Raw genomic sequence first — 72,089 nt, 5'->3', positions numbered from 1 at the left:
ACAAATACATGTTGTATGGGCCTAAAACTGTTTGACAAACAACGCTTTAGCAGCATATACTAGTTCACCATTGTATTTAAACTGTCTGACACTGTCACAAAGAGTAATGACTGAAGCGTTTAACCAATTCCCCTTTTCGACGTTTAAATCGGCTGAAAATGCGTTTTTTCCCACATGTGCACACAATGATGAAAATGATCATAACTCGACAAATACATGTTAGATGGGCCTAAAACTGTTTGACAAACAACACTTTAGCAGTATATACTAGTTCACCATTGTATTTAAACTGTCTGACACTGTCATACAGAGTAATGACTGAAGCGTTTAACCAATTCCCCTTGTCGACGTTTAAATCGGCTGAAAATGCTTTTTTTCCCAGATGTGCACACTATGATGAAAATGATCATAACTCGACAAATACATTTTATATGGGCCTAAAACTGGTTGACAAACAACACTTTAGCAGCATATACTAGTTCACCATTGTATTTGAACTGTCTGACTCTGTCACTCAAAGTAATGACTAAAGCTTTTGACCAATTCGCCTTTTCGACGTTTAAATCGGCTGAAAATGCATTTTTTCCCACGTGTGCACACTATGATGAAAATGATCATAACTCCAGAAATACATGTTAGATGGGCATAGAAATCTGAGAGAAAAACTTAGGAAGCACATAATAGTTCATCATATTAATTAAATTTCAATGCTGTAGTGCAGCATTCTGAATCATTCACCTCTGAAGAGACAATGGTTCGGTGTTTCTCTAATTCAGCTAGACAGCAAACCGTCCAATGTTCTGAAAATGCTCATACCTCGACAAATACATGTTGTTTGGGCCTAAAACTGTTTGACAAACAACGCTTTAGCAGCATATACTAGTTCACCATTGTATTTAAACTGTCTGACACTGTCACACGGAGTAATGACTGAAGCGTTTAAGCAATTCCCCTTTTCGACGTTTAAATCGGCTGAAAATGCGTTTTTTCCCACATGTGTTTATAATGATGAAAATGACCATAACTCGACAAATACATGTTAGATGGGCCTAAAACTGTTTGACAAACAACGCTTTAGCAGCATATACTAGTTCACCATTGTATTTAAACTGTCTAACACTGTCACACAGAGTAATGACTGAAGCGTTTAACCAATTCTCCTTTTCGACGTTTAAATCGGCTGAAAATGCGTTTTTTCCCACATGTGCACACAATGATGAAAATGATCAGAACTCGACAAATACATGTTAGATGGGCCTAAAACTGTTTGACAAACAACACTTTAGCAGCATATACTAGTTCACCATTGTATTTAAACTGTCCGACACTGTCACACAGAGTAATGACTGAAGCGTTTAACCAATTCCCCTTTTCGACGTTTAAATCGGCTGAAAATGCGTTTTTTCCCACATGTGCACATAATGATGAAAATGATCCTAACTCCACAAATACATTTTACATGGGCCTAAAACTGTTTGACAAACAACACTTTAGCAGCATATACTAGTTCACCATTGTATTTAAACTGTCTGACACTGTCACACAGAGTAATGACTAAAGCGTTTAACCAATTCCCCTTTTCGACGTTTAAATCGGCTGAAAATGCGTTTTTTCCCACATGTGCACACAATGATGAAAATGATCATAACTCCACAAATACATGTTAGATGGGCCTAGAAATCTGTGAGAAACACTTAAGAAGCACATAATAGTTCATCATATTAATTAAATTTCTATGCTGTACTGCAGCATTCTGAATCATTCACCGCTGAAGAGACAATGGTTCGGTGTTTCTCTAATTCAGCTAGACAGCAAACCGTCACAAGTTCTGAAAATGATCATAACTCCAGAAATACATGTTAGATGGGCATAGAAATCTGAGAGAAAAACTTAGGAAGCACATAATAGTTTATCATATTAATTACATTTCAATGCTGTACTGCAGCATTCTGAATCATTCACCTCTGAAGAGACAATGGTTCGGTGTTTCTCTAATTCAGCTAGACAGCAAACCGTCCAATGTTCTGAAAATGCTCATTACTCGACAAATACATGTTGTATGGGCCTAAAACTGTTTGACAAACAACGCTTTAGCAGCATATACTAGTTCACCATTGTATTTAAACTGTCTGACACTGTCACACAGAGTAATGACTGAAGCGTTTAACCAATTCCCCTTTTCGACGTTAAAATCGGCTGAAAATGCGTTTTTTCCCACATGTGCACACAATGATGAAAATGATCATAACTCGACAAATACATGTTAAATGGGCCTAAAACTGTTTGACAAATAACACTTTAGCAGTATATACTAGTTCACCATTGTATTTAAACTGTCTGACACTGTCATACAGAGTAATGACTGAAGCGTTTAACCAATTCCCCTTTTCGACGTTTAAATCGGCTGAAAATGCTTTTTTTCCCAGATGTGCACACTATGATGAAAATGATCATAACTCGACAAATACATTTTATATGGGCCTAAAACTGGTTGACAAACAACACTTTAGCAGCATATACTAGTTCACCATTGTATTTGAACTGTCTGACTCTGTCACTCAAAGTAATGACTAAAGCTTTTGACCAATTCGCCTATTCGACGTTTAAATCGGCTGAAAATGCATTTTTTCCCACGTGTGCACACTATGATGAAAATGATCATAACTCCAGAAATACATGTTAGATGGGCATAGAAATCTGAGAGAAAAACTTAGAAAGCACATAATAGTTCATCATATTAATTAAATTTCAATGCTGTAGTGCAGCATTCTGAATCATTCACCTCTGAAGAGACAATGGTTCGGTGTTTCTCTAATTCAGCTAGACAGCAAACCGTCCAATGTTCTGAAAATGCTCATACCTCGACAAATACATGTTGTTTGGGCCTAAAACTGTTTGACAAACAACGCTTTAGCAGCATATAGTAGTTCACCATTGTATTTAAACTGTCTGACACTGTCACACAGAGTAATGACTGAAGCGTTTAACCAATTCCCCTTTTCGACGTTTAAATCGTCTGAAAATGCGTTTTTTCCCACATGTGCACACAATGATGAAAATGATCATAACTCGACAAATACATTTTACATGGGCCTAAAACTGTTTGACAAACAACACTTTAGCAGCATATACTAGTTCACCATTGTATTTAAACTGTCTGACACTGTCACACAGAGTAATGACTGAAGCGTTTAAGCAATTCCCCTTTTCGACGTTTAAATCGGCTGAAAATGCGTTTTTTCCCACATGTGCACATAATGATGAAAATGATCCTAACTCCACAAATACATTTTACATGGGCCTAAAACTGTTTGACAAACAACACTTTAGCAGCATATACTAGTTCACCATTGTATTTAAACTGTCTGACACTGTCACACAGAGTAATGACTAAAGCGTTTAACCAATTCCCCTTTTCGACGTTTAAATCGGCTGAAAATGCATTTTTTCCCACATGTGCACACAATGATGAAAATGATCATAACTCCACAAATACATGTTAGATGGGCCTAGAAATCTGTGAGAAACACTTAAGAAGCACATAATAGTTCATCATATTAATTAAATTTCTATGCTGTACTGCAGCATTCTGAATCATTCACCGCTGAAGAGACAATGGTTCGGTGTTTCTCTAATTCAGCTAGACAGCAAACCGTCACAAGTTCTGAAAATGATCATAACTCCAGAAATACATGTTAGATGGGCATAGAAATCTGAGAGAAAAACTTAGGAAGCACATAATAGTTCATCATATTAATAAAATTTCTATGCTGTCCTGCAGCATTCTGAATCATTCACCTCTGAAGAGACAATGGTTCGGTGTTTCTCTAATTCAGCTAGACAGCAAACCGTCACAAGTTCTGAAAATGATCATAACTCCAGAAATACATGTTAGATGGGCATAGAAATCTGAGAGAAAAACTTAGGAAGCACATAATAGTTCATCATATTAATTAAATTTCAATGCTGTAGTGCAGCATTCTGAATCATTCACCTCTGAAGAGACAATGGTTCGGTGTTTCTCTAATTCAGCTAGACAGCAAACCGTCCAATGTTCTGAAAATGCTCATACCTCGACAAATACATGTTGTTTGGGCCTAAAACTGTTTGACAAACAACGCTTTAGCAGCATATACTAGTTCACCATTGTATTTAAACTGTCTGACACTGTCACACGGAGTAATGACTGAAGCGTTTAAGCAATTCCCCTTTTCGACGTTTAAATCGGCTGAAAATGCGTTTTTTCCCACATGTGCACATAATGATGAAAATGACCATAACTCGACAAATACATGTTAGATGGGCCAAAAACTGTTTGACAAACAACACTTTAGCAGCATATACTAGTTCACCATTGTATTTAAACTGTCTGACACTGTCACACAGAGTAATGACTGAAGCGTTTAACCAATTCCCCTTTTCGACGTTTAAATCGGCTGAAAATGCGTTTTTTCCCACATGTGCACACAATGATGAAAATGATCATAACTCCACAAATACATGTTAGATGGGCCTAGAAATCTGTGAGAAACACTTAAGAAGCGCATAATAGTTCATCATATTAATTAAATTTCTATGCTGTACTGCAGCATTCTGAATCATTCACCTCTGAAGAGACAATGGTTCGGTGTTTCTCTAATTCAGCTAGACAGCAAACCGTCCAATGTTCTGAAAATGATCATAACTCCAGAAATACATGTTAGATGGGCATAGAAATCTGAGAGAAAAACTTAGGAAGCACATAATAGTTCATCATATTAATAAAATTTCTATGCTGTCCTGCAGCATTCTGAATCATTCACCTCTGAAGAGACAATGGTTCGGTGTTTCTCTAATTCAGCTAGACAGCAAACCGTCACAAGTTCTGAAAATGATCATAACTCCAGAAATACATGCTAGATGGGCATAGAAATCTGAGAGAAAAACTTAGGAAGCACATAATAGTTCATCATATTAATTAAATTTCAATGCTGTACTGCAGCATTCTGAATCATTCACCTCTGAAGAGACAATGGTTCGGTGTTTCTCTAATTCAGCTAGACAGCAAACCGTCCAATGTTCTGAAAATGCTCATACCTCGACAAATACATGTTGTTTGGGCCTAAAACTGTTTGACAAACAACGCTTTAGCAGCATATACTAGTTCACCATTGTATTTAAACTGTCTGACACTGTCACACAGAGTAATGACTGAAGCGTTTAACCAATTCCCCTTTTCGACGTTTAAATCGGCTGAAAATGCGTTTTTTCCCACATGTGCACATAATGATGAAAATGATCCTAACTCCACAAATACATTTTACATGGGCCTAAAACTGTTTGACAAACAACACTTTAGCAGCATATACTAGTTCACCATTGTATTTAAACTGTCTGACACTGTCACACAGAGTAATGACTAAAGCGTTTAACCAATTCCCCTTTTCGACGTTTAAATCGGCTGAAAATGCGTTTTTTCCCACATGTGCACACAATGATGAAAATGATCATAACTCCACAAATACATGTTAGATGGGCCTAGAAATCTGTGAGAAACACTTAAGAAGCACATAATAGTTCATCATATTAATTAAATTTCTATGCTGTACTGCAGCATTCTGAATCATTCACCGCTGAAGAGACAATGGTTCGGTGTTTCTCTAATTCAGCTAGACAGCAAACCGTCACAAGTTCTGAAAATGATCATAACTCCAGAAATACATGTTAGATGGGCATAGAAATCTGAGAGAAAAACTTAGGAAGCACATAATAGTTCATCATATTAATAAAATTTCTATGCTGTCCTGCAGCATTCTGAATCATTCACCTCTGAAGAGACAATGGTTCGGTGTTTCTCTAATTCAGCTAGACAGCAAACCGTCACAAGTTCTGAAAATGATCATAACTCCAGAAATACATGTTAGATGGGCATAGAAATCTGAGAGAAAAACTTAGGAAGCACATAATAGTTCATCATATTAATTACATTTCAATGCTGTACTGCAGCATTCTGAATCATTCACCTCTGAAGAGACAATGGTTCGGTGTTTCTCTAATTCAGCTAGACAGCAAACCGTCCAATGTTCTGAAAATGCTCATTACTCGACAAATACATGTTGTATGGGCCTAAAACTGTTTGACAAACAACGCTTTAGCAGCATATACTAGTTCACCATTGTATTTAAACTGTCTGACACTGTCACACAGAGTAATGACTGAAGCGTTTAACCAATTCCCCTTTTCGACGTTTAAATCGGCTGAAAATGCGTTTTTTCCCACATGTGCACACAATGATGAAAATGATCATAACTCGACAAATACATGTTAAATGGGCCTAAAACTGGTTGACAAACAACACTTTAGCAGCATATACTAGTTCACCATTGTATTTGAACTGTCTGACTCTGTCACTCAAAGTAATGACTAAAGCTTTTGACCAATTCGCCTTTTCGACGTTTAAATCGGCTGAAAATGCATTTTTTCCCACGTGTGCACACTATGATGAAAATGATCATAACTCCAGAAATACATGTTAGATGGGCATAGAAATCTGAGAGAAAAACTTAGGAAGCACATAATAGTTCATCATATTAATTAAATTTCAATGCTGTAGTGCAGCATTCTGAATCATTCACCTCTGAAGAGACAATGGTTCGGTGTTTCTCTAATTCAGCTAGACAGCAAACCGTCCAATGTTCTGAAAATGCTCATACCTCGACAAATACATGTTGTTTGGGCCTAAAACTGTTTGACAAACAACGCTTTAGCAGCATATAGTAGTTCACCATTGTATTTAAACTGTCTGACACTGTCACACAGAGTAATGACTGAAGCGTTTAACCAATTCCCCTTTTCGACGTTTAAATCGTCTGAAAATGCGTTTTTTCCCAGATGTGCACACAATGATGAAAATGATCATAACTCGACAAATACATTTTACATGGGCCTAAAACTGTTTGACAAACAACACTTTAGCAGCATATACTAGTTCACCATTGTATTTAAACTGTCTGACACTGTCACACAGAGTAATGACTGAAGCGTTTAACCAATTCCCCTTTTCGACGTTTAAATCGGCTGAAAATGCTTTTTTTCCCAGATGTGCACACTATGATGAAAATGATCATAACTCGACAAATACATTTTATATGGGCCTAAAACTGGTTGACAAACAACACTTTAGCAGCATATACTAGTTCACCATTGTATTTGAACTGTCTGACTCTGTCACTCAAAGTAATGACTAAAGCTTTTGACCAATTCGCCTATTCGACGTTTAAATCGGCTGAAAATGCATTTTTTCCCACGTGTGCACACTATGATGAAAATGATCATAACTCCAGAAATACATGTTAGATGGGCATAGAAATCTGAGAGAAAAACTTAGAAAGCACATAATAGTTCATCATATTAATTAAATTTCAATGCTGTAGTGCAGCATTCTGAATCATTCACCTCTGAAGAGACAATGGTTCGGTGTTTCTCTAATTCAGCTAGACAGCAAACCGTCCAATGTTCTGAAAATGCTCATACCTCGACAAATACATGTTGTTTGGGCCTAAAACTGTTTGACAAACAACGCTTTAGCAGCATATAGTAGTTCACCATTGTATTTAAACTGTCTGACACTGTCACACAGAGTAATGACTGAAGCGTTTAACCAATTCCCCTTTTCGACGTTTAAATCGTCTGAAAATGCGTTTTTTCCCACATGTGCACACAATGATGAAAATGATCATAACTCGACAAATACATTTTACATGGGCCTAAAACTGTTTGACAAACAACACTTTAGCAGCATATACTAGTTCACCATTGTATTTAAACTGTCTGACACTGTCACACAGAGTAATGACTGAAGCGTTTAAGCAATTCCCCTTTTCGACGTTTAAATCGGCTGAAAATGCCTTTTTTCCCACATGTGCACATAATGATGAAAATGATCCTAACTCCACAAATACATTTTACATGGGCCTAAAACTGTTTGACAAACAACACTTTAGCAGCATATACTAGTTCACCATTGTATTTAAACTGTCTGACACTGTCACACAGAGTAATGACTAAAGCGTTTAACCAATTCCCCTTTTCGACGTTTAAATCGGCTGAAAATGCGTTTTTTCCCACATGTGCACACAATGATGAAAATGATCATAACTCCACAAATACATGTTAGATGGGCCTAGAAATCTGTGAGAAACACTTAAGAAGCACATAATAGTTCATCATATTAATTAAATTTCTATGCTGTACTGCAGCATTCTGAATCATTCACCTCTGAAGAGACAATGGTTCGGTGTTTCTCTAATTCAGCTAGACAGCAAACCGTCCAATGTTCTGAAAATGCTCATTACTCGACAAATACATGTTGTATGGGCCTAAAACTGTTTGACAAACAACGCTTTAGCAGCATATACTAGTTCACCATTGTATTTAAACTGTCTAACACTGTCACACAGAGTAATGACTGAAGCGTTTAACCAATTCCCCTTTTCGACGTTTAAATCGGCTGAAAATGCGTTTTTTCCCACATGTACACATAATGATGAAAATGATCATAACTCGACAAATACATGTTAGATGGGCCTAAAACTGTTTGACAAACAACGCTTTAGCAGCATATACTGGGGATGCATATATGGGGATGGTAGCTCAGGAGGTAGAGCTGGTGGTCTAGTGATCTAAAGGTTGCTGGTTCGATCCCAGGATCCTCCTGCTAGCATGCTGTAGTGTCCTTGAGCAAGACACTTAACCCCTAATTGCTCCTGATGGCTGCGTCCGTCGGTGTTTGAACAATTGTAAGTCGCTTTGGATAAAAGCGTCTGCTAAATGACTAAATGTAAATGTAAATATACTAGTTCACCATTGTATTTAAACTGTCTGACACTGTCACACAGAGTAATGACTGAAGCGTTTAACCAATTCCCCTTTTCGACGTTTAAATCGGCTGAAAATGCGTTTTTTCCCACATGTACACATAAAGATGAAAATGATCATAACTCGACAAATACATGTTACAAAAAAAAGAAAGATTTAAAGATAGAATAAAAGAAAGATTGAAAGAAAGATTGAAAAAAGAAAGATTGAAAGAAACAATGAAAGAAAGATTGAAAGATTAAAAGAAAGAATGAAAGAAAGATTGAAAGATAGATTGAAAGAAAGATTGAAAGAAAGATTGAAAAAAGATTGAAAGAAAGAACGATTGAAAGAAAGAATGAAACAAAGATTGAAATAAAGAATGAAAGAAAGATTGAAAGAAAGATAGAAAGAAAGATTGAAAGATTGAAAGAAAGATTGAAAGAAAGATTGAAAGATTGAAAGAAGGAATGAATGAAAGATTGAAAGAAAGATTGAAAGAAAGATTGAAAGATTGAAGGAAAGAATGAAAGAAAGATTGAAAGAAAAATTGAAAGAAAGATTGAAAGAAAGATTGAAAGACTGAAGGAAAGAATGAAAGAAAGATGGAAAGAAAGATGGATAGAAAGATCGACAGAAAGAAAGATTGAAAGAAATATTGAAAGAAAGATTGAAAGATTGAAAGAAAGAATGAAAGAAAGATTGAAAGATTGAAAGATTGAAAGAAAGAATGAAAGAAAGACTGAAAGATTGAAAGAAAAATTGAAAGAAAGATTGAAAGATTGAAAGATTGAAAGAAAGATTGAAAGTTTGAAAGACAGATTGAAAGACTGAAATAAAGATTGCAAGAAAGATTGAAAAAACAGAAAGATTTAAAGATAGAATAAAAGAAAGATTGAAAGAAAGATTGAAAAAAAATGAAAGATTGAAAGATTGAAAGAAATATTGAAAGACAGAAAGATTGAAAGAAACAATTAAAGAAAGATTGAAAGATTAAAATAAAGAATGAAAGAACGATTGAAAGAAAGATTGAAAGAAAGATTGAAAGAAAGATTGAAAGAAAGACTGAATGAAAGATTGAAAGAAAGAATGAAACAAAGATTGAAATAAAGAATGAAAGAAAGACTGAAAGAAAGAATGACGGACCGAAAGATTGAAAGAAAGAATGAAAGAAAGATTGAAAAAAGAAAGATTGAAAGAAAGAATGAAAGACTGAAGGAAAGAATGAAAGAAAGATTGAAAGATTAAAAGAAAGAATGAAAGAAAGATTGAAAAATTGAAAGATTGAAAGAAAGACTAAAAGAAAGAAAGAACGATTGAAAGAAAGATTGAAAGAAAGAATGAAAGAAAGAATGGAAGAAAGATTGAAAGAAACAATGAAAGAAAGATTGAAAGATTAAATGAAAGAATGAAAGAAAGATTGAAAAATTGAAAGATTGAAAGAAAGACTAAAAGAAAGAAAGAACGATTGAAAGAAAGATTGAAAGAAAGAATGAAAGAATGAAAGAAAGAAAGATTGAAAGATTAAACAATTGAAAGAAAGATTGCAAGAAAGATTGAAAAAAGAAAGATTGAAAGAATGAATGAAAGAAAGATTGAAAGAAAGATGGAAAGAAAGATTGAAAGAAAGAAAGATTGAAAGAGATAAAAGAAAGATTGAAAGAAATAATGAAAGAAAGATTGAACGATTGGAAGAAATATTGAAAGAGAAAAATTGAAAGTAAGAAAGATTGAAAGAAAGAATGAAAGAAAAATTGAAAGAAAGATTGAAAGATTGAAAGAAAGAATGAAAGAAAGATTGAAATATTTAAAGAAAGAATGAATGAAAGATTGAACGATTGAAAGAAAGATTGAAAGAAAGATTAAATGATTGAAATATTTAAAGAAAGATTGAAAGATTGAAAGAAAGAATGAAAGAACGATTGAAAGAAAGAATGAAAGAAAAATTGACTGATTGAAAGAAATATTGAAAAAAGAAACATTGAAAGAAAGAATGAAAGAAAGATTGAAAGAAAGATGGAAAGAAAGATTGAAAGAAAGAAAGATTGAAAGAAATAATGAAAGAAAGATTGAACGATTGGAAGAAATATTGAAAGATAGAAAAATTGAAAGTAAGAAAGATGGAAAGAAAGATTGAAAGAAAGAAAGATTGAAAGAACTATTGAAAGAAAGATTGAAAGATTGAAAGAAAGAATGAAAGAAAGATTGAAAGATTGAAAGATTGAAAGAAATAATGAAAGAAAGATTGAAAGATTGGAAGAAATTTTGAAAGATAGAAAAATTGAAAGTAAGAAAGATTGAAAGAAAGATGGATAGAAAGATTGAAAGAAAGAAAGATTGAAAGAAATAATGAAAGAAAGATTGAAAGATTGGAAGAAATTTTGAAAGATAGAAAAATTGAAAGTAAGAAAGATTGAAAGAAAGAATGAAAGAAAGATTGAAAGATTGAAAGAAAGAATGAAAGATTGAAATATTGAAAGAAAGAATGAAAAAAAGATTGAAAGACTGAAAGAAAGAATGAAAGAAAGATTGAAAGATTAAACAATTGAAAGAAAGTTTGAAAAAAGAAAGATTGAAAGAAAGAATGAAAGAAAGATTGAAAGATAGATGGATAGAAAGATTGAAAGAAAGAAAGATTGAAAGAATAACAAAAGAAAGATTGAAAGATTGGAAGAAATATTGAAAGATAGAAAAATTGAAAGTAAGAAAGATTGAAAGAAAGAATTAAAGAAAGATTGAAAGATTGAAAGAAAGAATGAAAGAAAGATGGAAAGAAAGATGGAAAGAAAGATTGACAGAAAGAAAGATTGAAAGAAATATTGAAAGAAAGATTGAAAGATTGAAAGAAAGAATGAAAGAAAGATTGAAAGATTGAAAGATTGAAAGAAAGAATGAAAGAAAGACTGAAAGATTGAAAGAAAAATTGAAAGAAAGATTGAAAGATTGAAAGATTGAAAGAAAGATTAAAAGTTTGAAAGACAGATTGAAAGACTGAAAGAAAGATTGCAAGAAAGATTGAAAAAACAGAAAGATTTAAAGATAGAATAAAAGAAAGATTGAAAGAAAGATTGAAAAAAAAAGAAAGATTGAAAGATTGAAAGAAATATTGAAAGACAGAAAGATTGAAAGAAACAATTAAAGAAAGATTGAAAGATTAAAATAAAGAATGAAAGAACGATTGAAAGAAAGATTGAAAGAAAGATTGAAAGAAAGATTGAAAGAAAGACTGAATGAAAGATTGAAAGAAAGAATGAAACAAAGATTGAAATAAAGAATTAAAGAAAGACTGAAAGAAAGAATGACGGACAGAAAGATTGAAAGAAAGAATGAAAGAAAGATTGAAAAAAGAAAGATTGAAAGAAAGAATGAAAGACTGAAGGAAAGAATGAAAGAAAGATTGAAAGATTAAAAGAAAGAATGAAAGAAAGATTGAAAAATTGAAAGATTGAAAGAAAGACTAAAAGAAAGAAAGAACGATTGAAAGAAACAATGAAAGAAAGATTGAAAGATTAAATGAAAGAATGAAAGAAAGATTGAAAAATTGAAAGATTGAAAGCAAGACTAAAAGAAAGAAAGAACGATTGAAAGAAAGATTGAAAGAAAGAATGAAAGAATGAAAGAAAGAAAGATTGAAAGATTAAACAATTGAAAGAAAGATTGCAAGAAAGATTGAAAAAAGAAAGATTGAAAGAATGAATGAAAGAAAGATTGAAAGAAAGATGGAAAGAAAGATTGAAAGAAAGAAAGATTGAAAGAGATAAAAGAAAGATTGAAAGAAATAATGAAAGAAAGATTGAACGATTGGAAGAAATATTGAAAGAGAAAAATTGAAAGTAAGAAAGATTGAAAGAAAGAATGAAAGAAAGATTGAAAGAAAGATTGAAAGATTGAAAGAAAGAATGAAAGAAAGATTGAAAGATTGAAATATTTAAAGAAAGAATGAAAGAAAGATTGAACGATTGAAAGAAAGATTGAAAGAAAGATTAAATGATTGAAATATTTAAAGAAAGATTGAAAGATTGAAAGAAAGAATGAAAGAACGATTGAAAGAAAGAATGAAAGAAAGATTGAAAGATTAAACAATTGAAAGAAAGTTTGAAAAAAGAAAGATTGAAAGAAAGAATGAAAGAAAGATTGAAAGATAGATGGATAGAAAGATTGAAAGAAAGAAAGATTGAAAGAATAACAAAAGAAAGATTGAAAGATTGGAAGAAATATTGAAAGATAGAAAAATTGAAAGTAAGAAAGATTGAAAGAAAGAATTAAAGAAAGATTGAAAGATTGAAAGAAAGAATGAAAGAAAGATTGAAATATTGAAAGAAAGAATGAAAGAAAGATTGAAAGATTGAAAGATTGAAAGAAAGAATGAAAGAAAGACTGAAAGATTGAAAGAAAAATTGAAAGAAAGATTGAAAGATTGAAAGATTGAAAGAAAGATTAAAAGTTTGAAAGACAGATTGAAAGACTGAAAGAAAGATTGCAAGAAAGATTGAAAAAACAGAAAGATTTAAAGATAGAATAAAAGAAAGATTGAAAGAAAGATTGAAAAAAAAAGAAAGATTGAAAGAAATATTGAAAGACAGAAAGATTGAAAGAAACAATTAAAGAAAGATTGAAAGATTAAAATAAAGAATGAAAGAACGATTGAAAGAAAGATTGAAAGAAAGATTGAAAGAAAGATTGAAAGAAAGACTGAATGAAAGATTGAAAGAAAGAATGAAACAAAGATTGAAATAAAGAATTAAAGAAAGACTGAAAGAAAGAATGACGGACAGAAAGATTGAAAGAAAGAATGAAAGAAAGATTGAAAAAAGAAAGATTGAAAGAAAGAATGAAAGACTGAAGGAAAGAATGAAAGAAAGATTGAAAGATTAAAAGAAAGAATGAAAGAAAGATTGAAAAATTGAAAGATTGAAAGAAAGACTAAAAGAAAGAAAGAACGATTGAAAGAAACAATGAAAGAAAGATTGAAAGATTAAATGAAAGAATGAAAGAAAGATTGAAAAATTGAAAGATTGAAAGCAAGACTAAAAGAAAGAAAGAACGATTGAAAGAAAGATTGAAAGAAAGAATGAAAGAATGAAAGAAAGAAAGATTGAAAGATTAAACAATTGAAAGAAAGATTGCAAGAAAGATTGAAAAAAGAAAGATTGAAAGAATGAATGAAAGAAAGATTGAAAGAAAGATGGAAAGAAAGATTGAAAGAAAGAAAGATTGAAAGAGATAAAAGAAAGATTGAAAGAAATAATGAAAGAAAGATTGAACGATTGGAAGAAATATTGAAAGAGAAAAATTGAAAGTAAGAAAGATTGAAAGAAAGAATGAAAGAAAGATTGAAAGAAAGATTGAAAGATTGAAAGAAAGAATGAAAGAAAGATTGAAAGATTGAAATATTTAAAGAAAGAATGAAAGAAAGATTGAACGATTGAAAGAAAGATTGAAAGAAAGATTAAATGATTGAAATATTTAAAGAAAGATTGAAAGATTGAAAGAAAGAATGAAAGAACGATTGAAAGAAAGAATGAAAGAAAAATTGACTGATTGAAAGAAATATTGAAAAAAGAAACATTGAAAGAAAGAATGAAAGAAAGATTGAAAGAAAGATGGAAAGAAAGATTGAAAGAAAGAAAGATTGAAAGAAATAATGAAAGAAAGATTGAACGATTGGAAGAAATATTGAAAGATAGAAAAATTGAAAGTAAGAAAGATTGAAAGAAAGAATGAAAGAAAGATTGAAAGATTGAAAGAAAGAATCAAAGATAGATTTAAAGAAAGATTGAAAGACTGAAAGAAAGATTGAAAGAAAGAAAGATTTATAGAAAGAATGAAAGAAAGATTGAAAAAAGAAAGATAGATTGAAAGAAAGATTGAATGATTGAAAGAAAGAATGAAAGAAAGATTTAAAAAAAGATTGAAAAAAAGAAAGATTGAAAGAAAGATTGAAAGACTGAAGGAAAGAATGAAAGAAAGATGGAAAGAAAGATGGAAAGAAAGATTGAAAGAAAGAAAGATTGAAAGAACTATTGAAAGAAAGATTGAAAGATTGAAAGAAAGAATGAAAGAAAGATTGAAAGATTGAAAGATTGAAAGAAATAATGAAAGAAAGATTGAAAGATTGGAAGAAATTTTGAAAGATAGAAAAATTGAAAGTAAGAAAGATTGAAAGAAAGAATGAAAGAAAGATTGAAAGATTGAAAGAAAGAATGAAAGATTGAAATATTGAAAGAAAGAATGAAAAAAAGATTGAAAGACTGAAAGAAAGAATGAAAGAAAGATTGACAGATTAAACAATTGAAAGAAAGTTTGAAAAAAGAAAGATTGAAAGAAAGAATGAAAGAAAGATTGAAAGATAGATGGATAGAAAGATTGAAAGAAAGAAAGATTGAAAGAATAACAAAAGAAAGATTGAAAGATTGGAAGAAATATTGAAAGATAGAAAAATTGAAAGTAAGAAAGATTGAAAGAAAGAATTAAAGAAAGATTGAAAGATTGAAAGAAAGAATGAAAGAAAGATTGAAATATTGAAAGAAAGATTGAAATAAAGATTGAAAGTTTGAAAGAAAGATTTAAAGAAAGAAAGATTGAAAGAAATATTGAAAGAAAGATTGAAAGATTGAAAGAAAGATTGAAAGAAAGATTGAAAGATTGAAAGATTGAAATAAAGAATGAAAGAAAGATTGAAAGATTGAAAGATTGAAATAAAGAATGAAAGTTTGAAAGAAAGATTGAAAGAAAGATTTAAAAAAAGAAAGATTGAAAGTAAGAAAGATTGAAAGACATATTGAAAGAAAGATTGAAAGATTGAAAGAAAGATTGAAAGAAAGAATGAAAGAAAGATTGAAAGAAAGATTGAAAGACTGAAGGAAAGAATGAAATAAAGATTGAAAGAAAGATTGAAAGAAAGAAAGATTGAAAGATTGAATGATTGAAAGATTGAATGATTGAAAGATTGAAAGAAAGATTGAAAGAAAGATTGAACGACTGAAAGAGTGAAAGAAATATTGAAAGTTTGAAAGAAAGATTGAAAGACTGAAAGATAGATTGAAAGATTGAAGATTGATAGATTGAAAGAAAGATTGAAAGAAAGATTGAACGACTGAAAGATTGAAAGAAAGATTGAAAGTTTGAAAGAAAGATTGAAAGACTGAAAGAAATAATGAAAGAAAGATTGAAAGAAAGAATGAAAGAAAGATTGAAAGAAAGATGGAAAGAAAGATTGAAAGAAAGAAAGATTGAAAGATATAACAAAAGAAAGATTGAAAGAAATAATGAAAGAAAGATTGAAAGATTGAAAGAAAGAATGAAAGAAAGATTGAAAGATTGAAATATTGAAAGAAAGAATGAAAGAAAGACTGAAAGATTGAAAGAAAGATTGAAAGAAAGATTGAAAGATTGAAATATTTAAAGAAAGATTGAAAGAAAGAATGAAAGAACAATTGAAAGAAAGAATGAAAGAATGAAAGAAAAATTGACAGATTGAAAGAAATATTGAAAAAAGAAAGATTGAAAGAAAGAATGAAAGAAAGATTGAAAGAAAGATGGAAAGAAAGATTGAAAGAAAGAAAGATTGAAAGAAATAATAAAAGAAAGATTGAACGATTGGAAGAAATATTGAAAGATAGAAAAATTGAAAGTAAGAAAGATTGAAAGAAAGAATGAAAGAAAGATTGAAAGATTGACAGAAAGAATGACAGAAAGATTGAAAGATTGAAATATTGAAAGAAAGAATGAAAAAAAGATTGAAAGACTGAAAGAAAGAATAAAAGAAAGATTGAAAGATTGAAAGAAAGAATGAAAGATAGATTTAAAGAAAGATTGAAAGACTGAAAGAAAGATTGAAAGAAAGAAAGATTTATAGAAAGAATGAAAGAAAGATTGAAAAAAGAAAGATAGATTGAAAGAAAGATTGAATGATTGAAAGAAAGAATGAAAGAAAGATTTAAAAAAAGATTGAAAAAAAGAAAGATTGAAAGAAAGATTGAAAGACTGAAGGAAAGAATGAAAGAAAGATGGAAAGAAAGATGGAAAGAAAGATTGAAAGAAAGAAAGATTGAAAGAACTATTGAAAGAAAGATTGAAAGATTGAAAGAAAGAATGAAAGAAAGATTGAAAGATTGAAAGATTGAAAGAAATAATGAAAGAAAGATTGAAAGATTGGAAGAAATTTTGAAAGATAGAAAAATTGAAAGTAAGAAAGATTGAAAGAAAGATGGATAGAAAGATTGAAAGAAAGAAAGATTGAAAGAAATAATGAAAGAAAGATTGAAAGATTGGAAGAAATTTTGAAAGATAGAAAAATTGAAAGTAAGAAAGATTGAAAGAAAGAATGAAAGAAAGATTGAAAGATTGAAAGAAAGAATGAAAGATTGAAATATTGAAAGAAAGAATGAAAAAAAGATTGAAAGACTGAAAGAAAGAATGAAAGAAAGATTGAAAGATTAAACAATTGAAAGAAAGTTTGAAAAAAGAAAGATTGAAAGAAAGAATGAAAGAAAGATTGAAAGATAGATGGATAGAAAGATTGAAAGAAAGAAAGATTGAAAGAATAACAAAAGAAAGATTGAAAGATTGGAAGAAATATTGAAAGATAGAAAAATTGAAAGTAAGAAAGATTGAAAGAAAGAATTAAAGAAAGATTGAAAGATTGAAAGAAAGAATGAAAGAAAGATGGAAAGAAAGATGGAAAGAAAGATTGACAGAAAGAAAGATTGAAAGAAATATTGAAAGAAAGATTGAAAGATTGAAAGAAAGAATGAAAGAAAGATTGAAAGATTGAAAGATTGAAAGAAAGAATGAAAGAAAGACTGAAAGATTGAAAGAAAAATTGAAAGAAAGATTGAAAGATTGAAAGATTGAAAGAAAGATTAAAAGTTTGAAAGACAGATTGAAAGACTGAAAGAAAGATTGCAAGAAAGATTGAAAAAACAGAAAGATTTAAAGATAGAATAAAAGAAAGATTGAAAGAAAGATTGAAAAAAAAAGAAAGATTGAAAGATTGAAAGAAATATTGAAAGACAGAAAGATTGAAAGAAACAATTAAAGAAAGATTGAAAGATTAAAATAAAGAATGAAAGAACGATTGAAAGAAAGATTGAAAGAAAGATTGAAAGAAAGATTGAAAGAAAGACTGAATGAAAGATTGAAAGAAAGAATGAAACAAAGATTGAAATAAAGAATTAAAGAAAGACTGAAAGAAAGAATGACGGACAGAAAGATTGAAAGAAAGAATGAAAGAAAGATTGAAAAAAGAAAGATTGAAAGAAAGAATGAAAGACTGAAGGAAAGAATGAAAGAAAGATTGAAAGATTAAAAGAAAGAATGAAAGAAAGATTGAAAAATTGAAAGATTGAAAGAAAGACTAAAAGAAAGAAAGAACGATTGAAAGAAACAATAAAAGAAAGATTGAAAGATTAAATGAAAGAATGAAAGAAAGATTGAAAAATTGAAAGATTGAAAGCAAGACTAAAAGAAAGAAAGAACGATTGAAAGAAAGATTGAAAGAAAGAATGAAAGAATGAAAGAAAGAAAGATTGAAAGATTAAACAATTGAAAGAAAGATTGCAAGAAAGATTGAAAAAAGAAAGATTGAAAGAATGAATGAAAGAAAGATTGAAAGAAAGATGGAAAGAAAGATTGAAAGAAAGAAAGATTGAAAGAGATAAAAGAAAGATTGAAAGAAATAATGAAAGAAAGATTGAACGATTGGAAGAAATATTGAAAGAGAAAAATTGAAAGTAAGAAAGATTGAAAGAAAGAATGAAAGAAAGATTGAAAGAAAAATTGAAAGATTGAAAGAAAGAATGAAAGAAAGATTGAAAGATTGAAATATTTAAAGAAAGAATGAAAGAAAGATTGAACGATTGAAAGAAAGATTGAAAGAAAGATTAAATGATTGAAATATTTAAAGAAAGATTGAAAGATTGAAAGAAAGAATGAAAGAACGATTGAAAGAAAGAATGAAAGAAAAATTGACTGATTGAAAGAAATATTGAAAAAAGAAACATTGAAAGAAAGAATGAAAGAAAGATTGAAAGAAAGATGGAAAGAAAGATTGAAAGAAAGAAAGATTGAAAGAAATAATGAAAGAAAGATTGAACGATTGGAAGAAATATTGAAAGATAGAAAAATTGAAAGTAAGAAAGATTGAAAGAAAGAATGAAAGAAAGATTGAAAGATTGAAAGAAAGAATGAAAGATAGATTTAAAGAAAGATTGAAAGACTGAAAGAAAGATTGAAAGAAAGAAAGATTTATAGAAAGAATGAAAGAAAGATTGAAAAAAGAAAGATAGATTGAAAGAAAGATTGAATGATTGAAAGAAAGAATGAAAGAAAGATTTAAAAAAAGATTGAAAAAAAGAAAGATTGAAAGAAAGATTGAAAGACTGAAGGAAAGAATGAAAGATAGATGGAAAGAAAGATGGAAAGAAAGAATGAAAGAAAGATTGAAAGATAGATGGATAGAAAGATTGAAAGAAAGAAAGATTGAAAGAATAACAAAAGAAAGATTGAAAGATTGGAAGAAATATTGAAAGATAGAAAAATTGAAAGTAAGAAAGATTGAAAGAAAGAATTAAAGAAAGATTGAAAGATTGAAAGAAAGAATGAAAGAAAGATTGAAATATTGAAAGAAAGATTGAAATAAAGATTGAAAGTTTGAAAGAAAGATTTAAAGAAAGAAAGATTGAAAGAAATATTGAAAGAAAGATTGAAAGATTGAAAGATTGAAATAAAGAATGAAAGAAAGATTGAAAGATTGAAAGATTGAAATAAAGAATGAAAGTTTGAAAGAAAGATTGAAAGAAAGATTTAAAAAAAGAAAGATTGAAAGTAAGAAAGATTGAAAGACATATTGAAAGAAAGATTAAAAGATTGAAAGAAAGATTGAAAGAAAGATTGAAAGAAAGATTGAAAGACTGAAGGAAAGAATGAAATAAAGATTGAAAGAAAGATTGAAAGAAAGAAAGATTGAAAGATTGAATGATTGAAAGATTGAATGATTGAAAGATTGAAAGAAAGATTGAAAGAAAGATTGAACGACTGAAAGATTGAAAGAAATATTGAAAGTTTGAAAGAAAGATTGAAAGACTGAAAGATAGATTGAAAGATTGAAGATTGAAAGATTGAAAGAAAGATTGAAAGAAAGATTGAACGACTGAAAGATTGAAAGAAAGATTGAAAGTTTGAAAGAAAGATTGAAAGACTGAAAGAAATAATGAAAGAAAGATTGAAAGAAAGAATGAAAGAAAGATTGAAAGAAAGATGGAAAGAAAGATTGAAAGAAAGAAAGATTGAAAGATATAACAAAAGAAAGATTGAAAGAAATAATGAAAGAAAGATTGAAAGATTGAAAGAAAGAATGAAAGAAAGATTGAAAGATTGAAATATTGAAAGAAAGAATGAAAGAAAGACTGAAAGATTGAAAGAAAGATTGAAAGAAAGATTGAAAGATTGAAATATTTAAAGAAAGATTGAAAGAAAGAATGAAAGAACAATTGAAAGAAAGAATGAAAGAATGAAAGAAAAATTGACAGATTGAAAGAAATATTGAAAAAAGAAAGATTGAAAGAAAGAATGAAAGAAAGATTGAAAGAAAGATGGAAAGAAAGATTGAAAGAAAGAAAGATTGAAAGAAATAATAAAAGAAAGATTGAACGATTGGAAGAAATATTGAAAGATAGAAAAATTGAAAGTAAGAAAGATTGAAAGAAAGAATGAAAGAAAGATTGAAAGATTGACAGAAAGAATGACAGAAAGATTGAAAGATTGAAATATTGAAAGAAAGAATGAAAAAAAGATTGAAAGACTGAAAGAAAGAATAAAAGAAAGATTGAAAGATTAAACAATTGAAAGAAAGTTTGCAAGAAAGATTGAAAAAAGAAAGATTGAAAGAAAGAATGAAAAAAAGATTGATAGATAGATGGATAGAAAGATTGAAAGAAAGAAAGATTGAAAGAATAACAAAAGAAAGATTGAAAGATTGGAAGAAATATTGAAAGATAGAAAAATTGAAAGTAAGAAAGATTGAAAGAAAAAATTAAAGAAAGATTCAAAGATTGAAAGAAAGAATGAAAGAAAGGTTGAAAGATTGAAATATTGAAAGAAAGAATGAAAGAAAGATTGAAAGATTGAAAGAAAGATTGAAAGAAGGAATGAAAGTAAGATTGAATGAAATATTGAAAGACAGAAAGATTGAAAGAAACAATGAAAGAAAGATTGAAAGATTAAAAGAAAGAATGAAAGAAAGATTGAAAAATTGAAATATTGAAAGAAAGAATGAAAGAAAGATTGAAAGATTGAAAGATTGAAATAAAGATTGAAAGTTTGAAAGAAAGATTGAAAGAAAGATTTAAAGAAAGAAAGATTGAAAGAAATATTGAAAGAAAGATTGAAAGAAAGATTGAAAGAAAGAATGAAAGAAAGATTGAACGATTGAAATATTGAAATAAATAATGAAAGTTTGAAAGAAAGATTGAGAGAAAGATTTAAAGAAAGAAAGATTGAAAGTAAAAAAGATTGAAAGAAATCTTGAAAGAAAGATTGAAAGATTGAAAGAAAGAATGAATGAAAGATTGAAAGAAAGATTGAAAGAAAGATTGAAAGATTGAAGGAAAGAATGAAAGAAAGATTGAAAGAAAAGAATGAAAGAAAGATTGAAAAAAAGAAAGATTGAAAGAAAGAAAGATTTATAGAAAGAATGAAAGAACGATTGAAAAAAGAATGAAAGATTGAAAGAAAGATTGAAAGAAAGATTGAAAGAAAGAAAGATTGAAAGAAATATTGAAAGAAAGATTGAAAGATTGAAAGAAAGAATGAAAGAAAGATTGAAAAAAAGATTGAAAAAAAGAAAGATTGAAAGAAAGATCGAAAAAAATGAAAGATTTAAAGATAGAATAAAAGAAAGATTGAAAGAAAGATTGAAAAAAGAAAGAAAGATTGAAAGATTGAAAGAAATATTGAAAGACAGAATGATTGAAAGAAACAATGAAAGAAAGATTGAAAGATTAAAAGAAAGAATGAAAGAAAGATTGAAAAATTGAAAGATTGAAAGAAAGACTAAAAGAAAGATTGAAAGATTGAATGATTGAAAGAAAGATTGAAAGAAAGATTGAAAGCTTGAAAGAAAGATTGAAAGAAAGATTTTAAGAAAGGTTGAAAGACTGAAAGAAAGAATGAAAGATTGAAAGAAAGAATGAAAGAACGATTGAAAGAAAGAATGAAAGAATGAAAGAAAGATTGAAAGAAAGATTTTAAGAAAGGTTGAAAGACTGAAAGAAAGAATGAAAGATTGAAAGAAAGAATGAAAGAATGAAAGAAAGATTGAAAGATTGAAAGAAATATTGAAAGAAAGAGAGAATGAAAGTAAGAAAGATTGAAAGAAAGATTGAAAGTAATAAAGATTGAAAGAAAGAATGAAAGAAAAATTGAAAGATTGATAGATTGAAAGAAAGATTTAAAGAAAGATTGAAAGACAGAAAGAAAGAATGAATAAAAGAATTAAAGAAAGACTGAAAGATTGAAAGATTGAAAGAAAGATTGAAAGAAAGAAAGATTTATAGAAAGAATGAAAGAAAGATTGAAAAAAGAAAGAAAGATTGAAAGAAAGATTGAAAGAAAGAATGAAAGAAAGATTGAAAAAAGATAGAAAAATAGAAAAATTTAAAGATTGAAATATTGAAAGAAAGATTGAAAGAAAGATTTAAAGAAATATTGAAAGACTGAAAGAAAGAATGAATAAAAGATTTAAAGAAAGATTGAAAGATTGAAAGATTGAAAGAAAGATTGAAAGAAAGAAAGATTTATTGAAAGAATGAAAGAAAGATTGAAAAAAGAAAGAAAGAAAGATTTGAAGTAAGAATGAAATATTGAAAGAAAGATTTTAGGAAAGGTTGAAAGATTGAAAGATTGAAAGAAAGAAGGAAAGATTGAAAGAAAGATTGAAAGATTGAAAGAAAGATTGAAAGATTGAAAGAAATATTGAAAGAAAGAGAATTTGAAAGTAAGAAAGATTGAAAGAAAGATTGAAAGTAATAAAGATTGAAAGAAAGAATAAAAGAAAAATTGAAAGATTGAAAGATTGAAAGATTGAAAGAAAGATTGAAAGAAAGATTTAAAGAAAAAATTGAAAGACTGAAAGTAAGAATGAAAGAAAGATTGAAAGTTTGAAAGAAAGAATGAAAGAATTAAAGAAAGATTGAAAGAAAGAATGAAAGAAAGATTGAAAGATTAAACAATTGAAAGAAAGATTGCAAGAAAGATTGAAAAAAGAAAGATTGAAAGAAAGAATGAACGAAAGATTGAAAGAAAGATGGAAAGAAAGATTGAAAGAAAGAAAGATTGAAAGAAATAACAAAAGAAAGATTGAAAGAAATAATGAAAGAAAGATTGAACGATTGGAAGAAATATTGAAAGATAGAAAAATTGAAAGTAAGAAAGATTGAAAGAAAGAATGAAAGAAAGATTGAAAGATTGAAAGATTGAAAGAAAGACTAAAAGAAAGATTGAAAGATTGAATGATTGAAAGAAAGATTGAAAGAAAGATTGAAAGCTTGAAAGAAAGATTGAAAGAAAGATTTTAAGAAAGGTTGAAAGACTGAAAGAAAGAATGAAAGATTGAAAGAAAGAATGAAAGAACGATTGAAAGAAAGAATGAAAGAATGAAAGAAAGATTGAAAGAAAGATTTTAAGAAAGGTTGAAAGACTGAAAGAAAGAATGAAAGATTGAAAGAAAGAATGAAAGAACGATTGAAAGAAAGAATGAAAGAATGAAAGAAAGATTGAAAGATTGAAAGAAATATTGAAAGAAAGAGAGAATGAAAGTAAGAAAGATTGAAAGAAAGATTGAAAGTAATAAAGATTGAAAGAAAGAATGAAAGAAAAATTGAAAGATTGATAGATTGAAAGAAAGATTTAAAGAAAGATTGAAAGACTGAAAGAAAGAATGAATAAAAGAATTAAAGAAAGACTGAAAGATTGAAAGATTGAAAGAAAGATTGAAAGAAAGAAAGATTTATAGAAAGAATGAAAGAAAGATTGAAAAAAGAAAGAAAGATTGAAAGAAAGATTGAAAGATTGAAAGAAAGAATGAAAGAAAGATTGAAAAAAGATAGAAAAAAGATAGAAAAATAGAAAAATTTAAAGATTGAAATATTGAAAGAAAGATTGAAAGAAAGATTTAAAGAAATATTGAAAGACTGAAAGAAAGAATGAATAAAAGATTTAAAGAAAGATTGAAAGATTGAAAGATTGAAAGAAAGATTGAAAGAAAGAAAGATTTATTGAAAGAATGAAAGAAAGATTGAAAAAAGAAAGAAAGAAAGATTTGAAGTAAGAATGAAATATTGAAAGAAAGATTTTAGTAAAGGTTGAAAGACTGAAAGAAAGAATGAAAGAAAGAATGAAAGAAAGATTGAAAGATTGAAAGATTGAAAGAAAGAAGGAAAGATTGAAAGAAAGATTGAAAGATTGAAAGAAAGATTGAAAGATTGAAAGAAATATTGAAAGAAAGAGAATTTGAAAGTAATAAAGATTGAAAGAAAGATTGAAAGTAATAAAGATTGAAAGAAAGAATAAAAGAAAAATTGAAAGATTGAAAGATTGAAAGATTGAAAGAAAGATTGAAAGAAAGATTTAAAGAAAAAATTGAAAGACTGAAAGTAAGAATGAAAGAAAGATTGAAAGTTTGAAAGAAAGAATGAAAGAATTAAAGAAAGATTGAAAGAAAGAATGAAAGAAAGATTGAAAGATTAAACAATTGAAAGAAAGATTGCAAGAAAGATTGAAAAAAGAAAGATTGAAAGAAAGAATGAACGAAAGATTGAAAGAAAGATGGAAAGAAAGATTGAAAGAAAGAAAGATTGAAAGAAATAACAAAAGAAAGATTGAAAGAAATAATGAAAGAAAGATTGAACGATTGGAAGAAATATTGAAAGATAGAAAAATTGAAAGTAAGAAAGATTGAAAGAAAGAATGAAAGAAAGATTGAAAGATTGAAAGATTGAAAGAAAGACTAAAAGAAAGATTGAAAGATTGAATGATTGAAAGAAAGATTGAAAGAAAGATTGAAAGCTTGAAAGAAAGATTGAAAGAAAGATTTTAAGAAAGGTTGAAAGACTGAAAGAAAGAATGAAAGATTGAAAGAAAGAATGAAAGAACGATTGAAAGAAAGAATGAAAGAATGAAAGAAAGATTGTAAGAAAGATTTTAAGAAAGGTTGAAAGACTGAAAGAAAGAATGAAAGATTGAAAGAAAGAATGAAAGAACGATTGAAAGAAAGAATGAAAGAATGAAAGAAAGATTGAAAGATTGAAAGAAATATTGAAAGAAAGAGAGAATGAAAGTAAGAAAGATTGAAAGAAAGATTGAAAGTAATAAAGATTGAAAGAAAGAATGAAAGAAAAATTGAAAGATTGATAGATTGAAAGAAAGATTTAAAGAAAGATTGAAAGACTGAAAGAAAGAATGAATAAAAGAATTAAAGAAAGACTGAAAGATTGAAAGATTGAAAGAAAGATTGAAAGAAAGAAAGATTTATAGAAAGAATGAAAGAAAGATATAAAAAAGAAAGAAAGATTGAAAGAAAGATTGAAAGATTGAAAGAAAGAATGAAAGAAAGATTGAAAAAAGATAGAAAAATAGAAAAATTTAAAGATTGAAATATTGAAAGAAAGATTGAAAGAAAGATTTAAAGAAAGATTGAAAGACTGAAAGAAAGAATGAATAAAAGATTTAAAGAAAGATTGAAAGATTGAAAGATTGAAAGAAAGATTGAAAGAAAGAAAGATTTATTGAAAGAATGAAAGAAAGATTGAAAAAAGAAAGAAAGAAAGATTTGAAGTAAGAATGAAATATTGAAAGAAAGATTTTAGGAAAGGTTGAAAGACTGAAAGAAAGAATGAAAGAAAGAATGAAAGAAAGATTGAAAGATTGAAAGATTGAATGAAAGAAGGAAAGATTGAAAGAAAGATTGAAAGATTGAAAGAAAGATTGAAAGATTGAAAGAAATATTGAAAGAAAGAGAATTTGAAAGTAAGAAAGATTGAAAGAAAGATTGAAAGTAATAAAGATTGAAAGAAAGAATAAAAGAAAAATTGAAAGATTGAAAGATTGAAAGATTGAAAGAAAGATTGAAAGAAAGATTTAAAGAAAAAATTGAAAGACTGAAAGTAAGAATGAAAGAAAGATTGAAAGTTTGAAAGAAAGAATGAAAGAATTAAAGAAAGATTGAAAGAAAGAATGAAAGAAAGATTGAAAGATTAAACAATTGAAAGAAAGATTGCAAGAAAGATTGAAAAAAGAAAGATTGAAAGAAAGAATGAACGAAAGATTGAAAGAAAGATGGAAAGAAAGATTGAAAGAAAGATTTAAAGAAATATTGAAAGACTGAAAGAAAGAATGAATAAAAGATTTAAAGAAAGATTGAAAGATTGAAAGATTGAAAGAAAGATTGAAAGAAAGAAAGATTTATTGAAAGAATGAAAGAAAGATTGAAAAAAGAAAGAAAGAAAGATTTGAAGTAAGAATGAAATATTGAAAGAAAGATTTTAGGAAAGGTTGAAAGACTGAAAGAAAGAATGAAAGAAAGAATGAAAGAAAGATTGAAAGATTGAAAGATTGAAAGAAAGAAGGAAAGATTGAAAGAAAGATTGAAAGATTGAAAGAAAGATTGAAAGATTGAAAGAAATATTGAAAGAAAGAGAATTTGAAAGTAAGAAAGATTGAAAGAAAGATTGAAAGTAATAAAGATTGAAAGAAAGAATAAAAGAAAAATTGAAAGATTGAAAGATTGAAAGATTGAAAGAAAGATTGAAAGAAAGATTTAAAGAAAAAATTGAAAGACTGAAAGTAAGAATGAAAGAAAGATTGAAAGTTTGAAAGAAAGAATGAAAGAATTAAAGAAAGATTGAAAGAAAGAATGAAAGAAAGATTGAAAGATTAAACAATTGAAAGAAAGATTGCAAGAAAGATTGAAAAAAGAAAGATTGAAAGAAAGAATGAACGAAAGATTGAAAGAAAGATGGAAAGAAAGATTGAAAGAAAGAAAGATTGAAAGAAATAACAAAAGAAAGATTGAAAGAAATAATGAAAGAAAGATTGAACGATTGGAAGAAATATTGAAAGATAGAAAAATTGAAAGTAAGAAAGATTGAAAGAAAGAATGAAAGAAAGATTGAAAGATTGAAAGATTGAAAGAAAGACTAAAAGAAAGATTGAAAGATTGAATGATTGAAAGAAAGATTGAAAGCTTGAAAGAAAGATTGAAAGAAAGATTTTAAGAAAGGTTGAAAGACTGAAAGAAAGAATGAAAGATTGAAAGAAAGAATGAAAGAACGATTGAAAGAAAGAATGAAAGAATGAAAGAAAGATTGAAAGAAAGATTTTAAGAAAGGTTGAAAGACTGAAAGAAAGAATGAAAGATTGAAAGAAAGAATGAAAGAACGATTGAAAGAAAGAATGAAAGAATGAAAGAAAGATTGAAAGATTGAAAGAAATATTGAAAGAAAGAGAGAATGAAAGTAAGAAAGATTGAAAGAAAGATTGAAAGTAATAAAGATTGAAAGAAAGAATGAAAGAAAAATTGAAAGATTGATAGATTGAAAGAAAGATTTAAAGAAAGATTGAAAGACTGAAAGAACGAATGAATAAAAGAATTAAAGAAAGACTGAAAGATTGAAAGATTGAAAGAAAGATTGAAAGAAAGAAAGATTTATAGAAAGAATGAAAGAAAGATTGAAAAAAGAAAGAAAGATTGAAAGAAAGATTGAAAGATTGAAAGAAAGAATGAAAGAAAGATTGAAAAAAGATAGAAAAATAGAAAATTTTAAAGATTGAAAGATTGAAAGAAAGATTGAAAGAAAGATTTAAAGAAAGATTGAAAGACTGAAAGAAAGAATGAATAAAAGATTTAAAGAAAGATTGAAAGATTGAAAGAAAGATTGAAAGAAAGAAAGATTTATAGAAAGAATGAAAGAAAGATTGAAAAAAGAAAGAAAGAAAGATTTGAAGTAAGAATGAAATATTGAAAGAAAGATTTTAGGAAAGGTTGAAAGACTGAAAGAAAGAATGAAAGAAAGAATGAAAGAAAGATTGAAAGATTGAAAGATTGAAAGAAAGAAGGAAAGATTGAAAGATTGAAAGAAAGATTGAAAGATTGAAAGAAATATTGAAAGAAAGAGAATTTGAAAGTAAGAAAGATTGAAAGAAAGATTGAAAGTAATAAAGATTGAAAGAAAGAATAAAAGAAAAATTGAAAGATTGAAAGATTGAAAGATTGAAAGAAAGATTGAAAGAAAGATTTAAAGAAAAAATTGAAAGACTGAAAGTAAGAATGAAAGAAAGATTGAAAGTTTGAAAGAAAGAATGAAAGAATTAAAGAAAGATTGAAAGAAATATTGAAAGAAAGAATGAAAGAAAGAATGAAAGATTAAACAATTGAAAGAAAGATTGCAAGAAAGATTGAAAAAAGAAAGATTGAAAGAAAGAATGAACAAAAGATTGAAAGAAAGATGGAAAGAAAGATTGAAAGAAAGAAAGATTGAAAGAAATAACAAAAGAAAGATTGAAAGAAATAATGAAAGAAAGATTGAACGATTGGAAGAAATATTGAAAGATAGAAAAATTGAAAGTAAGAAAGATTGAAAGAAAGAATGAAAGAAAGATTGAAAGATTGAAAGAAAGAATGAAAGAAAGATTGAAAGATTGAAATATTGAAAGAAAGAATGAAAGACAGATTGAAAGATTGAAAGATTGAATGAAAGAAGGAAAGATTGAAAGAAAGATTGAAAGATTGAAAGAAAGATTGAAAGATTGAAAGAAATATTGAAAGAAAGAGAATTTGAAAGTAAGAAAGATTGAAAGAAAGATTGAAAGTAATAAAGATTGAAAGAAAGAATAAAAGAAAAATTGAAAGATTGAAAGATTGAAAGATTGAAAGAAAGATTGAAAGAAAGATTTAAAGAAAAAATTGAAAGACTGAAAGTAAGAATGAAAGAAAGATTGAAAGTTTGAAAGAAAGAATGAAAGAATTAAAGAAAGATTGAAAGAAAGAATGAAAGAAAGATTGAAAGATTAAACAATTGAAAGAAAGATTGCAAGAAAGATTGAAAAAAGAAAGATTGAAAGAAAGAATGAACGAAAGATTGAAAGAAAGATGGAAAGAAAGATTGAAAGAAAGATTTAAAGAAATATTGAAAGACTGAAAGAAAGAATGAATAAAAGATTTAAAGAAAGATTGAAAGATTGAAAGATTGAAAGAAAGATTGAAAGAAAGAAAGATTTATTGAAAGAATGAAAGAAAGATTGAAAAAAGAAAGAAAGAAAGATTTGAAGTAAGAATGAAATATTGAAAGAAAGATTTTAGGAAAGGTTGAAAGACTGAAAGAAAGAATGAAAGAAAGAATGAAAGAAAGATTGAAAGATTGAAAGATTGAAAGAAAGAAGGAAAGATTGAAAGAAAGATTGAAAGATTGAAAGAAAGATTGAAAGATTGAAAGAAATATTGAAAGAAAGAGAATTTGAAAGTAAGAAAGATTGAAAGAAAGATTGAAAGTAATAAAGATTGAAAGAAAGAATAAAAGAAAAATTGAAAGATTGAAAGATTGAAAGATTGAAAGAAAGATTGAAAGAAAGATTTAAAGAAAAAATTGAAAGACTGAAAGTAAGAATGAAAGAAAGATTGAAAGTTTGAAAGAAAGAATGAAAGAATTAAAGAAAGATTGAAAGAAAGAATGAAAGAAAGATTGAAAGATTAAACAATTGAAAGAAAGATTGCAAGAAAGATTGAAAAAAGAAAGATTGAAAGAAAGAATGAACGAAAGATTGAAAGAAAGATGGAAAGAAAGATTGAAAGAAAGAAAGATTGAAAGAAATAACAAAAGAAAGATTGAAAGAAATAATGAAAGAAAGATTGAACGATTGGAAGAAATATTGAAAGATAGAAAAATTGAAAGTAAGAAAGATTGAAAGAAAGAATGAAAGAAAGATTGAAAGATTGAAAGATTGAAAGAAAGACTAAAAGAAAGATTGAAAGATTGAATGATTGAAAGAAAGATTGAAAGAAAGATTGAAAGCTTGAAAGAAAGATTGAAAGAAAGATTTTAAGAAAGGTTGAAAGACTGAAAGAAAGAATGAAAGATTGAAAGAAAGAATGAAAGAACGATTGAAAGAAAGAATGAAAGAATGAAAGAAAGATTGAAAGAAAGATTTTAAGAAAGGTTGAAAGACTGAAAGAAAGAATGAAAGATTGAAAGAAAGAATGAAAGAACGATTGAAAGAAAGAATGAAAGAATGAAAGAAAGATTGAAAGATTGAAAGAAATATTGAAAGAAAGAGAGAATGAAAGTAAGAAAGATTGAAAGAAAGATTGAAAGTAATAAAGATTGAAAGAAAGAATGAAAGAAAAATTGAAAGATTGATAGATTGAAAGAAAGATTTAAAGAAAGATTGAAAGACTGAAAGAACGAATGAATAAAAGAATTAAAGAAAGACTGAAAGATTGAAAGATTGAAAGAAAGATTGAAAGAAAGATTTATAGAAAGAATGAAAGAAAGATTGAAAAAAGAAAGAAAGATTGAAAGAAAGATTGAAAGATTGAAAGAAAGAATGAAAGAAAGATTGAAAAAAGATAGAAAAATAGAAAATTTTAAAGATTGAAAGATTGAAAGAAAGATTGAAAGAAAGATTTAAAGAAAGATTGAAAGACTGAAAGAAAGAATGAATAAAAGATTTAAAGAAAGATTGAAAGATTGAAAGAAAGATTGAAAGAAAGAAAGATTTATAGAAAGAATGAAAGAAAGATTGAAAAAAGAAAGAAAGAAAGATTTGAAGTAAGAATGAAATATTGAAAGAAAGATTTTAGGAAAGGTTGAAAGACTGAAAGAAAGAATGAAAGAAAGAATGAAAGAAAGATTGAAAGATTGAAAGATTGAAAGAAAGAAGGAAAGATTGAAAGATTGAAAGAAAGATTGAAAGATTGAAAGAAATATTGAAAGAAAGAGAATTTGAAAGTAAGAAAGATTGAAAGAAAGATTGAAAGTAATAAAGATTGAAAGAAAGAATAAAAGAAAAATTGAAAGATTGAAAGATTGAAAGATTGAAAGAAAGATTGAAAGAAAGATTTAAAGAAAAAATTGAAAGACTGAAAGTAAGAATGAAAGAAAGATTGAAAGTTTGAAAGAAAGAATGAAAGAATTAAAGAAAGATTGAAAGAAATATTGAAAGAAAGAATGAAAGAAAGAATGAAAGATTAAACAATTGAAAGAAAGATTGCAAGAAAGATTGAAAAAAGAAAGATTGAAAGAAAGAATGAACAAAAGATTGAAAGAAAGATGGAAAGAAAGATTGAAAGAAAGAAAGATTGAAAGAAATAACAAAAGAAAGATTGAAAGAAATAATGAAAGAAAGATTGAACGATTGGAAGAAATATTGAAAGATAGAAAAATTGAAAGTAAGAAAGATTGAAAGAAAGAATGAAAGAAAGATTGAAAGATTGAAAGAAAGAATGAAAGAAAGATTGAAAGATTGAAATATTGAAAGAAAGAATGAAAGACAGATTGAAAGATTGAAGGAAAGATTGAAAGAAAGATTGAAAGATTGAAATATTTAAAGAAAGATTGAAAGAAAGAATGAAAGAAAGATTGAAAGAAAGAAAGATTGAAAGAAATAATGAAAGAAAGATTGAAAGATTGGAAGAAATTTTGAAAGATAGAAAAATTGAAAGTAAGAAAGATTGAAAGAAAGATGGAAAGAAAGATTGAAAGAAAGAAAGATTGAAAGAAATAATGAAAGAAAGATTGAAAGATTGGAAGAAATTTTGAAAGATAGAAAAATTGAAAGTAAGAAAGATTGAAAGATAGAATGAAAGAAAGATTGAAAGATTGAAAGAAAGAATGAAAGATTGAAATATTGAAAGAAAGAATGAAAAAAAGATTGAAAGACTGAAAGAAAGAATGAAAGAAAGATTGAAAGATTAAACAATTGAAAGAAAGTTTGCAAGAAAGTTTGAAAAAAGAAAGATTGAAAGAAAGAATGAAAGAAAGATTGAAAGATAGATGGATAGAAAGATTGAAAGAAAGAAAGATTGAAAGAATAACAAAAGAAAGATTGAAAGATTGGAAGAAATATTGAAAGATAGAAAAATTGAAAGTAAGAAAGATTGAAAGAAAGAATTAAAGAAAGATTGAAAGAAAGAATGAAAGAAAGATTGAAATATTGAAAGAAAGATTGAAATAAAGATTGAAAGTTTGAAAGAAAGATTGAAAGAAAGATTTAAAGAAAGAAAGATTGAAAGAAATATTGAAAGAAAGATTGAAAGATTGAAAGAAAGATTGAAAGAAAGAATGAAAGATTGAAAGATTGAAATAAAGAATGAAAGAAAGATTGAAAGATTTAAAGATTGAAATAAAGAATGAAAGTTTGAAAGAAAGATTGAAAGAAAGATTTAAAAAAAGAAAGATTGAGAGTAAGAAAGATTGAAAGACATATTGAAAGAAAGATTGAAAGATTGAAAGAAAGATTGAAAGAAAGAATGAAAGAAAGATTGAAAGAAAGATTGAAAGACTGAAGGAAAGAATGAAATAAAGATTGAAAGAAAGATTGAAAGAAAGAAAGATTGAAAGATTGAATGATTGAAAGATTGAATGATTGAAAGATTGAAAGAAAGATTGAAAGAAAGATTGAACGACTGAAAGATTGAAAGAAATATTGAAAGTTTGAAAGAAAGATTGAAAGACTGAAAGATAGATTGAAAGATTGAAGATTGAAAGATTGAAAGAAAGATTGAAAGAAAGATTGAACGACTGAAAGATTGAAAGTTTGAAAGAAAGATTGAAAGACTGAAAGAAATAATGAAAGAAAGATTGAAAGAAAGAATGAAAGAAAGAATGAAAGAAAGATGGAAAGAAAGATTGAAAGAAAGAAAGATTGAAAGATATAACAAAAGAAAGATTGAAAGAAATAATGAAAGAAAGATTGAACGATTTAAAGATTGAAATAAAGAATGAAAGTTTGAAAGAAAGATTGAAAGAAAGATTTAAAAAAAGAAAGATTGAGAGTAAGAAAGATTGAAAGACATATTGAAAGAAAGATTGAAAGATTGAAAGAAAGATTGAAAGAAAGAATGAAAGAAAGATTGAAAGAAAGATTGAAAGACTGAAGGAAAGAATGAAATAAAGATTGAAAGAAAGATTGAAAGAAAGAAAGATTGAAAGATTGAATGATTGAAAGATTGAATGATTGAAAGATTGAAAGAAAGATTGAAAGAAAGATTGAACGACTGAAAGATTGAAAGAAATATTGAAAGTTTGAAAGAAAGATTGAAAGACTGAAAGATAGATTGAAAGATTGAAGATTGAAAGATTGAAAGAAAGATTGAAAGAAAGATTGAACGACTGAAAGATTGAAAGTTTGAAAGAAAGATTGAAAGACTGAAAGAAATAATGAAAGAAAGATTGAAAGAAAGAATGAAAGAAAGAATGAAAGAAAGATGGAAAGAAAGATTGAAAGAAAGAAAGATTGAAAGATATAACAAAAGAAAGATTGAAAGAAATAATGAAAGAAAGATTGAACGATTGGAAGAAATATTGAAAGATAGAAAAATTGAAAGATTGAAAGATTGAAAGAAAGAATGAAAGAAAGATTGAAAGATTGAAAGAAAGAATGAAAGAAAGATTGAAAGATTGAAATATTGAAAGAAAGAATGGAGGAAAGACTGAAAGATTGAAAGAAAGATTGAAAGAAAGATTGAAAGATTGAAATATTTAAAGAAAGATTGAAAGAAAGAATGAAAGAACAATTGAAAGAAAGAATGAAAGAATGAAAGAAAAATTGACAGATTGAAAGAAATATTGAAAAAAGAAAGATTGAAAGAAAGAATGAAAGAAAGATGGAAAGAAAGAAAGATTGAAAGAAATAATAAAAGAAAGATTGAACGATTGGAAGAAATATTGAAAGATAGAAAAATTGAAAGTAAGAAAGATTGAAAGAAAGAATGAAAGAAAGATTGAAAGATTGACAGAAAGAATGACAGAAAGATTGAAAGATTGAAATATTGAAAGAAAGAATGAAAAAAAGATTGAAAGACTGAAAGAAAGAATGAAAGAAAGATTGAAAGATTAAACAATTGAAAGAAAGTTTGCAAGAAAGATTGAAAGAAGAAAGATTGAAAGAAAGAATGAAAAAAAGATTGAAAGATTGAAAGATTGAAATAATGATTGAAAGTTTGAAAGAAAGATTGAAAGAAAGATTTAAAGAAAGAAAGATTGAAAGAAATATTGAAAGAAAGATTGAAAGATTGAAAGAAAGATTGAAAGAAAGAATGAAAGAAAGATTGAAAGATTGAAAGATTGAAATAAAGAATGAAAGTTTGAAAGAAAGATTGAAAGAAAGATTTTAAGAAAGAAAGATTGAAAGTAAGAAAGATTGAAAGAAATATTGAAAGAAAGATTGAAAGATTGAAAGAAAGATTGAAAGAAAGATTGAAAGAAAGATTGAAATAAAGATTGAAATAAAGATTGAAAGACTGAAGGAAAGAATGAAAGAAAGATTGAAAGAAAGATTGAAAGAAAGAAAGATTGAAAGAAGGATTGAAAGATTGAATGATTGAAAGAAAGACTGAAAGATAGATTGAAAGATTGAAGATTGAAATATTGAAAGAAAGATTGAAAGAAAGATTGAACGACTGAAAGATTGAAAGATTGAACGACTGAAAGATTAAAAGAAAGATTGAAAGTTTGAAACAAATTTTGAAAGACTGAAAGAAAGAATGAAAGAAAGATTGAAAGAAATATTGAAAAAAGAAAGATTGAAAGAAAATTTGAAAGAAAGATTGAAAGAAGGAATGAAAGAAAGATTGAATGAAATATTGAAAGACAGAAAGATTGAAAGAAACAATGAAAGAAAGATTGAAAGATTAAAAGAAAGAATGAAAGAAAGATTGAAAAATTGAAATATTGAAAGAAAGAATGAAAGAAAGATTGAAAGATTGAAAGATTGAAATAAAGATTGAAAGTTTGAAAGAAAGATTGAAAGAAAGATTTAAAGAAAGAAAGATTGAAAGAAATATTGAAAGAAAGATTGAAAGATTGAAAGAAAGATTGAAAGAAAGAATGAAAGAAAGATTGAACGATTGAAATATTGAAATAAATAATGAAAGTTTGAAAGAAAGATTGAGAGAAAGATTTAAAGAAAGAAAGATTGAAAGTAAAAAAGATTGAAAGAAATATTGAAAGAAAGATTGAAAGATTGAAAGAAAGAATGAATGAAAGATTGAAAGAAAGATTGAAAGAAAGATTGAAAGATTGAAGGAAAGAATGAAAGAAAGATTGAAAGAAAAGAATGAAAGAAAGATTGAAAAAAAGAAAGATTGAAAGAAAGAAAGATTTATAGAAAGAATGAAAGAACGATTTAAAGAAAGAAAGATTGAAAGAAATATTGAAAGAAAGATTGAAAGATTGAAAGAAAGATTGAAAGAAAGAATGAAAGAAAGATTGAAAGATTGAAAGATTGAAATAAAGAATGAAAGTTTGAAAGAAAGATTGAAAGAAAGATTTTAAGAAAGAAAGATTGAAAGTAAGAAAGATTGAAAGAAATATTGAAAGAAAGATTGAAAGATTGAAAGAAAGATTGAAAGAAAGAATGAAAGAAAGATTGAAAGAAAGATTGAAAGAAAGATTGAAAGAAAGATTGAAAGACTGAAGGAAAGAATGAAAGAAAGATTGAAAGAAAGATTGAAAGAAAGAAAGATTGAAAGAAGGATTGAAAGATTGAATGATTGAAAGAAAGACTGAAAGATAGATTGAAAGATTGAAGATTGAAATATTGAAAGAAAGATTGAAAGAAAGATTGAACGACTGAAAGATTCAAAGAAAGATTGAAAGTTTGAAACAAATTTTGAAAGACTGAAAGAAAGAATGAAAGAAAGATTGAAAGAAATATTGAAAAAAGAAAGATTGAAAGAAGGAATGAAAGAAAGATTGAATGAAATATTGAAAGACAGAAAGATTGAAAGAAACAATGAAAGAAAGATTGAAAGATTAAAAGAAAGAATGAAAGAAAGATTGAAAAATTGAAATATTGAAAGAAAGAATGAAAGAAAGATTGAAAGATTGAAAGATTGAAATAAAGATTGAAAGTTTGAAAGAAAGATTGAAAGAAAGATTTAAAGAAAGAAAGATTGAAAGAAATATTGAAAGAAAGATTGAAAGATTGAAAGAAAGATTGAAAGAAAGAATGAAAGAAAGATTGAACGATTGAAATATTGAAATAAATAATGAAAGTTTGAAAGAAAGATTGAGAGAAAGATTTAAAGAAAGAAAGATTGAAAGTAAAAAAGATTGAAAGAAATATTGAAAGAAAGATTGAAAGATTGAAAGAAAGAATGAATGAAAGATTGAAAGAAAGATTGAAAGAAAGATTGAAAGAAAGATTGAAAGATTGAAGGAAAGAATGAAAGAAAGATTGAAAGAAAAGAATGAAAGAAAGATTGAAAAAAAGAAAGATTGAAAGAAAGAAAGATTTATAGAAAGAATGAAAGAACGATTGAAAAAAGAATGAAAGATTGAAAGAAAGATTGAATGAAAGATTGAAAGAAAGAAAGATTGAAAGAAATATTGAAAGAAAGATTGAAAGATTGAAAGAAAGAATGAAAGAAAGATTGAAAGATTGAAAGAAAGAATGAAAGAAAGATTGAAAGATTGAAATATTGAAAGAAAGAATGAAAGAAAGACTGAAAGATTGAAAGAAAGATTGAAAGAAAGATTGAAAGATTGAAATATTTAAAGAAAGATTGAAAGAAAGAATGAAAGAACAATTGAAAGAAAGAATGAAAGAATGAAAGAAAAATTGACAGATTGAAAGAAATATTGAAAAAAGAAAGATTGAAAGAAAGAATGAAAGAAAGATTGAAAGAAAGATGGAAAGAAAGATTGAAAGAAAGAAAGATTGAAAGAAATAATAAAAGAAAGATTGAACGATTGGAAGAAATATTGAAAGATAGAAAAATTGAAAGTAAGAAAGATTGAAAGAAAGAATGAAAGAAAGATTGAAAGATTGACAGAAAGAATGACAGAAAGATTGAAAGATTGAAATATTGAAAGAAAGAATGAAAAAAAGATTGAAAGACTGAAAGAAAGAATGAAAGAAAGATTGAAAGATTAAACAATTGAAAGAAAGTTTGCAAGAAAGATTGAAAAAAGAAAGATTGAAAGAAAGAATGAAAAAAAGATTGATAGATAGATGGATAGAAAGATTGAAAGAAAGAAAGATTGAAAGAATAACAAAAGAAAGATTGAAAGATTGGAAGAAATATTGAAAGATAGAAAAATTGAAAGTAAGAAAGATTGAAAGAAAAAATTAAAGAAAGATTCAAAGATTGAAAGAAAGAATGAAAGAAAGGTTGAAAGATTGAAATATTGAAAGAAAGAATGAAAGAAAGATTGAAAGAAAGATTGAAAGTTTGAAAGAAAGAATGAAAGAAAGATTTAAAGAAAGAAAGATTGAAAGAAATATTGAAAGAAAGATTGAAAGATTGAAAGAAAGATTGAAAGAAAGAATGAAAGAAAGATTGAAAGAAATATTGAAAAAAGAAAGATTGAAAGAAAATTTGAAAGAAAGATTGAAAGAAGGAATGAAAGAAAGATTGAATGAAATATTGAAAGACAGAATAATTGAAAGAAACAATGAAAGAAAGATTGAAAGATTAAAAGAAAGAATGAAAGAAAGATTGAAAAATTGAAATATTGAAAGAAAGAATGAAAGAAAGATTGAAAGATTGAAAGATTGAAATAAAGATTGAAAGTTTGAAAGAAAGATTGAAAGAAAGATTTAAAGAAAGAAAGATTGAAAGAAATATTGAAAGAAAGATTGAAAGATTGAAAGAAAGATTGAAAGAAAGAATGAAAGAAAGATTGAACGATTGAAATATTGAAATAAATAATGAAAGTTTGAAAGAAAGATTGAGAGAAAGATTTAAAGAAAGAAAGATTGAAAGTAAAAAAGATTGAGAGAAATATTGAAAGAAAGATTGAAAGATTGAAAGAAAGAATGAATGAAAGATTGAAAGAAAGATTGAAAGAAAGATTGAAAGCTTGAAGGAAAGAATGAAAGAAAGATTGTAAGAAAAGAATGAAAGAAAGATTGAAAAAAAGAAAGATTGAAAGAAAGAAAGATTTATAGAAAGAATGAAAGAACGATTGAAAAAAGAATGAAAGATTGAAAGAAAGATTGAAAGAAAGATTGAAAGAAATATTGAAAGAAAGATTGAAAGATTGAAAGAAAGAATGAAAGAAAGATTGAAAGAAAGATTGAAAGAAAGATTGAAAGATTGAAGGAAAGAATGAAAGAAAGATTGAAAGAAAAGAATGAAAGAAAGATTGAAAAAAAGAAAGATTGAAAGAAAGAAAGATTTATAGAAAGAATGAAAGAACGATTGAAAAAAGAATGAAAGATTGAAAGAAAGATTGAATGAAAGATTGAAAGAAAGAAAGATTGAAAGAAATATTGAAAGAAAGATTGAAAGATTGAAAGAAAGAATGAAAGAAAGATTGAAAGATTGAAAGAAAGAATGAAAGAAAGATTGAAAGATTGAAATATTGAAAGAAAGAATGAAAGAAAGACTGAAAGATTGAAAGAAAGATTGAAAGAAAGATTGAAAGATTGAAATATTTAAAGAAAGATTGAAAGAAAGAATGAAAGAACAATTGAAAGAAAGAATGAAAGAATGAAAGAAAAATTGACAGATTGAAAGAAATATTGAAAAAAGAAAGATTGAAAGAAAGAATGAAAGAAAGATTGAAAGAAAGATGGAAAGAAAGATTGAAAGAAAGAAAGATTGAAAGAAATAATAAAAGAAAGATTGAACGATTGGAAGAAATATTGAAAGATAGAAAAATTGAAAGTAAGAAAGATTGAAAGAAAGAATGAAAGAAAGATTGAAAGATTGACAGAAAGAATGACAGAAAGATTGAAAGATTGAAATATTGAAAGAAAGAATGAAAAAAAGATTGAAAGACTGAAAGAAAGAATGAAAGAAAGATTGAAAGATTAAACAATTGAAAGAAAGTTTGCAAGAAAGATTGAAAAAAGAAAGATTGAAAGAAAGAATGAAAAAAAGATTGATAGATAGATGGATAGAAAGATTGAAAGAAAGAAAGATTGAAAGAATAACAAAAGAAAGATTGAAAGATTGGAAGAAATATTGAAAGATAGAAAAATTGAAAGTAAGAAAGATTGAAAGAAAAAATTAAAGAAAGATTCAAAGATTGAAAGAAAGAATGAAAGAAAGGTTGAAAGATTGAAATATTGAAAGAAAGAATGAAAGAAAGATTGAAAGAAAGATTGAAAGTTTGAAAGAAAGAATGAAAGAAAGATTTAAAGAAAGAAAGATTGAAAGAAATATTGAAAGAAAGATTGAAAGATTGAAAGAAAGATTGAAAGAAAGAATGAAAGAAAGATTGAAAGAAATATTGAAAAAAGAAAGATTGAAAGAAAATTTGAAAGAAAGATTGAAAGAAGGAATGAAAGAAAGATTGAATGAAATATTGAAAGACAGAATAATTGAAAGAAACAATGAAAGAAAGATTGAAAGATTAAAAGAAAGAATGAAAGAAAGATTGAAAAATTGAAATATTGAAAGAAAGAATGAAAGAAAGATTGAAAGATTGAAAGATTGAAATAAAGATTGAAAGTTTGAAAGAAAGATTGAAAGAAAGATTTAAAGAAAGAAAGATTGAAAGAAATATTGAAAGAAAGATTGAAAGATTGAAAGAAAGATTGAAAGAAAGAATGAAAGAAAGATTGAACGATTGAAATATTGAAATAAATAATGAAAGTTTGAAAGAAAGATTGAGAGAAAGATTTAAAGAAAGAAAGATTGAAAGTAAAAAAGATTGAGAGAAATATTGAAAGAAAGATTGAAAGATTGAAAGAAAGAATGAATGAAAGATTGAAAGAAAGATTGAAAGAAAGATTGAAAGCTTGAAGGAAAGAATGAAAGAAAGATTGTAAGAAAAGAATGAAAGAAAGATTGAAAAAAAGAAAGATTGAAAGAAAGAAAGATTTATAGAAAGAATGAAAGAACGATTGAAAAAAGAATGAAAGATTGAAAGAAAGATTGAAAGAAAGATTGAAAGAAATATTGAAAGAAAGATTGAAAGATTGAAAGAAAGAATGAAAGAAAGATTGAAAAAAAGATTGAAAAAAGAAAGATTGAAAGAAAGATCGAAAAAAAAGAAAGATTTAAAGATAGAATAAAAGAAAGATTGAAAGAAAGATTGAAAAAAGAAAGAAAGATTGAAAGATTGAAAGAAATATTGAAAGACAGAAAGATTGAAAGAAACAATGAAAGAAAGATTGAAAGATTAAAAGAAAGAATGAAAGAAAGATTGAAAAATTGAAAGATTGAAAGAAAGATTGAAAGAAAGATTGAAAGCTTGAAAGAAAGATTGAAAGAAAGATTTTACATAAAGGTTGAAAGACTGAAAGAAAGAATGAAAGATTGAAAGAAAGAATGAAAGAACGATTGAAAGAAAGAATGAAAGAATGAAAGAAAGATTGAAAGAAAGATTTTAAGAAAGGTTGAAAGACTGAAAGAAAGAATGAAAGATTGAAAGAAAGAATGAAAGAACGATTGAAAGAAAGAATGAAAGAATGAAAGAAAGATTGAAAGATTGAAAGAAATATTGAAAGAAAGCGAGAATGAAAGTAAGAAAGATTGAAAGAAAGATTGAAAGTAATAAAGATTGAAAGAAAGAATGAAAGAAAAATTGAAAGATTGATAGATTGAAAGAAAGATTTAAAGAAAGATTGAAAGACTGAAAGAAAGAATGAATAAAAGAATTAAAGAAAGACTGAAAGATTGAAAGATTGAAAGAAAGATTGAAAGAAAGAAAGATTTATAGAAAGAATGAAAGAACGATATAAAAAAGAAAGAAAGATTGAAAGAAAGATTGAAAGATTGAAAGAAAGAATGAAAGAAAGATTGAAAAAAGATAGAAAAATAGAAAAATTTAAAGATTGAAAGATTGAAAGAAAGATTGAAAGAAAGATTTAAAGAAAGATTGAAAGACTGAAAGAAAGAATGAATAAAAGATTTAAAGAAAGATTGAAAGATTGAAAGATTGAAAGAAAGATTGAAAGAAAGAAAGATTGAAAGAAAGAAAGGTTGAAAGAAATATTGAAAGAAAGATTGAAAGATTGAAAGAAAGAATGAAAGAAAGATTGAAAGTTTGAAAGAAATATTGAAAGACAGAAAGATTGAACGAAAGAATGAACGAAAGATTGAAAGAAAGATGGAAAGAAAGATTGAAAGAAAGAAAGATTGAAAGAAATAACAAAAGAAAGATTGAAAGAAATAATGAAAGAAAGATTGAACGATTGGAAGAAATATTGAAAGATAGAAAAATTGAAAGTAAGAAAGATTGAAAGAAAGAATGAAAGAAAGATTGAAAGATTGAAAGAAAGAATGAAAGAAAGATTGAAAGATTGAAATATTGAAAGAAAGAATGAAAGACAGATTGAAAGATTGAAAGAAAGATTGAAAGAAAGATTGAAAGATTGAAATATTGAAAGAAAGATTGAAAGAAAGAATGAAAGAAAGATTGAAAAAAAGATTGAAAAAAGAAAAATTGAAAGAATGAAAGATTGAAAGAAAGATTGAAAGAAAGATTTAAAGAAAGATTGAAAGACTGAAAGAAAGAATGAATAAAAGATTTAAAGAAAGATTGAAAGATTGAAAGATTGAAAGAAAGATTGAAAGAAAGAAAGATTGAAAGAAAGAAATATTGAAAGAAAGATTGAAAGATTGAAAGAAAGAATGAAAGAAAGATTGAAAGATTGAAAGAAAAATTGAAAGAAAGATTGAAAGATTGAAAGATTGAAAGAAAGATTGAAAGTTTGAAAGAAATATTGAAAGACAGAAAGATTGAAAGAAAGAATGAAATAAAGATTGAAAGATTGAAATATTGAAAGAAATAATGAAAGAAAGATTGAAAGATTGAAAGAAAGCTTGAAAGAAAGATTGAAAGATTGAAATATTTAAAGAAAGATTGAAAGAAAGAATGAAAGAACGATTGAAAGAAAAAATGAAAGAATGAAAGAAAAATTGACAGATTGAAAGAAATATTGTAAGAAAGAGAGATTGAAAAAATAAAAGATTGAAAGAAAGATTTAAAGTTATGAAGATTGAAAGAAAGAATGAAGGAAAAACTGAAAGATTGAAAGACTGAAAGAATGAATGAAAGAAAGATTGAAAGAAAAAATGAAAAACTTAGAAGAAAGAAATATTGGAAGATAGATTGAAAGATTGAATGAAAGAAAGATTGAAAGAAAGAATGAAAGTAAGAAAGAAAGATTGAAAGATATATTGAAAGAAAGAAAGATTGAAAGTAAGAACGATTGAAAGAACGATTGAAAGAAAGATGGAAAGAAAGATTGAAAGCTTGAAAGAAAGATTGAAAGAAAGATTTTAAGAAAGGTTGAAAGACTGAAAGAAAGAATGAAAGATTGAAAAAAAGAATGAAAGAACGATTGAAAGAAAGAATGAAAGAATGAAAGAAAGATTGAAAGCTTGAAAGAAATATTGAAAGAAAGAGAGAATGAAAGTAAGAAAGATTGAAAGAAAGAATGAAAGAAAAATTGAAAGATTGAAAGATTGAAAGAAAGATTGAAAGAAAGATTTAAAGAAAGATTAAAAGAAAGAATGAAAGAAAGATTGAAAAAAAGATTGAAAAAATGAAGGATTGAAAGAAAGATTGAAAGAAAGATTGAAGGATTGAAAGAAAGAATGAAAGAAAGATTGAAAGATTGAAAGAAAGAATGAAAGAAAGATTGAAAAAAAGATTGAAAAAAGAAAGATTGAAAGAAAGATTGAAAAAAGAATGAAAGATTGAAAGATTGAAAGAAATATTGAAAGACAGAAAGATTGAAAGAAATAATGAAAGAAAGATTGAAAGATTAAAAGAAAGAATGAAAGAAAGATTGAAAGATTAAACAATTGAAAGAAAGATTGAAAGATTAAACAATTGAAAGAAAGATTGAAAGATTAAACAATTGAAAGAAAGATTGCAAGAAAGATTGAAAAAAGAAAGATTGAAAGAAAGAATGAAAGAAAGATTGAAAGAAAGATGGAAAGAAAGATTGAACGAAAGAAAGTTTGAAAGAAATAATGAAAGAAAGATTGAACGATTGGAAGAAATATTGAAAGATAGAAAAATTGAAAGTAAGAAAGATTGAAAGAAAGAATGAAAGAAATATTGAAAGAAAGAATGAAAGAAAGATTGAAAGATTGAAATATTGAAAGAAAGAATGAGAGAAAGATTGAAAGATTGAAAGATTGAAATAAAGATTGAAAGTTTGAAAGAAAGATTGAAAGAAAGATTTAAAGAAAGAAAGATTGAAAGTAAAAAAGATTGAAAGAAAGATTGAAAGACTGAAGGAAAGAATGAAAGAAAGATTGAAAGAAAAATTGAAAGATAGATTGAAAGAAAGATTGAAAGACTGAAGGAAAGTATGAAAGAAAGATGGAAAGAAAGATTGACAGATTTGAAAGTTTGAAAGAAATATTGAGAGAAAGATTTAAAGCAAGAAAGATTGAAAAAAAAGAAAGATTTAAAGATAGAATAAAAGAAAGATTGAAAGAAAGATTGAAAAAAGAAAGAAAGATTGAAAGATTGAAAGAAATATTGAAAGACAGAAAGATTGAAATAAACAATGAAAGAAAGATTGAAAGATTAAAAGAAAGAATGAAAGAAAGATTGAAAGAAAGATTGAAAGAAAGATTGAAAGAAAGATTGAAAGAAAGATTGAAAGAAAGAAAGATTGAAAGAAAGAATGAAACAAATATTGAAATAAAGAATGAAAGAAAGATTGAAAGAAAGATAGAAAGAAAGATTGAAAGATTGAAAGAATGATTGAAAAAAAGATTGAAAGACTGAAAGAAAGAATGGAAGAAAGATTGAAAGATTAAACAATTGAAAGAAAGTTTGCAAGAAAGATTGAAAAAAGAAAGATTGAAAGAAAGAATGAAAGAAAGATTGAAAGATAGATGGAAAGAAAGATTGAAAGAAAGAAAGATTGAAAGAATAACAAAAGAAAGATTGAAAGATTGGAAGAAATATTGAAAGAAAGAAAAATTGAAAGAAAGAAAGATTGAAAGAAAGAATGAAAGAAAGATTGAAAGATTGAAAGAAAGAATGAAAGAAAGATTGAAAGATTGAAATATTGAAAGAAAGAATGAAAGAAAGATTGAAAGATTGAAAGATTGAAATAAAGATTGAAAGTTTGAAAGAAAGATTGAAAGAAAGATTTAAAGAAAGAAAGATTGAAAGAAACATTGAAAGAAAGATTGAAAGATTGAAAGAAAGATTGAAAGAAATAATGAATGAAAGATTGAACGATTGAAATATTGAAATAAAGAATGAAAGTTTGAAAGAAAGATTGAAAGAAAGATTTAAAGAAAGATTGAAACTAAAAAAGATTGAAAGAAATATTGAAAGAAAGATTGAAAGATTGAAAGAAGGAATGAATGAAAGATTGAAAGAAAGATTGAAAGATTGAAGGAAAGAATGAAAGAAAGATTGAAAGAAAAATTGAAAGAAAGATTGAAAGAAAGATTGAAAGACTGAAGGAAAGATTGAAAGAAATATTGAAAGAAAGATTGAAAGATTGAAAGAAAGAATGAAAGAAAGATTGAAAGATTGAAAGATTGAAAGATTGAAAGATTGAAAGAAAGAATGAAAGAAAGACTGAAAGATTGAAAGAAAAATTGAAAGAAAGATTGAAAGATTGAAAGATTGAAAGAAAGATTGAAAGTTTGAAAGACAGATTGAAAGACTGAAAGAAAGATTGCAAGAAAGATTGAAAAAACAGAAAGATTTAAAGATAGAATAAAAGAAAGATTGAAAGAAAGATTGAAAAAAAAGAAAGATTGAAAGATTGAAAGAAATATTGAAAGACAGAAAGATTGAAAGAAACAATTAAAGAAAGATTGAAAGATTAAAATAAAGAATGAAAGAACGATTGAAAGAAAGATTGAAAGAAAGATTGAAAGAAAGATTGAAAGAAAGATTGAATGAAAGATTGAAAGAAAGAATGAAACAAAGATTGAAATAAAGAATGAAAGAAAGACTGAAAGAAAGAATGACGGACAGAAAGATTGAAAGAAAGAATGAAAGAAAGATTGAAAAAAAGATTGAAAGACTGAAAGAAAGAATGAAAGAAAGATTGAAAGATTAAACAATTGAAAGAACGACTTCAAGAAAGATTGAAAAAAGAAAGATTGAAAGAAAGAATGAAAGACAGAAGGAAAGAATGAAAGAAAGATTGAAAGATTAAAAGAAAGAATGAAAGAAAGATTGAAAAATTGAAAGATTGAAAGAAAGACTAAAAGAAAGAAAGAACGATTGAAAGAAAGATTGAAAGAAAGAATGAAAGAAAGATTTAAAGAAACAATGAAAGAAAGATTGAAAGATTAAAAGAAAGAATGAAAGAAAGATTGAAAAATTGAAAGATTGAAAGAAAGACTAAAAGAAAGAAAGAACGATTGAAAGAAAGATTGAAAGAAAGAATGAAAGAATGAATGAAAGAAAGATTGAAAGATTAAACAATTGAAAGAAAGATTGCAAGAAAGATTGAAAAAAGAAAGATTGAAAGAAAGAATGAAAGAAAGATTGGAAGAAATATTGAAAGAGAAAAATTGAAAGTAAGAAAGATTGAAAGAAAGAATGAAAGAAAGATTGAAAGATTGAAAGAAAGAATGAAAGAAAAATTGAAAGATTGAAATATTTAAAGAAAGAATGAAAGAAAGATTGAACGATTGAAAGAAAGATTGAAAGAAAGATTAAATGATTGAAATATTTAAAGAAAGATTGAAAGATTGAAAGAAAGAATGAAAGAACGATTGAAAGAAAGAATGAAAGAAAAATTGACTGATTGAAAGAAATATTGAAAAAAGAAACATTGAAAGAAAGAATGAAAGAAAGATTGAAAGAAAGATGGAAAGAAAGATTGAAAGAAAGAAAGATTGAAAGAAATAATGAAAGAAAGATTGAACGATTGGAAGAAATATTGAAAGATAGAAAAATTGAAAGTAAGAAAGATTGAAAGAAAGAATGAAAGAAAGATTGAAAGATTGAAAGTAAGAATGAAAGAAAAATTGAAAGATTGAAAGATTGAAAGAAAGATTGAAAGATAGATTTAAAGAAAGATTGAAAGACTGAAAGAAAGATTGAAAGAAAGAAAGATTTATAGAAAGAATGAAAGAAAGATTGAAAAAAGAAAGATAAATTGAAAGAAAGATTGAAAGATTGAAAGAAAGAATGAAAGAAAGATTTAAAAAAAGATTGAAAAAAAGAAAGATTGAAAGAAAGATTGAAAGACTGAAGGAAAGAATGAAAGAAAGATGGAAAGGAAGATGGAAAGAAAGATTGAAAGAAAGAAAGATTGAAAGAAATATTGAAAGAAAGATTGAAAGATTGAAAGAAAGAATGAAAGAAAGATTGAAAGATTGAAAGATTGAAAGATTGAAAGAAAGAATGAAAGAAAGATTGAAAGAAAGAAGGAAAGAAAGATTGAAAGAAAGAAAGATTGAAAGAAAAAATGAAAGAAAGATTGAACGATTGGAAGAAATTTTGAAAGATAGAAAAATTGAAAGTAAGAAAGATTGAAAGAAAGAATGAAAGAAAGATTGAAAGATTGAAAGAAAGAATGAAAGAAAGATTGAAATATTGAAAGAAAGAATGAAAAAAAGATTGAAAGACTGAAAGAAAGAATGAAAGAAAGATTGAAAGATTAAACAATTGAAAGAAAGTTTGCAAGAAAGTTTGAAAAAAGAAAGATTGAAAGAAAGAAAGATTGAAAGAATAACAAAAGAAAGATTGAAAGATTGGAAGAAATATTGAAAGATAGAAAAATTGAAAGTAAGAAAGATTGTAAGAAAGAATTAAAGAAAGATTGAAAGATTGAAAGAAAGAATGAAAGAAAGATTGAAATAAAGATTGAAAGTTTGAAAGAAAGATTGAAAGAAAGATTTAAAGAAAGAAAGATTGAAAGAAATATTGAAAGAAAGATTGAAAGATTGAAAGAAAGATTGAAAGAAAGAATGAAAGAAAGATTGAAAGATTGAAAGATTGAAATAAAGAATGAAAGAAAGATTGAAAGATTGAAAGATTGAAATAAAGAATGAAAGTTTGAAAGAAAGATTGAAAGAAAGATTTAAAAAAAGAAATATTGAAAGTAAGAAAGATTGAAAGACATATTGAAAGAAAGATTGAAAGACATATTGAAAGAAAGATTGAAAGATTGAAAGAAAGATTGAAAGAAAGAATGAAAGAAAGATTGAAAGAAAGATTGTAAGACTGAAGGAAAGAATGAAAGAAAGATTGAAAGAAAGAAAGATTGAAAGATTGAATGATTGAAAGATTGAATGATTGAAAGATTGAAAGAAAGATTGAAAGAAAGATTGAACGACTGAAAGATTGAAAGAAATATTGAAAGTTTGAAAGAAAGATTGAAAGACTGAAAGATAGACTGAAAGATTGAAGATTGAAAGATTGAAAGAAAGATTGAAAGAAAGATTGAACGACTGAAAGATTGAAAGAAAGATTGAAAGTTTGAAAGAAAGATTGAAAGACTGAAAGAAATAATGAAAGAAAGATTGAAAGAAAGAATGAAAGAAATATTGAAAGAAAGATGGAAAGAAAGATTTAAAGAAAGAAAGATTGAAAGATATAACAAAAGAAAAATTGAAAGAAATAATGAAAGAAAGATTGAACGATTGGAAGAAATATTGAAAGATAGAAAAATTGAAAGATTGAAAGATTGAAAGAAAGAATGAAAGAAAGATTGAAAGATTGAAAGAAAGAATGAAAGAAAGATTGAAAGATTGAAATATTGAAAGAAAGAATGAAAGAAAGACTGAAAGATTGAAAGAAAGATTGAAAGAAAGATTGAAAGATTGAAATATTTAAAGAAAGATTGAAAGAAAGAATGAAAGAACAATTGAAAGAAAGAATGAAAGAATGAAAGAAAAATTGACAGATTGAAAGAAATATTGAAAAAAGAAAGATTGAAAGAAAGAATGAAAGAAAGATTGAAAGAAAGATGGAAAGAAAGATTGAAAGAAAGAAAGATTGAAAGAAAGAATGAAAGAAAGATTGAAAGATTGACAGAAAGAATGACAGAAAGATTGAAAGATTGAAATATTGAAAGAAAGAATGAAAAAAAGATTGAAAGACTGAAAGAAAGAATGAAAGAAAGATTGAAAGATTAAACAATTGAAAGAAAGTTTGCAAGAAAGATTGAAAAAAGAAAGATTGAAAGAAAGAATGAAAAAAAGATTGATAGATAGATGGATAGAAAGATTGAAAGAAAGAAAGATTGAAAGAATAACAAAAGAAAGATTGAGAGATTGGAAGAAATATTGAAAGATAGAAAAATTGAAAGTAAGAAAGATTGAAAGAAAAAATTAAAGAAAGATTCAAAGATTGAAAGAAAGAATGAAAGAAAGGTTGAAAGATTGAAATATTGAAAGAAAGAATGAAAGAAAGATTGAAAGATTGAAAGAGAGATTGAAAGAAAGTTTGAAAGATTGAAAGATTGAAATAAAGATTGAAAGTTTGAAAGAAAGATTGAAAGAAAGATTTAAAGAAAGAAAGATTGAAAGATTGAAAGAAAGATTGAAAGAAAGAATGAAAGAAAGATTGAAAGATTGAAAGATTGAAATAAAGAATGAAAGTTTGAAAGAAAGATTGAAAGAAAGATTTTAAGAAAGAAAGATTGAAAGTAAGAAAGATTGAAAGAAATATTGAAAGAAAGATTGAAAGATTGAAAGAAAGATTGAAAGAAAGAATGAAAGAAAGATTGAAAGAAAGATTGAAAGTAAGAAAGATTGAAAGAAAGAATGAAAGAAAGATTGAAAGAAAGAATGAAAGAAAGATTGAAAGATTAAACAATTGAAAAAAAGATTGCAAGAAAGATTGAAAAAAGAAAGATTGAAAGAAAGAATAAAAGAAAGATTGAAAGAAAGATGGAAAGAAAGAAAGATTGAAAGAAATAACAAAAGAAAGATTGAAAGAAAGAATGAAAGAAAGATTGAAAGACTGAAAGAAAGAATGAAAGGCAGATTGAAAGAAAGATTGAAAGTAGGAAAAATTGAAAGATAGAATGAAAGAAATATTGGAAGATTGAAATATTGAAAGAAAGAATGAAAGAAAGATTGAAAGATTGAAAGAAAGATTGAAAGATTGAAAAAAAGATTTAAAGTTTGAAAGAAAGATTGAAAGAAAGATTTAAAGAAAGAAAGAAAGATTGAAAGAAAGATTGAAAGAAAGAATGAAACAAAGATTGAAATAAAGAATGAAAGAAAGACTGAAAGAAAGAATGACGGACAGAAAGATTGAAAGAAAGAATGAAAGAAAGATTGAAAAAAGATTGAAAGACTGAAAGAAAGAATGAAAGAAACATTGAAAGATTAAACAATTGAAAGAAAGATTGCAAGAAAGATGGAAAGAATGAAAGATTGAAATAATGATTAAAAGTTTGAAAGAAAGTTTGAAAGAAAGATTTAAACAAAGAAAGATTGAAAGTAAGAAAGATTGAAAGAAATATTGAACGAAAGATTGAAAGAAAGGATAAAAGAAAGATTGTAAGAAAGATTGAAAAAAGAAAGATTGAAAGAAAGATTGAAAGGAAGAAAGATTGACAGAAAGATTGAAAGATTGAATGATTGAAAGAAAGACTGAAAGATAGATTGAAAGATTGAAGATTGAAAGATTCAAAGAAAGATTGAAAGAAAGATTGAACGACTGAAAGATTGAAAGAAAGATTGAAAGTTTGAAACAAATTTTGAAAGACTGAAAGAAAGAATGAAAGAAAGATTGAAAGAAATATTGAAAAAAGAAAGATTGAAAGAAAATTTGAAAGAAAGTTTGAAAGAAGGAATGAAAGAAAGATTGAATGAAATATTGAAAGACAGATAGATTGAAAGAAACAATGAAAGAAAGATTGAAAGATTAAAAGAAAGAATGAAAGAAAGATTGAAAAATTGAAATATTGAAAGAAAGAATGAAAGAAAGATTGAAAGATTGAAAGATTGAAATAAAGATTGAAAGTTTGAAAGAAAGATTGAGAGAAAGATTTAAAGAAAGAAAGATTGAAAGTAAAAAAGATTGAAAGAAATATTGAAAGAAAGATTGAAAGATTGAAAGAAAGAATGAATGAAAGATTGAAAGAAAGATTGAAAGATAGATTGAAAGATTGAAGGAAAGAATGAAAGAAAGATTGAAAGAAAAATTGAAAGAAAGATTGAAAGAAAGATTGAAAGACTGAAGGAAAGAATGAAAGAAAGATGGAAAGAAAGATGGAAAGAAAGATTGACAGAAAGAAAGATTGAAAGAAATATTGAAAGAAAGATTGAAAGATTGAAAGAAAGAATGAAAGAAAGATTGAAAGATTGAAAGATTGAAAGAAAGAATGAAAGAAAGACTGAAAGATTGAAATAAAAATTGAAAGATTGAAAGATTGAAAGAAAGATTGAAAGTTTGAAAGACAGATTGAAAGACTGAAAGAAAGATTGCAAGAAAGATTGAAAAAACAAAGATTTAAAGATAGAATAAAAGAAAGATTGAAAGAAAGATTGAAAAAAAAAGAAAGATTGAAAGATTGAAAGAAATATTGAAAGACAGAAAGATTGAAAGAAACAATTAAAGAAAGATTAAAAGATTAAAATAAAGAATGAAAGAAAGATTGAAAGAAAGATTGAAAGAAAGATTGAAAGAAAGATTGAAAGAAAGATTGAATGAAAGATTGAAAGAAAGAATGAAACAAAGATTGAAATAAAGAATGAAAGAAAGATTGAAAGAAAGATAGAAGGAAAGATTGAAAGATTGAATGATTGAAAGAAAGACTGAAAGAAAGAATGACGGACAGAAAGATTGAAAGAAAGAATGAAAGAATGATTGAAAAAAAGATTGAAAGACTGAAAGAAAGAATGAAAGAAAGATTGAAAGATTAAACAATTGAAAGAATGATTGCAAGAATGATTGAAAAAAGAAAGATTGAAAGAAAGAATGAAAGACTGAAGGAAAGAATGAAAGAAAGATGGACAGAAAGATTGAAAGAAACAATGAAAGAAAGATTGAAAGATTAAAAGAAAGAATGAAAGAAAGATTGAAAAATTGAAAGATTGAAAGAAAGACTAAAAGAAAGAAAGAATGATTGAAAGAAAGATTGAAAGAAAGAATGAAAGAAAGAATGAAAGAAAGATTGAAAGAAACAATGAAAGAAAGATTGAAAGATTAAAAGAAAGAATGAAAGAAAGATTGAAAAATTGAAAGATTGAAAGAAAGACTAAACGAAAGAAAGAACGATTGAAAGAAAGAATGAAAGAAAGATTGAAAAAAAGATTAAAAGACTGAAGGAAAGAATGAAAGAAAGATTGAAAGATTAAACAATTGAAAGAAAGATTGCAAGAAAGAATGAAAGAAAGATTGAAAGATTGAAAGAAAGAAGGAAAGAAAGATTAAAAGATTGAAATATTGAAAGAAAGAATGAAAAAAGATTGAAAGACTGAAAGAAAGAATGAAAGAAAGATTGAAAGATTAAACAATTGAAAGAAAGTTTGCAAGAAAGTTTGAAAAAAGAAAGATTGAAAGAAATAATGAAAGAAAGATTGAAAGATAGATGGATAGAAAGATTGAAAGAAAGAAAGATTGAAAGAATAACAAAAGAAAGATTGAAAGATTGGAAGAAATATTGAAAGATAGAAAAATTGAAAGTAAGAAAGATTGAAAGATTGAAAGAAAGAATGAAAGAAAGATTGAAATATTGAAAGAAAGAATGAAAGAAAGATTGAAAGATTGAAAGAAAGATTGAAAGAAAGATTGAACGATTGAAAGATTGAAATAAAGATTGAAAGTTTGAAAGAAAGATTGAAAGAAATATTGAAAGAAAGATTGAAAGATTGAAAGAAAGATTGAAAGAAAGAATGAAAGAAAGATTGAAAGATTGAAAGATTGAAATAAAGAATGAAAGAAAGATTGAATGATTGAAAGATTGAAATAAAGAATGAAAGTTTGAAAGAAAGTTTGAAAGAAAGATTGAAAGAAAGATTGAAAAAAAGAAAGATTGAAAGTAAGAAAGATTGAAAGACATATTGAAAGAAAGGTTGAAAGATTGAAAGAAAGATTGAAAGAAAGAATGAAAGAAAGATTGAAAGAAAGATTGAAAGACTGAAGGAAAGAATGAAAGAAAGATTGAAAGAAAGATTGAAAGAAAGAAAGCTTGAAAGATTGAATGATTGAAAGATTGAATGATTGAAAGATTGAAAGAAAGATTGAAAGAAAGATTGAACGACTGAAAGATTGAAAGAAAGATTGAAAGTTTGAAAGAAAGATTGAAAGACTGAAGATTGAAAGATTGAAAGAAAGATTGAAAGAAAGATTGAACGACTGAAAGATTGAAAGAAAGATTGAAAAATTGAAATATTGAAAGAAAGAATGAAAGAAAGATTGAAAGATTGAAAGATTGAAATAAAGATTGAAAGTTTGAAAGAAAGATTGAAAGAAAGATTTTAAGAAAGAAAGATTGAAAGAAATATTGAAAGAAAGATTGAAAGATTGAAATATTGAAATAAATAATGAAAGTTTGAAAGAAAGATTGAGAGAAAGATTTAAAGAAAGAAAGATTGAAAGTAAAAAAGATTGAAAGAAATATTGAAAGAAAGATTGAAAGATTGAAAGAAAGAATGAATGAAAGATTGAAAGAAAGATTGAAAGATAGATTGAAAGATATAAGGAAAGAATGAAAGAAAGATTGAAAGAAAAATTGAAAGAAAGATTGAAAGAAAGATTGAAAGACTGAAGGAAAGAATGAAAGAAAGATGGAAAGAAAGATGGAAAGAAATATTGACAGAAAGAAAGATTGAAAGAAATATTGAAAGAAAGATTGAAAGATTGAAAGAAAGAATGAAAGAAAGATTGAAAGATTGAAAGATTGAAAGAAAGAATGAAAGAAAGACTGAAAGATTGAAATAAAAATTGAAAGAAAGATTGAAAGATTGAAAGATTGAAAGAAAGATTGAAAGTTTGAAAGACAGATTGAAAGACTGAAAGAAAGATTGCAAGAAAGATTGAAAAAACAAAGATTTAAAGATAGAATAAAAGAAAGATTGAAAGAAAGATTGAAAAAAAAAGAAAGATTGAAAGATTGAAAGAAATATTGAAAGACAGAATGATTGAAAGAAACAATTAAAGAAAGATTAAAAGATTAAAATAAAGAATGAAAGAAAGATTGAAAGAAAGATTGAAAGAAAGATTGAAAGAAAGATTGAAAGAAAGATTGAATGAAAGATTGAAAGAAAGAATGAAACAAAGATTGAAATAAAGAATGAAAGAAAGATTGAAAGAAAGATAGAAGGAAAGATTGAAAGATTGAATGATTGAAAGAAAGACTGAAAGAAAGAATGACGGACAGAAAGATTGAAAGAAAGAATGAAAGAATGATTGAAAAAAAGATTGAAAGACTGAAAGAAAGAATGAAAGAAAGATTGAAAGATTGAAAGAAAGAATGAAAGAAAGATTGAATGAAAGAAAGATTGAAAGATTGAAAGATTGAAATAAAGAATGAAAGAAAGATTGAATGATTGAAAGATTGAAATAAAGAATGAAAGTTTGAAAGAAAGATTGAAAGAAAGATTTAAAAAAAGAAAGATTGAAAGTAAGAAAGATTGAAAGACATATTGAAAGAAAGGTTGAAAGATTGATAGAAAGATTGAAAGAAAGAATGAAAGAAAGATTGAAAGAAAGATAGAAGGAAAGATTGAAAGATTGAATGATTGAAAGAAAGACTGAAAGAAAGAATGACGGACAGAAAGATTGAAAGAAAGAATGAAAGAATGATTGAAAAAAAGATTGAAAGACTGAAAGAAAGAATGAAAGAAAGATTGAAAGATTAAACAATTGAAAGAATGATTGCAAGAATGATTGAAAAAAGAAAGATTGAAAGAAAGAATGAAAGACTGAAGGAAAGAATGAAAGAAAGATGGACAGAAAGATTGAAAGAAACAATGAAAGAAAGATTGAAAGATTAAAAGAAAGAATGAAAGAAAGATTGAAAAATTGAAAGATTGAAAGAAAGACTAAAAGAAAGAAAGAATGATTGAAAGAAAGATTGAAAGAAAGAATGAAAGAAAGAATGAAAGAAAGATTGAAAGAAACAATGAAAGAAAGATTGAAAGATTAAAAAAAAGAATGAAAGAAAGATTGAAAAATTGAAAGATTGAAAGAAAGACTAAACGAAAGAAAGAACGATTGAAAGAAAGAATGAAAGAAAGATTGAAAAAAAAATTAAAAGACTGAAGGAAAGAATGAAAGAAAGATTGAAAGATTAAACAATTGAAAGAAAGATTGCAAGAAAGAATGAAAGAAAGATTGAAAGATTGAAAGAAAGAATGAAAGAAAGATTGAAAGATTGAAATATTGAAAGATTGAAATATTGAAAGAAAGAATGAAAAAAGATTGAAAGACTGAAAGAAAGAATGAAAGAAAGATTGAAAGATTAAACAATTGAAAGAAAGTTTGCAAGAAAGTTTGAAAAAAGAAAGATTGAAAGAAATAATGAAAGAAAGATTGAAAGATAGATGGATAGAAAGATTGAAAGAAAGAAAGATTGAAAGAATAACAAAAGAAAGATTGAAAGATTGGAAGAAATATTGAAAGATAGAAAAATTGAAAGTAAGAAAGATTGAAAGATTGAAAGAAAGAATGAAAGAAAGATTGAAATATTGAAAGAAAGAATGAAAGAAAGATTGAAAGATTGAAAGAAAGATTGAAAGAAAGATTGAACGATTGAAAGATTGAAATAAAGATTGAAAGTTTGAAAGAAAGATTGAAAGAAATATTGAAAGAAAGATTGAAAGATTGAAAGAAAGATTGAAAGAAAGAATGAAAGAAAGATTGAAAGATTGAAAGATTGAAATAAAGAATGAAAGAAAGATTGAATGATTGAAAGATTGAAATAAAGAATGAAAGTTTGAAAGAAAGATTGAAAGAAAGATTTAAAAAAAGAAAGATTGAAAGTAAGAAAGATTGAAAGACATATTGAAAGAAAGGTTGAAAGATTGAAAGAAAGATTGAAAGAAAGAATGAAAGAAAGATTGAAAGAAAGATAGAAGGAAAGATTGAAAGATTGAATGATTGAAAGAAAGACTGAAAGAAAGAATGACGGACAGAAAGATTGAAAGAAAGAATGAAAGAATGATTGAAAAAAAGATTGAAAGACTGAAAGAAAGAATGAAAGAAAGATTGAAAGATTAAACAATTGAAAGAATGATTGCAAGAATGATTGAAAAAAGAAAGATTGAAAGAAAGAATGAAAGACTGAAGGAAAGAATGAAAGAAAGATGGACAGAAAGATTGAAAGAAACAATGAAAGAAAGATTGAAAGATTAAAAGAAAGAATGAAAGAAAGATTGAAAAATTGAAAGATTGAAAGAAAGACTAAAAGAAAGAAAGAATGATTGAAAGAAAGATTGAAAGAAAGAATGAAAGAAAGAATGAAAGAAAGATTGAAAGAAACAATGAAAGAAAGATTGAAAGATTAAAAGAAAGAATGAAAGAAAGATTGAAAAATTGAAAGATTGAAAGAAAGACTAAACGAAAGAAAGAACGATTGAAAGAAAGAATGAAAGAAAGATTGAAAAAAAAATTAAAAGACTGAAGGAAAGAATGAAAGAAAGATTGAAAGATTAAACAATTGAAAGAAAGATTGCAAGAAAGAATGAAAGAAAGATTGAAAGATTGAAAGAAAGAATGAAAGAAAGATTGAAAGATTGAAATATTGAAAGATTGAAATATTGAAAGAAAGAATGAAAAAAGATTGAAAGACTGAAAGAAAGAATGAAAGAAAGATTGAAAGATTAAACAATTGAAAGAAAGTTTGCAAGAAAGTTTGAAAAAAGAAAGATTGAAAGAAATAATGAAAGAAAGATTGAAAGATAGATGGATAGAAAGATTGAAAGAAAGAAAGATTGAAAGAATAACAAAAGAAAGATTGAAAGATTGGAAGAAATATTGAAAGATAGAAAAATTGAAAGTAAGAAAGATTGAAAGATTGAAAGAAAGAATGAAAGAAAGATTGAAATATTGAAAGAAAGAATGAAAGAAAGATTGAAAGATTGAAAGAAAGATTGAAAGAAAGATTGAACGATTGAAAGATTGAAATAAAGATTGAAAGTTTGAAAGAAAGATTGAAAGAAATATTGAAAGAAAGATTGAAAGATTGAAAGAAAGATTGAAAGAAAGAATGAAAGAAAGATTGAAAGATTGAAAGATTGAAATAAAGAATGAAAGAAAGATTGAATGATTGAAAGATTGAAATAAAGAATGAAAGTTTGAAAGAAAGATTGAAAGAAAGATTTAAAAAAAGAAAGATTGAAAGTAAGAAAGATTGAAAGACATATTGAAAGAAAGGTTGAAAGATTGAAAGAAAGATTGAAAGAAAGAATGAAAGAAAGATTGAAAGAAAGATAGAAGGAAAGATTGAAAGATTGAATGATTGAAAGAAAGACTGAAAGAAAGAATGACGGACAGAAAGATTGAAAGAAAGAATGAAAGAATGATTGAAAAAAAGATTGAAAGACTGAAAGAAAGAATGAAAGAAAGATTGAAAGATTAAACAATTGAAAGAATGATTGCAAGAATGATTGAAAAAAGAAAGATTGAAAGAAAGAATGAAAGACTGAAGGAAAGAATGAAAGAAAGATGGACAGAAAGATTGAAAGAAACAATGAAAGAAAGATTGAAAGATTAAAAGAAAGAATGAAAGAAAGATTGAAAAATTGAAAGATTGAAAGAAAGACTAAAAGAAAGAAAGAATGATTGAAAGAAAGATTGAAAGAAAGAATGAAAGAAAGAATGAAAGAAAGATTGAAAGAAACAATGAAAGAAAGATTGAAAGATTAAAAGAAAGAATGAAAGAAAGATTGAAAAATTGAAAGATTGAAAGAAAGACTAAACGAAAGAAAGAACGATTGAAAGAAAGAATGAAAGAAAGATTGAAAAAAAAATTAAAAGACTGAAGGAAAGAATGAAAGAAAGATTGAAAGATTAAACAATTGAAAGAAAGATTGCAAGAAAGAATGAAAGAAAGATTGAAAGATTGAAAGAAAGAATGAAAGAAAGATTGAAAGATTGAAATATTGAAAGATTGAAATATTGAAAGAAAGAATGAAAAAAGATTGAAAGACTGAAAGAAAGAATGAAAGAAAGATTGAAAGATTAAACAATTGAAAGAAAGTTTGCAAGAAAGTTTGAAAAAAGAAAGATTGAAAGAAATAATGAAAGAAAGATTGAAAGATAGATGGATAGAAAGATTGAAAGAAAGAAAGATTGAAAGAATAACAAAAGAAAGATTGAAAGATTGGAAGAAATATTGAAAGATAGAAAAATTGAAAGTAAGAAAGATTGAAAGAAAGAATTAAAGAAAGATTGAAAGATTGAAAGAAAGAATGAAAGAAAGATTGAAATATTGTAAGAAAGAATGAAAGAAAGATTGAAAGATTGAAAGAAAGATTGAAAGAAAGATTGAAAGAAAGAATGAAAGAAAGATTGAAAGATTGAAAGATTGAAATAAAGAATGAAAGAAAGATTGAATGATTGAAAGATTGAAATAAAGAATGAAAGTTTGAAAGAAAGATTGAAAGAAAGATTTAAAAAAAGAAAGATTGAAAGTAAGAAAGATTGAAAGACATATTGAAAGAAAGGTTGAAAGATTGAAAGAAAGATTGAAAGAAAGAATGAAAGAAAGATTGAAAGAAAGATTGAAAGAAAGATTGAAAGACTGAAGGAAAGAATGAAAGAAAGATTGAAAGAAAGATTGAAAGAAAGAAAGATTGAAAGATTGAATGATTGAAAGATTGAATGATTGAAAGATTGAAAGAAAGATTGAAAGAAAGATTGAACGACTGAAAGATTGAAAGAAAGATTGAAAGTTTGAAAGAAAGATTGAAAGACTGAAGATTGAAAGATTGAAAGAAAGATTGAAAGAAAGATTGAACGACTGTGGAGATTGAAAGAAAGATTGAAAGTTTGAAAGAAAGATTGAAAGACTGAAAGAAATAATGAAAGAAAGATTGAAAGAAAGATGGAAAGAAAGATTGAAAGTTTGAAAGAAAGATTGAAAGATTGAAAGAAAGAATGAAAGAAAGATTGAAAGAAAGATGGAAAGAAAGATTGAAAGAAAGAAAGATTGAAAGAAATAACAAAAGAAAGATTGAAAGAAATAATGAAAGAAAGATTGAACGATTGGAAGAAATATTGAAAGATAGAAAAATTGAAAGATTGAAAGATTGAAAGAAAGAATGAAAGAAAGAAAGAATGATTAAAAGAAAGATTGAAAGAAAGAATGAAAGAAAGAATGAAAGAAAGATTGAAAGAAACAATGAAAGAAAGATTGAAAGATTAAAAGAAAGAATGAAAGAAAGATTGAAAAATTGAAAGATTGAAAGAAAGACTAAACGAAAGAAAGAACGATTGAAAGAAAGAATGAAAGAAAGATTGAAAAAAAGATTAAAAGACTGAAGGAAAGAATGAAAGAAAGATTGAAAGATTAAACAATTGAAAGAAAGATTGCAAGAAAGAATGAAAGAAAAATTGAAAGATTGAAAGAAAGAATGAAAGAAAGATTGAAAGATTGAAATATTGAAAGAAAGAATGAAAAAAGATTGAAAGACTGAAAGAAAGAATGAAAGAAAGATTGAAAGATTAAACAATTGAAAGAAAGTTTGCAAGAAAGTTTGAAAAAAGAAAGATTGAAAGAAATAATGAAAGAAAGATTGAAAGATAGATGGATAGAAAGATTGAAAGAAAGAAAGATCGAAAGAATAACAAAAGAAAGATTGAAAGATTGGAAGAAATATTGAAAGATAGAAAAATTGAAAGTAAGAAAGATTGAAAGAAAGAATTAAAGAAAGATTGAAAGATTGAAAGAAAGAATGAAAGAAAGATTGAAATATTGTAAGAAAGAATGAAAGAAAGATTGAAAGATTGAAAGAAAGATTGAAAGAAAGATTGAACGATTGAAAGATTGAAATAAAGATTGAAAGTTTGAAAGAAAGATTGAAAGAAAGATTGAAAGAAAGAATGAAAGAAAGATTGAAAGATTGAAAGATTGAAATAAAGAATGAAAGAAAGATTGAATGATTGAAAGATTGAAATAAAGAATGAAAGTTTGAAAGAAAGATTGAAAGAAAGATTTAAAAAAAGAAAGATTGAAAGTAAGAAAGATTGAAAGACATATTGAAAGAAAGGTTGAAAGATTGAAAGAAAGATTGAAAGAAAGAATGAAAGAAAGATTGAAAGAAAGATTGAAAGAAAGATTGAAAGACTGAAGGAAAGAATGAAAGAAAGATTGAAAGAAAGATTGAAAGAAAGAAAGATTGAAAGATTGAATGATTGAAAGATTGAATGATTGAAAGATTGAAAGAAAGATTGAAAGAAAGATTGAACGACTGAAAGATTGAAAGAAAGATTGAAAGTTTGAAAGAAAGATTGAAAGACTGAAGATTGAAAGATTGAAAGAAAGATTGAAAGAAAGATTGAACGACTGAAAGATTGAAAGAAAGATTGAAAGTTTGAAAGAAAGATTGAAAGACTGAAAGAAATAATGAAAGAAAGATTGAAAGAAAGATGGAAAGAAAGATTGAAAGTTTGAAAGAAAGATTGAAAGATTGAAAGAAAGAATGAAAGAAAGATTGAAAGAAAGATGGAAAGAAAGATTGAAAGAAAGAAAGATTGAAAGAAATAACAAAAGAAAGATTGAAAGAAATAATGAAAGAAAGATTGAACGATTGGAAGAAATATTGAAAGATAGAAAAATTGAAAGATTGAAAGATTGAAAGAAAGATTGAAAGAAAGATTGAAAGAAAGATTGAAAGACTGAAGGAAAGAATGAAAGAAAGATTGAAAGAAAGATTGAAAGAAAGAAAGATTGAAAGAAAGATTGAAAGATTGAATGATTGAAAGAAAGACTGAAAGATAGATTGAAAGATTGAAGATTGAAAGATTCAAAGAAAGATTGAAAGAAAGATTGAACGACTGAAAGATTGAAAGAAAGATTGAAAGTTTGAAACAAATTTTGAAAGACTGAAAGAAAGAATGAAAGAAAGATTGAAAGAAAGATTGAAAAAAGAAAGATTGAAAGAAAATTTGAAAGAAAGATTGAAAGAAGGAATGAAAGAAAGATTGAATGAAATATTGAAAGACAGAAAGATTGAAAGAAACAATGAAAGAAAGATTGAAAGATTAAAAGAAAGAATAAAAGAAAGATTGAAAAATTGAACGATTGAAAGAAAGATTGAAAAAAAGATTGAAAGACTGGAAGAAAGAATGAAAGAAAGATTGAAAGATTCAACAATTGAAAGAATGATTGCAAGAAAGATTGAAAAAAGAAAGATTGATAGAAAATTTGAAAGAAAGATTGAAGAAGGAATGAAAGAAAGATTGAATGAAAAATTGAAAGACAGAAAGATTGAAAGAAAGAATGAAAGAAAGATTGAAAGACTGAAAGAAAGATTGAAAGATTAATAGAAAGAATGAAAGAAAGATTGAAAAATTGAAAGATTGAAAAAAAGATTGAAAGACTGGAAGAAAGAATGAAAGAAAGATTGAAAGATTCAACAATTGAAAGAAAGATTGCAAGAAAGATTTAAAAAAGAAAGATTGAAAGAAAGAATGAAAGAATGAAAGAAAGATTGAAAGATTGAAAGAAAGAAAGATTGAAAGATTGAATGGTTGAAAGAAAGACTGAAAGAAAGATTGACAGACTGAAAGACTGAAAGAGAGAATGAAAGAAAGATTGAAAGATTCAAAAATTGAAAGAAAGATTGCAAGAAAGATTGAAAAAAGAAAGATTGAAAGAAAGAATGAAAGAAATATTGAAAGAAAGAAAGATTGAAAGAAATAACAAAAGAAAGATTGAAAGAAAGAATGAAAGAAAGATTGAAAGATAGATGGAAAGAAAGATTGAAAGAAATAAAGATAGAAAAATTGAAAGTAAGAAAGAATGAAAGAAAGATTGAAAGATGAAAGAAAGATTGAAAGAAAGATTGAAAGATTGAAAGATTGAAAGATTGAAATAAAGATTGAAAGTTTGAAAGAAAGATTGAAAGAAAGATTTAAAGAAAGAAAGATTGAAAGTAAGAAAGATTGAAAGAAAGATTGAAAGAAAGATTGAAAGACTGATGGAAAGAATGAAATAAAGATTGAAAGAAAGATTGAAAGAAAGAAATATTGAAGGAAAGATTGAAAGATTGAATGATTGAAAGAAAGACTGAAAGAAAGATTGACGGACAGAAAGATTGAAAGAAAGAATGAAAGAAAGATTGAAAGAAAGAATGAAAGAAAGATTGAAAGATTAAACAATTGAAAGAAAGATTGCAAGAAAGATTGAAAAAAGAAAGATTGAAAGAAAGAATAAAAGAAAGATTGAAAGAAAGATGGAAAGAAAGAAAGATTGAAAGAAATAACAAAAGAAAGATTGAAAGAAAGAATGAAAGAAAGATTGAACGATTGGAAACAATATTGAAAGAAAGAAAGATTGAAAGTAAGATAGATTGAAAGAAAGATTGAAAGAAAGATTGAAAGATTGAAAGAAAGAATGAAAGAAAGATTGAAAGATTGAAAGAAAGATTGAAAGATTGAAAGATTGAAATAAAGATTGAAAGTTTGAAAGAAAGATTGAAAGAAAGATTTAAAGAAAGATTGAAAGACTGAAAGAAAGAATGAAAGGCAGATTGAAAGAAAGATTGAAAGTAAGAAGGTTTGAAAGAAAGAATGAAAGAAAGATTGAAAGATTGCAAGAAAGAATGAAAGAAAGATTGAAAGATTGAAATATTGAAAGAAAGAATGAAAGAAAGATTGAAAGATTGAAAGAAAGAATGAAAGAAAGATTGAAAGAAAGATTGAAAGATTGAAAGATTGAAATAAAGATTGAAAGTTTGAAAGAAAGATTGAAAGAAAGACTGAAAGAAAGATTGAAAGATTGAAAGAAAGATTGAAAGAAAGATTGAAAGATTGAAATATTGAAAGAAAGAATGAAAGAAAGATTGAAAGATTGAAAGAAAGATTGAAAGAAAGATTGAAAGAATGAAAGATTGAAATAATGATTGAAAGTTTGAAAGAAAGATTGAAAGAAAGATTTAAACAAAGAAAGATTGAAAGTAAGAAAGATTGAAAGAAATATTGAACGAAAGATTGAAAGAAAGGATGAAAGAAAGATTGAAAGAAAGATTGAAAAAAATAAAGATTGAAAGAAAGATTCAACGACTGAAGGATAGAATGAAAGAAAGATTGAAAGAAAGATTGAAAGAATGAAATATTGAAGGAAAGATTGAAAGATTGAATGATTGAAAGAAAGACTGAAAGAAAGATTGACAGACAGAAAGATTGAAAGAAAGAATGAAAGAAAGATTGAAAGAAAGAATAAAAGAAATATTGAAAGATTAAACAATTGAAAGAAAGATTGCAAGAAAGATTGAAAAAAGAATGATTGAAAGAAAGAATAAAAGAAATATTGAAAGAAAGATGGAAAGAAAGAAAGATTGAAAGAAATAACAAAAGAAAGATTGAAAGAAAGAATGAAAGAAAGATTGAACGATTGGAAGAAATATTGAAAGAAAGAAAGATTGAAAGTAAGATAGATTGAAAGTAAGAATGAAAGAAAGATTGAAAGATTTAAAGAAAGAATGAAAGAAAGATTGAAAGATTGAAATATTGAAAGAAAGAATGAAAGAAAGATTGAAAGATTGAAAGAAAGATTGAAAGATTGAAAGATTGAAATAAAGATTGAAAGTTTGAAAGAATGATTGAAAGAGAGATTTAAAGAAAGATTTAAAGAAAGATTGAAAGACTGAAAGAAAGAATGAAAGGCAGATTGAAAGAAAGATTGAAAGTAAGAAAGATTGAAAGAAAGAATGAAAGAAAGATTGAAAGATTGCAAGAAAGAATGAAAGAAATATTGAAGGATTGAAATATTGAAAGAAAGAATGAAAGAAAGATTGAAAGTAAGAAAGAAAGATTGAAAGAAAGATTGAAAGAAAGATTGAAAGATTGAAATAAAGATTGAAAGTTTGAAAGAAAGATTGAAAGAAAGATTTAAAGAACGAAAGAAAAATTGAAAGAAAGATTGAAAGAAAGATTGAAAGAAAGATTGAAAGAAAGAATGAAACAAAGATTGAAATAAAGAATGAAAGAAAGATTGAAAGAAAGATTGAAAGAAAGAAAGATTGAAAGATTGAATGATTGAAAGAAAGACTGAAAGAAAGAATGACGGACAGAAAGATTGAAAGAAAGAATGAAAGAAAGATTGAAAAAAAGATTGAAAGACTGAAAGAAAGAATGAAAGAAACATTGAAAGATTAAACAATTGAAAGAAAGATTGCAAGAAAGATGGAAAGAATGAAAGATTGAAATAATGATTGAAAGTTTGAAAGAATGATTGAAAGAAAGATTTAAACAAAGAAAGATTACATTTACATTTACATTTAGTCATTTAGCTGACGCTTTTATCCAAAGCGACTTACAAGGGAGAATAACATTCAGCTACATTGCGACAGAGATTAGTGTAACAACAACATTGGTGTAACAATAAATACTGCAAGGTGGTGCTCAGTAATTGTAGATTAGGACAGGAGGTACTCACTGAAGAGTTGGGTCTTCAGGTGCTTCTTAAAGACAGAGAGGGAGGTCCCCGCTCTGGTCATTTTTGGCAGCTCGTTCCACCAACGTGGAACTACAAATGAGAATAGCCTGGATTGCCGTGGCTGTATGGCCGGCAGAGCCAGGCGACACTCATTAGACGAGGGCAGCATCCGGGGGGCAACATGTGCTCTTACAAGAGCATTTAAGTAGGCGGGAGCATTCCCAACAATCACTCTGTAGGCCAGCATAAGAGACTTGAACTTGATGCGGGCGGCTACAGGTAACCAGTGGAGCTCGATGAGCAGCGGAGTGACATGTGCCCTCTTTGGCTGGTGCGAAGCGGCAGGACCGGGAGACGGCGGCAACATGGTCCGAGAATGTCAGTTGGTCATCAATAATGACACCAAGATTCCTTGCAGCCTTGGTAGGAACAAGAGATAGAGAGTCGATTTTAATATCAATGTTGTGATAAATACCTTGTTTGGCCGGGAAGACCAGCAGTTCCGTTTTCGCCAGATTTAGTTGAAGATGATAATCCTTCATCCATGTGGATATGTCAGCGAGACAATCCGAGATCCGCGTCGAGACAGTAGGGTCGTCGGGCGGGAAGGACAGATAGAGTTGAGTATCATCCGCATAGCAGTGATATGAAAAGCCTTGTGAGCGGATGATCGGGCCCAGTGAGGTGGTGTTTATGGCAAAGAGGAGGGGTCCTAGCACCGAGCCTTGGGGCACCCCTGTGGTGAGGTTGTGAGGCACAGACAGCTGGCCTCGCCATGTCACACTGAACGAGCGCCCAGTAAGGTAAGATTCGAACCAGGAAAGTGCACTGCCCGTTATGCCCATGCTTGAGAGTTTGGACAGGAGTATGCAATGATTGACAGTGTCAAAAGCAGCTGATAAGTCTAGCAGAATGAGGACCGAGGATTTGGCAGCAGCTCTAGCAGTTTTTAAGGCCTCTGTCACAGACAACAGGGCTGTTTAAGTGGAGTGACCACTTTTGAAGCCAGATTGAAGTGTATCAAGAAGGTTGTTCCTTGACAGGTACTCTGTGACCTGTCTAGAGACCGCCCTCTCTAAGGTTTTGGAAAGGAATGGGAGGAGAGAGACCGGCCGATAGTTTCCTACTTGATTGGGATCGAGTGAGGGTTTTTTGAGCAGTGGTGCGACCCGAGCCGCTTTGAAAGCGGAAGGGAAAGTGCCGGAAGTTAGGGAAGAATTTATCACATGTGTGATTGCCGGGGTGATAGTCGGTGATATGGCTTGAAGGAGGTTGGATGGGATCGGATCTAGCGGACAGGTAGTAGGACGGCTACATGTTAGTAGTTTAGATACCTCACTTTCAGCGAGGGGGGCGAAACCAGGGAACGATGAGCCTAGGGCTGGAGAAGACAGGTTGTGAGTAAGTTGTTTAGTGAATTGGCTGCTGATGGCTGCCACTTTGTTAGTAAAAAAGGAGGCAAGGCAGTCAGCAGTGAGGTTAGTAGCTGGGGGAGGTGGTGGAGGGTAAAGCAGAGACTTGAAGGTGGTGAATAACGTACGTGTGTCTGTGGCACCGTTGATCCTATCGTTGAAGAAGGCCTTCTTGGCAGCAGTGATGCCGGAAGAGAAGGAGGACAGCAGTGTCTGGTAGCTAGCAAGATCCTCAGTTGTTTTGTATTTGTGCCATTTCTTCTCGGCTGCTCTGAGGTCAGTGCGCGTTGTCCGGAGGGTGTCAGTCAGCCAAGGGTGCGACTGGGTTGAACGAGCAGGTCTGGTGGATAGTGGACACAGGATATCCAGACATGAGCTCAAGGTGGAGCAGAGGGAGTCAGTGGCATCATTAACCTGCAGAGAGGAGAAAGTGCCATGGGGTGGAAGAGAAGAGGAGAGCACAGAGGAGAAGTGGGTGGGAGACAAGTTGCGGAGATTGCTGTGGATAGTAACCATGGGTGGGGAGGTGGGGGATTGTTTTGGTAGCTGGACATTGAAGTGGATGAAGAAGTGGTCAGAGAGATGAAGAGGAGTGACCCATAGGTTGTCGGTGGTACAGCTCCGAGCAAGAATGAGATCAAGCTCTTTGCCAGCCTTGTGAGTCGGTGAAAGAATGAAAGAAAGATTGAAAGAAAGATTGAAAGAAAGAAAGATTGAAAGTCATATAAATTGAAAGAAAGAATGAAAGAAAGATTGAAAGAAAGAATGAAAGAAAGATTGAAAGAAAGAATGAAAGAATGAAAAAAAGATTTAAAGAATGAAAGAAAGATTGAAAGAAAGATTGAAAGAAAGAAAGATTGAAAGTCATTTAAATAGAAAGAAAGAATGAAAGAAAGATTGAACGATTGAGAGAAAGATTGAAATAAAGAAAGATTGAAAGAAAGGATGAAAGACAGATTGAAAGAAAGAATGAAAGAAAGATTGAAAGAAAGAATGAAAGAATGAAAAAAAGATTTAAAGATTGAAAGAAATATTGAAAGAAAGAAAGATTGAAAGTAATAAAAATTGAAAGAAAGACTGAAAGAAAGATTGAAAGTAAGAAAGATTGAAAGAAAGATTGAAAGAAAGATTGATAGAAAGATTGAAAGATTGAAAGAAAGATTGAAATAAATAATGAAAGAAAGATTAAAGGAAGGAATGAAAAAATGAAAGAAAGATTGAAAGATTGAAAGAAATATTGAAAGAAAGAAAGATTGAAAGTAAGAAAGATTGAAAGATTAAAAAAAAGAATAAAAGAAAGATTGAAAGATTGAAAAAAAGATTGAACGAAATAATGAAAGAAAGATTGAAAGAAATAATGAAAGAAGGAATGAAAGAATGAAAGAAAGATTGAAAGAAATATTGAAAGTAAGAAAGATTGAAAAAAAGAATGAAAGAAAGATTGAAAGAAAGATTGAAAAAAAGAAAGATTTAAAGAAATATTGAAAGAAAAATTTAAACAAAGATTGAAAGACTGAAAGAAAGATTGAAAGAAAGAATGAAAGAATGAAAGAATGAAAGAAAGATTGAAAGAAAGAATTAAAGAAAGATTGAAAGATTGAAAGAAAGAATGAAAGAAAGATTGAAATATTGTAAGAAAGAATGAAAGAAAGATTGAAAGATTGAAAGAAAGATTGAAAGAAAGATTGAAAGAAAGAATGAAAGAAAGATTGAAAGATTGAAAGATTGAAATAAAGAATGAAAGAAAGATTGAATGATTGAAAGATTGAAATAAAGAATGAAAGTTTGAAAGAAAGATTGAAAGAAAGATTTAAAAAAAGAAAGATTGAAAGTAAGAAAGATTGAAAGACATATTGAAAGAAAGGTTGAAAGATTGAAAGAAAGATTGAAAGAAAGAATGAAAGAAAGATTGAAAGAAAGATTGAAAGAAAGATTGAAAGACTGAAGGAAAGAATGAAAGAAAGATTGAAAGAAAGATTGAAAGAAAGAAAGATTGAAAGATTGAATGATTGAAAGATTGAATGATTGAAAGATTGAAAGAAAGATTGAAAGAAAGATTGAACGACTGAAAGATTGAAAGAAAGATTGAAAGTTTGAAAGAAAGATTGAAAGACTGAAGATTGAAAGATTGAAAGAAAGATTGAAAGAAAGATTGAACGACTGAAAGATTGAAAGAAAGATTGAAAGTTTGAAAGAAAGATTGAAAGACTGAAAGAAATAATGAAAGAAAGATTGAAAGAAAGATGGAAAGAAAGATTGAAAGTTTGAAAGAAAGATTGAAAGATTGAAAGAAAGAATGAAAGAAAGATTGAAAGAAAGATGGAAAGAAAGATTGAAAGAAAGAAAGATTGAAAGAAATAACAAAAGAAAGATTGAAAGAAATAATGAAAGAAAGATTGAACGATTGGAAGAAATATTGAAAGATAGAAAAATTGAAAGATTGAAAGATTGAAAGAAAGAATGAAAGAAAGAAAGAATGATTAAAAGAAAGATTGAAAGAAAGAATGAAAGAAAGAATGAAAGAAAGATTGAAAGAAACAATGAAAGAAAGATTGAAAGATTAAAAGAAAGAATGAAAGAAAGATTGAAAAATTGAAAGATTGAAAGAAAGACTAAACGAAAGAAAGAACGATTGAAAGAAAGAATGAAAGAAAGATTGAAAAAAAGATTAAAAGACTGAAGGAAAGAATGAAAGAAAGATTGAAAGATTAAACAATTGAAAGAAAGATTGCAAGAAAGAATGAAAGAAAAATTGAAAGATTGAAAGAAAGAATGAAAGAAAGATTGAAAGATTGAAATATTGAAAGAAAGAATGAAAAAAGATTGAAAGACTGAAAGAAAGAATGAAAGAAAGATTGAAAGATTAAACAATTGAAAGAAAGTTTGCAAGAAAGTTTGAAAAAAGAAAGATTGAAAGAAATAATGAAAGAAAGATTGAAAGATAGATGGATAGAAAGATTGAAAGAAAGAAAGATCGAAAGAATAACAAAAGAAAGATTGAAAGATTGGAAGAAATATTGAAAGATAGAAAAATTGAAAGTAAGAAAGATTGAAAGAAAGAATTAAAGAAAGATTGAAAGATTGAAAGAAAGAATGAAAGAAAGATTGAAATATTGTAAGAAAGAATGAAAGAAAGATTGAAAGATTGAAAGAAAGATTGAAAGAAAGATTGAACGATTGAAAGATTGAAATAAAGATTGAAAGTTTGAAAGAAAGATTGAAAGAAAGATTGAAAGAAAGAATGAAAGAAAGATTGAAAGATTGAAAGATTGAAATAAAGAATGAAAGAAAGATTGAATGATTGAAAGATTGAAATAAAGAATGAAAGTTTGAAAGAAAGATTGAAAGAAAGATTTAAAAAAAGAAAGATTGAAAGTAAGAAAGATTGAAAGACATATTGAAAGAAAGGTTGAAAGATTGAAAGAAAGATTGAAAGAAAGAATGAAAGAAAGATTGAAAGAAAGATTGAAAGAAAGATTGAAAGACTGAAGGAAAGAATGAAAGAAAGATTGAAAGAAAGATTGAAAGAAAGAAAGATTGAAAGATTGAATGATTGAAAGATTGAATGATTGAAAGATTGAAAGAAAGATTGAACGACTGAAAGATTGAAAGAAAGATTGAAAGTTTGAAAGAAAGATTGAAAGACTGAAGATTGAAAGATTGAAAGAAAGATTGAAAGAAAGATTGAACGACTGAAAGATTGAAAGAAAGATTGAAAGTTTGAAAGAAAGATTGAAAGACTGAAAGAAATAATGAAAGAAAGATTGAAAGAAAGATGGAAAGAAAGATTGAAAGTTTGAAAGAAAGATTGAAAGATTGAAAGAAAGAATGAAAGAAAGATTGAAAGAAAGATGGAAAGAAAGATTGAAAGAAAGAAAGATTGAAAGAAATAACAAAAGAAAGATTGAAAGAAATAATGAAAGAAAGATTGAACGATTGGAAGAAATATTGAAAGATAGAAAAATTGAAAGATTGAAAGATTGAAAGAAAGATTGAAAGAAAGATTGAAAGAAAGATTGAAAGACTGAAGGAAAGAATGAAAGAAAGATTGAAAGAAAGATTGAAAGAAAGAAAGATTGAAAGAAAGATTGAAAGATTGAATGATTGAAAGAAAGACTGAAAGATAGATTGAAAGATTGAAGATTGAAAGATTCAAAGAAAGATTGAAAGAAAGATTGAACGACTGAAAGATTGAAAGAAAGATTGAAAGTTTGAAACAAATTTTGAAAGACTGAAAGAAAGAATGAAAGAAAGATTGAAAGAAAGATTGAAAAAAGAAAGATTGAAAGAAAATTTGAAAGAAAGATTGAAAGAAGGAATGAAAGAAAGATTGAATGAAATATTGAAAGACAGAAAGATTGAAAGAAACAATGAAAGAAAGATTGAAAGATTAAAAGAAAGAATAAAAGAAAGATTGAAAAATTGAACGATTGAAAGAAAGATTGAAAAAAAGATTGAAAGACTGGAAGAAAGAATGAAAGAAAGATTGAAAGATTCAACAATTGAAAGAATGATTGCAAGAAAGATTGAAAAAAGAAAGATTGATAGAAAATTTGAAAGAAAGATTGAAGAAGGAATGAAAGAAAGATTGAATGAAAAATTGAAAGACAGAAAGATTGAAAGAAAGAATGAAAGAAAGATTGAAAGACTGAAAGAAAGATTGAAAGATTAATAGAAAGAATAAAAGAAAGATTGAAAAATTGAAAGATTGAAAAAAAGATTGAAAGACTGGAAGAAAGAATGAAAGAAAGATTGAAAGATTCAACAATTGAAAGAAAGATTGCAAGAAAGATTTAAAAAAGAAAGATTGAAAGAAAGAATGAAAGAATGAAAGAAAGATTGAAAGATTGAAAGAAAGAAAGATTGAAAGATTGAATGGTTGAAAGAAAGACTGAAAGAAAGATTGACAGACTGAAAGACTGAAAGAGAGAATGAAAGAAAGATTGAAAGATTCAAAAATTGAAAGAAAGATTGCAAGAAAGATTGAAAAAAGAAAGATTGAAAGAAAGAATGAAAGAAATATTGAAAGAAAGAAAGATTGAAAGAAATAACAAAAGAAAGATTGAAAGAAAGAATGAAAGAAAGATTGAAAGATAGATGGAAAGAAAGATTGAAAGAAATAAAGATAGAAAAATTGAAAGTAAGAAAGAATGAAAGAAAGATTGAAAGATGAAAGAAAGATTGAAAGAAAGATTGAAAGATTGAAAGATTGAAAGATTGAAATAAAGATTGAAAGTTTGAAAGAAAGATTGAAAGAAAGATTTAAAGAAAGAAAGATTGAAAGTAAGAAAGATTGAAAGAAAGATTGAAAGAAAGATTGAAAGACTGATGGAAAGAATGAAATAAAGATTGAAAGAAAGATTGAAAGAAAGAAATATTGAAGGAAAGATTGAAAGATTGAATGATTGAAAGAAAGACTGAAAGAAAGATTGACGGACAGAAAGATTGAAAGAAAGAATGAAAGAAAGATTGAAAGAAAGAATGAAAGAAAGATTGAAAGATTAAACAATTGAAAGAAAGATTGCAAGAAAGATTGAAAAAAGAAAGATTGAAAGAAAGAATAAAAGAAAGATTGAAAGAAAGATGGAAAGAAAGAAAGATTGAAAGAAATAACAAAAGAAAGATTGAAAGAAAGAATGAAAGAAAGATTGAACGATTGGAAACAATATTGAAAGAAAGAAAGATTGAAAGTAAGATAGATTGAAAGAAAGATTGAAAGAAAGATTGAAAGATTGAAAGAAAGAATGAAAGAAAGATTGAAAGATTGAAAGAAAGATTGAAAGATTGAAAGATTGAAATAAAGATTGAAAGTTTGAAAGAAAGATTGAAAGAAAGATTTAAAGAAAGATTGAAAGACTGAAAGAAAGAATGAAAGGCAGATTGAAAGAAAGATTGAAAGTAAGAAGGTTTGAAAGAAAGAATGAAAGAAAGATTGAAAGATTGCAAGAAAGAATGAAAGAAAGATTGAAAGATTGAAATATTGAAAGAAAGAATGAAAGAAAGATTGAAAGATTGAAAGAAAGAATGAAAGAAAGATTGAAAGAAAGATTGAAAGATTGAAAGATTGAAATAAAGATTGAAAGTTTGAAAGAAAGATTGAAAGAAAGACTGAAAGAAAGATTGAAAGATTGAAAGAAAGATTGAAAGAAAGATTGAAAGATTGAAATATTGAAAGAAAGAATGAAAGAAAGATTGAAAGATTGAAAGAAAGATTGAAAGAAAGATTGAAAGAATGAAAGATTGAAATAATGATTGAAAGTTTGAAAGAAAGATTGAAAGAAAGATTTAAACAAAGAAAGATTGAAAGTAAGAAAGATTGAAAGAAATATTGAACGAAAGATTGAAAGAAAGGATGAAAGAAAGATTGAAAGAAAGATTGAAAAAAATAAAGATTGAAAGAAAGATTGAACGACTGAAGGATAGAATGAAAGAAAGATTGAAAGAAAGATTGAAAGAATGAAATATTGAAGGAAAGATTGAAAGATTGAATGATTGAAAGAAAGACTGAAAGAAAGATTGACAGACAGAAAGATTGAAAGAAAGAATGAAAGAAAGATTGAAAGAAAGAATAAAAGAAATATTGAAAGATTAAACAATTGAAAGAAAGATTGCAAGAAAGATTGAAAAAAGAATGATTGAAAGAAAGAATAAAAGAAATATTGAAAGAAAGATGGAAAGAAAGAAAGATTGAAAGAAATAACAAAAGAAAGATTGAAAGAAAGAATGAAAGAAAGATTGAACGATTGGAAGAAATATTGAAAGAAAGAAAGATTGAAAGTAAGATAGATTGAAAGTAAGAATGAAAGAAAGATTGAAAGATTTAAAGAAAGAATGAAAGAAAGATTGAAAGATTGAAATATTGAAAGAAAGAATGAAAGAAAGATTGAAAGATTGAAAGAAAGATTGAAAGATTGAAAGATTGAAATAAAGATTGAAAGTTTGAAAGAATGATTGAAAGAGAGATTTAAAGAAAGATTTAAAGAAAGATTGAAAGACTGAAAGAAAGAATGAAAGGCAGATTGAAAGAAAGATTGAAAGTAAGAAAGATTGAAAGAAAGAATGAAAGAAAGATTGAAAGATTGCAAGAAAGAATGAAAGAAATATTGAAGGATTGAAATATTGAAAGAAAGAATGAAAGAAAGATTGAAAGTAAGAAAGAAA

The sequence above is a fragment of the Zeus faber genome, assembly GCF_960531495.2.
Source record: "Zeus faber genome assembly, chromosome: 8".
Taxonomy (NCBI): Eukaryota; Metazoa; Chordata; class Actinopteri; order Zeiformes; family Zeidae; genus Zeus; species Zeus faber.
Note: the sequence above shows the minus strand (reverse complement) of the source record.